Source organism: Solanum lycopersicum, chromosome 7 (genome assembly GCF_036512215.1).
Source record: "Solanum lycopersicum chromosome 7, SLM_r2.1".
Classification (NCBI taxonomy): domain Eukaryota; kingdom Viridiplantae; phylum Streptophyta; class Magnoliopsida; order Solanales; family Solanaceae; genus Solanum; species Solanum lycopersicum.
Genome location: NC_090806.1, coordinates 65,749,646 through 65,819,220, shown reverse-complemented (window position 1 = coordinate 65,819,220; position 69,575 = coordinate 65,749,646). Strand labels below are relative to the sequence as shown.

The 69,575-nt window shown below is 31.7% G+C and overlaps 11 protein-coding genes across 23 annotated transcripts in view; 4 read left to right on the top strand and 7 right to left on the bottom strand.

The window, feature by feature from the left end:
• LOC101268775 (large ribosomal subunit protein uL5z) overlaps window positions 1-1,269 on the bottom strand; it is a 2,432-nt gene extending 1,163 nt beyond the window's left edge. The window contains exons 1-3 of the mRNA XM_004243225.5: window positions 1,070-1,269; window positions 866-973; window positions 730-772 (exon numbers count right to left, since the gene is read on the bottom strand). Of these exons, the coding sequence (XP_004243273.1) occupies window positions 730-772; window positions 866-973; window positions 1,070-1,072 (154 nt within the window). The 5' untranslated portion in view covers window positions 1,073-1,269. The remainder of the gene's footprint in view (window positions 1-729; window positions 773-865; window positions 974-1,069) is intronic.
• A 1,177-nt stretch (window positions 1,270-2,446) lies between these two features.
• LOC101255901 (putative pentatricopeptide repeat-containing protein At4g17915) lies at window positions 2,447-8,824 on the top strand. 8 transcript variants are annotated; one of them, XM_010325378.4, is made up of 9 exons: window positions 2,458-2,590; window positions 3,560-3,601; window positions 3,776-5,413; window positions 5,815-5,879; window positions 5,965-6,044; window positions 6,462-6,583; window positions 7,500-7,685; window positions 7,760-7,858; window positions 8,255-8,824. In XM_010325378.4, the coding sequence occupies exons 2-3, from the start codon at window positions 3,586-3,588 to the stop codon at window positions 4,966-4,968; spliced, it is 1,209 nt and encodes a 402-aa protein (XP_010323680.1). In that variant the 5' UTR covers window positions 2,458-2,590; window positions 3,560-3,585; the 3' UTR covers window positions 4,969-5,413; window positions 5,815-5,879; window positions 5,965-6,044; window positions 6,462-6,583; window positions 7,500-7,685; window positions 7,760-7,858; window positions 8,255-8,824. The 8 variants fall into 8 exon arrangements, with proteins under 8 accessions (XP_010323677.1, XP_010323680.1, XP_004243786.1 ...); XM_010325375.4 differs by having other exon boundaries at window positions 2,447-2,590; window positions 3,560-5,413; window positions 6,470-6,583; XM_004243738.5 differs by having other exon boundaries at window positions 3,560-5,400.
• LOC101256197 (uncharacterized) lies at window positions 8,411-9,403 on the bottom strand. The gene is made up of 2 exons (XM_010325373.4): window positions 8,932-9,403; window positions 8,411-8,758 (listed from the first exon to the last, which is right to left on the bottom strand). Exons 1-2 carry the CDS (start codon window positions 9,270-9,272, stop codon window positions 8,503-8,505), a joined length of 597 nt encoding a protein of 198 aa, XP_010323675.3. The 5' UTR covers window positions 9,273-9,403; the 3' UTR covers window positions 8,411-8,502.
• A 4,000-nt stretch (window positions 9,404-13,403) lies between these two features.
• Window positions 13,404-17,694, top strand: LOC101244094 (aspartate aminotransferase, mitochondrial). Its single transcript, NM_001310147.1, has 10 exons — window positions 13,404-13,664; window positions 14,026-14,111; window positions 15,217-15,423; window positions 15,547-15,652; window positions 15,767-15,871; window positions 15,942-16,114; window positions 16,677-16,836; window positions 16,938-17,033; window positions 17,128-17,222; window positions 17,335-17,694. Exons 1-10 carry the CDS (start codon window positions 13,488-13,490, stop codon window positions 17,405-17,407), a joined length of 1,278 nt encoding a protein of 425 aa, NP_001297076.1. The 5' UTR covers window positions 13,404-13,487; the 3' UTR covers window positions 17,408-17,694.
• A 684-nt stretch (window positions 17,695-18,378) lies between these two features.
• On the bottom strand, window positions 18,379-23,353 carry LOC101244391 (shaggy-related protein kinase eta). The gene is made up of 12 exons (XM_004243227.5): window positions 23,006-23,353; window positions 22,014-22,106; window positions 21,796-21,855; window positions 21,448-21,720; window positions 21,297-21,371; window positions 21,164-21,220; window positions 20,555-20,695; window positions 20,403-20,453; window positions 20,226-20,321; window positions 20,009-20,092; window positions 19,809-19,910; window positions 18,379-18,871 (listed from the first exon to the last, which is right to left on the bottom strand). Exons 1-12 carry the CDS (start codon window positions 23,189-23,191, stop codon window positions 18,776-18,778), a joined length of 1,314 nt encoding a protein of 437 aa, XP_004243275.1. The 5' UTR covers window positions 23,192-23,353; the 3' UTR covers window positions 18,379-18,775.
• Window positions 23,354-29,069: 5,716 nt separating this feature from the next.
• LOC101244682 (peroxidase 52-like) lies at window positions 29,070-31,257 on the bottom strand. The gene is made up of 3 exons (XM_069287485.1): window positions 31,180-31,257; window positions 30,560-30,751; window positions 29,070-29,907 (listed from the first exon to the last, which is right to left on the bottom strand). The coding sequence occupies exons 1-3, from the start codon at window positions 31,255-31,257 to the stop codon at window positions 29,329-29,331; spliced, it is 849 nt and encodes a 282-aa protein (XP_069143586.1). The 3' UTR covers window positions 29,070-29,328.
• Window positions 31,258-35,620: 4,363 nt separating this feature from the next.
• On the bottom strand, window positions 35,621-39,620 carry LOC101244969 (probable serine/threonine-protein kinase PBL7). The gene is made up of 6 exons (XM_004243229.5): window positions 39,271-39,620; window positions 37,729-37,976; window positions 37,269-37,404; window positions 36,554-36,812; window positions 36,273-36,405; window positions 35,621-36,149 (listed from the first exon to the last, which is right to left on the bottom strand). The coding sequence occupies exons 1-6, from the start codon at window positions 39,425-39,427 to the stop codon at window positions 35,874-35,876; spliced, it is 1,209 nt and encodes a 402-aa protein (XP_004243277.1). The 5' UTR covers window positions 39,428-39,620; the 3' UTR covers window positions 35,621-35,873.
• A 1,822-nt stretch (window positions 39,621-41,442) lies between these two features.
• LOC101245268 (DNA repair protein XRCC3 homolog) lies at window positions 41,443-42,493 on the bottom strand. The gene has a single exon (XM_004243230.5). The coding sequence runs from the start codon at window positions 42,374-42,376 to the stop codon at window positions 41,519-41,521; it is 858 nt and encodes a 285-aa protein (XP_004243278.1). The 5' UTR covers window positions 42,377-42,493; the 3' UTR covers window positions 41,443-41,518.
• A 206-nt stretch (window positions 42,494-42,699) lies between these two features.
• LOC101245561 (phospholipase A1-IIdelta) lies at window positions 42,700-45,941 on the top strand. The gene is made up of 3 exons (XM_004243231.5): window positions 42,700-44,206; window positions 44,339-44,559; window positions 45,548-45,941. Exons 1-3 carry the CDS (start codon window positions 43,235-43,237, stop codon window positions 45,762-45,764), a joined length of 1,410 nt encoding a protein of 469 aa, XP_004243279.1. The 5' UTR covers window positions 42,700-43,234; the 3' UTR covers window positions 45,765-45,941.
• Window positions 45,942-49,361: 3,420 nt separating this feature from the next.
• LOC101246155 (plant cysteine oxidase 4-like) lies at window positions 49,362-62,494 on the top strand. Of its 5 annotated transcripts, none has more exons than XR_003247516.2 (8): window positions 49,370-49,497; window positions 50,058-50,421; window positions 52,939-53,084; window positions 53,273-53,420; window positions 54,130-54,336; window positions 54,417-54,581; window positions 60,601-60,923; window positions 61,003-62,494. XR_003247516.2 is itself a non-coding variant. In XM_069287111.1 (7 exons), exons 2-6 carry the CDS (start codon window positions 50,322-50,324, stop codon window positions 54,533-54,535), a joined length of 720 nt encoding a protein of 239 aa, XP_069143212.1. In that variant the 5' UTR covers window positions 49,370-49,497; window positions 50,058-50,321; the 3' UTR covers window positions 54,536-54,581; window positions 60,601-62,494. The 5 variants fall into 5 exon arrangements, 3 of the variants coding, with proteins under 3 accessions (XP_010323687.1, XP_069143212.1, XP_004243282.1); XR_011210821.1 differs by having other exon boundaries at window positions 49,379-49,497; window positions 50,139-50,421; XM_069287111.1 differs by having other exon boundaries at window positions 60,601-62,494.
• Window positions 59,768-62,308, bottom strand: LOC101245858 (uncharacterized). Of its 2 annotated transcripts, none has more exons than XM_010325380.4 (3): window positions 61,259-62,308; window positions 60,451-61,140; window positions 59,768-60,103 (listed from the first exon to the last, which is right to left on the bottom strand). In XM_010325380.4, exons 1-3 carry the CDS (start codon window positions 62,306-62,308, stop codon window positions 60,065-60,067), a joined length of 1,779 nt encoding a protein of 592 aa, XP_010323682.1. In that variant the 3' UTR covers window positions 59,768-60,064. The 2 variants fall into 2 exon arrangements, with proteins under 2 accessions (XP_010323682.1, XP_010323685.1); XM_010325383.4 differs by having other exon boundaries at window positions 60,451-61,137.
• Window positions 62,495-69,575: the final 7,081 nt, after the last annotated feature.

Below are 69,575 nucleotides of genomic sequence, written 5' to 3'. Positions count from 1 at the left end.
TCAATGTATGAACAGAAACAGGAAGCAAGTTAGGTAACCATAAGTCGTGGATAACATGGTTATTAAGTTTTGACAATCTGGACAAGTTAGTAACACTAGCTTGAATAAATATCTTGCAAAAATACTTGTACATCTACATTGGCTAGGAAAAACTACTACTAAAGGGAACAAATCCAGTACAATCACAAGAACCTGCAATAAACACTGCTTATTGCTTGAGGTTTTCGTTCATCAAAAAGAAGTCACTTTTAACAAGAATGAGAGTTACTCCCTGTAAACTCACTTTTGAACTGTTTTAATAAGTCAATCAATAAATGACACCTTAATCCCAAAACTAAATCGAGCCAGCTATACAATCCTTCTGTATTGACCCAGCATTTTTCAGTGCTGAACTGAACATGCAACTGACAAAAATTAAGCTATTTTAAAAGTCAGCCAGACGAGCAATATTGTTAACCAATAACCACAAGTCCACAAACACACAGCTTATGCATAGGCATTGATAAATGATTAGTGCGCATATCTAATGATATTTCCAGATTAGACAATGTCCTAACTCCTATATTAGGTCTCCGGTTCAAATGTGATTTCTTTCTATTTGTTCTAGCCTTGGAGGAGAGAACATAGTTACGTGGTGCATGTTGATGGTGGGAGATATCGGGGAATTAGTCGAGGGGCGTTCAAACTGAGTATCTGATATTAAAATGCATAGAAGATTCAAAAATTTACCTTTGGAGAAAACAGGTGATTGGCCGCTAAGTTGCTCCAAGACCTTAAGTATCAAAAAACGAAACTTAGTTCAACATCAAAACAAAGGAAAATAACAAATTCATGACATTTTGTATTTAAAAAAAAAAAGTTTTACCTTTGCTGCTCTTGTAAGCCGATCTCCACTCTCACCGACGGAGATATTGAGGACAAGCTTCTGAACCTTGATGTCCCTCATGGGGTTGCTCAATTTCTTCTCTGAAGCCTGCTCTCATTATAACACAACAAGAAATTAGACGCCATTGGCGTATACAGTAAGAAAATAAGAAATACTGACGGAACGGGAATTGCAGAGCAATACCATTGCTGGACGAAATTGCAGCAGCAGCAGCAAGTGAGTTGAAGAATACTGAGCCTAATGAAGAAGATGATGGAAAAACCCTAATGCTATCTAACTTATGCGATTATGGGCCGTAGTTGGGTCGGGTTTGACCCATTTGTTTACTTTCGCAACATCAACAATATATTCGGTGTAATCGGCCACTTAGACATTTTTATCTTGTTTTATATGGTTATAAACATTTGCTATATAAAATAAATATTTTTTTTTGCGAGATGTAAATTTATATTTTTATACCATAATATCTTACAAATCATATTTTGTATCAAAAATTCAACTTATTTATATAACAAATTGTGCAATCAAATAAGTGTAATATCATAAATGTGATTTGAAAAGATAATATGACTTTTACATCATATCATAAAAATAAAAAAATTATTTCTCATAACATCGTCCGCTCAACTAAACTAAAGCATACATATTGTTTACTTTTGCTAACTGAATTCAGTTTATATTGTAGCCTTTTGCTTCAATTTATGTGGCATCAAATACATTTTGTCTTAAATATTAGGTATTTGTGCTTCCTGCATGATTTATCATCAACTAGTTATCAACACATATCTCAACACTTGATTAGACCAAGTATTTGTATATAATTATTAAAAAACGCGTGATAATTTAATTTGCTCATAAAATTTTGTATGCGTGGCTACTGACTCAATACTTTTAAGGCATATTTTGATAAATAGTTAATGATTATTTAGATAAAAAATACAAACACCTAATGATTTTAATATAAAAAATGGATATATTTAGAAATCACATAGTTTCAATATGAAATTATAATATATCGCTCTTTAGTTAATAATTACATTAATCACTTTAAAAGTAACAAAAATCGGATACATATGTAGAGTATCTCGAATACATTATAACATAGATCGGATACACAATATGTAACTCAGAAGTGTATAATTCGTTGGCCTTTTTCTCTGCAATATTTGAAGTAAAATGTTTTTAAATTGTATAATTAAGTGTATAACACGAAGATATACATTTTTGCACGTGTATATACAATTTTCTCTCGCTTTATACAAAACAGAAACAGGATTATACACTTCTGTGTATAAAGCGAGAGAGGCGAGCGAGAATGGAGAGTGGCAAGCGAGATTTTTGGGAGAGAGACGCTGGCAAATTTTAGCTAATGTTTGCTATGGAGCACAATTAAATCAAACCCTAGCTATTCCATTTAATTTAGATTATTAGTTTGCTATTATATACAATTTCCCTACTTTAAAGTTCAAATGTATTTTGACCATTACATAAATACTTTTTTTTACACACTTAAGTGGGTTAGTTTGGTAAACAATACGAGCTGAGAGAGAGAGCCCAAATGGACAATAACGCGGCCCAGCCCAAAAATGAAAAATGCTTACCATCATTACCCGAATTCAGAAACAGAAATCCACTGGTACTCCGTCGTATTGAAGTTTTCCGGTGGTGGTGTTGCTACCGGCAGAGTATTATTGTATATCCGAGGTGATTAACTGTTCGCTCATCTATCGATAATTAATTTTGTGAAGGTTAATGTTGTTTTACATTATTTTCATTTTGATTGTTGGCTCTAATCTTTTCCTTTTTTTTTCTCGAAAATTACTAGATTTCATTTTTTCCGGCAAATCATTGATGAATTGTATTGTTACTTCTAATTATATATCCTTCAATGGTTGTTAATTCATTTTTGTTTGTAATTGCTTGTTTGTTCCTCGCTTTGTACAGAACGGACAATGGTTGAAAGGCTCATTTCGTTACTTGTGTTAGCTAATAATAGTAATGCAAAAGTTGTTATTCTTATCAAAATACAAGAAAAATCACAGCTTTTATAATTCAAAACTACATTGTTGCTTTCTCCAAGTTTTGAATTTTTAAATAATTTGGCACTGTTTACATACAAATGGACGATAAACTAATGCAATTGAGAAAAAGAAAGCACCACACTTGTGGTTTACTTGGAGCAGCACCAGTTTGGTATTGTAAGTGGATTAATATATAGGTAGATTGAGTTATAATTATCCTTGCTTATGTTGCTCCGACTATCCAATAATGTGGTTGCACCCTTGTTGGATCCTTCAAAAGTGCATTATTTGGAAGGATCCGACATGCACTCGTTGGCATTTTTGAAGAGTCGGAGCAAAGTAGAATTCCTTGCTGATAATACATATGATTATTTTTTTCATCAATGAAAACCTTTAGTTCTGTGCCAATAGATGATTTCGTGTTTTGTGTTTTCATTTTGATGGATTTTAAGAACTTATATAACTCCTAACAATTTACCAAGAAGAACAGATAGGGCTGCCTTTCATACAATGATTTGGTATTGCACTGTGCATGTCCATCTATGGATTTTGAAGTTTTGAACTGAAAAATACTACTCTTTTGTATTTCCAAAGGGAAGAGTTGATATTTTTGAAAAGGATTTGCCTGATAGTTTGCTAAAAAATGATTCAGGTCTCAGGTCTAAACTCTTGGATTAGATGTGGAGTATCAAAGGTAGACTTTCAACAAGGTTAATGAATATTTGCGTAGCATCTCTTTGTAAAGCGAAACAATTGGAGAAAGCTGAAGTTGTAATAGTTGATGGCATAAGAATTGGAGTACAACCAGATGTGGTCACTTATAATACACTGATTACCGCATATTGTCGCTTTGTTGGCATTGATGCAGGTTATTCCGTCCTTTATAGGATGAAAGAGGCTGGAATTTATCCTGATACTATTACATATAACTCTTTAATAGCTGGAGCTACCAGATATTGCATGATATCTCGATGTTTCGATCTGTTTGAAGAAATGCTTGAGATGAGTATTCTTCCTGATATTTGGAGTTACAATACATTAATGCATTGCTTCTTTAAATTGAGAAAGCCAGATGAAGCATACAGGGTTTTTCAGGATATTCTTTTGAAAAATATTTCTGTTCATCCAGCAACATTCAATATATTAATTAATGGTCTTTGTATGAATGGATATACAGAGAATGCCTTGATGTTATTTAGGAGTATAAAACGTCATGGATTTATTCCCCAATTAGCAACTTACAACATTCTTATTCATGGACTGTGCAAGTCAGGACGGGGTAAAACTGCAAGAGAATTTCTCAACGAGCTGGTAGAATCAGGTCATATCCCCAATGCCATCACTTATACGACAGTAATGAAATGCTGCTTCAAATGTGAACAATTTGAAGAAGGCCTTAAGATCTTTGCAGAGATGAGAAGGAAAGGATATACATATGATGCCTTCGCTTACTGTACAGTTGCAAGTATGTTACTTAAAACTGGGAAGATGAATGAGGCCAACGAGTACCTGGGCTATATAATTACAAATGGTTTTGACCTTGATATGGTGTCTTTTAATACCATTGTTAATCTATATTGTAAGGAAGGTCAGCTGGATAATGCTTATAAATTGTTACACGAGGCAGAAAAAAAAGGGTTGGAGTCTGACAAGTACACCCACACTATCTTTATTGATGGCTTGTGCAGGACTGGTAATTTCAAGGAGGCCCAGCAACATTTGGACTATATGAGTATGATGGGTTTTGATTCTAACTTGGTTGCTTTGAATTCTTTTATTAACGGGTTGTGTAAAGCTGGTCACCTTGATCATGCTCTACGGATGTTTGAATCAATGGATGCCAAAGATTCTATTACTTACTCCACTATGGTGCATAGTCTTTGCAATGCCAGGAGATTCCGTGCAGCATCTAAGCTATTACTATCGTGTATAAGAGGCGGCATGAGAATTCTTAAATCAGATAAACGTGGTGTTATTGATGGCCTTCGTGGTTCTGGATATTCGCAAGAAGCAAAGAAGATCCAGTCTAAAATTCGATTGGCTAAGATACTGCAAAATTAATTAGGGATGATGTTCAACTTTGCCACCCAAGTGTTAATCTTGTTTAATTGCCTAAGGTTTTGCATTGTAAGTCTTTATGGAAGCTTTAAAACCTCAGGGATCATGCAACTGAGTATACAACCTACATTACCCAATTTTAAGTCAAGTTCTTAATCCTCTTGTAAGAGGCAAACACATGACACTGCTGTGAAGAGGTTGTGAATTCTATACCTTTCCTCGTCCAAAAGATAGTGATGACATGCTGTTGAAACTGTGAAAAGTTATTACAACAATAACAACAACATATACCTAATGGGGTCCGGGCAGGGTAGAGTGTATGCAAACCTTACCCCTACCTCATGGAGGTAGAGAGGAGGTTTCCGGAAGACCCTCGGATCAAGACTTATTATGCGGAAGTAAATGCATTCTTTATTACAGATGCGAAACAATTAGGTGGGCCAAAACTGTAAGTCATTTATACTTCCAGATAATCTCTGACCACTTTTTCTTTTGTAATGTTTAGTATTGAATTTCAAAGGTAGATAGTAGAGTACAATCAGTTCAATTTAGGACTGCTCTTTTCTGCAGCATGTCATTCTGGGCTTTGAATCTGAAATCATTAAGCTGTCGTTTTTGGCTGAAGAAAAATCAAAGGAGAGGATTGTACTGCTCTTTTTCCCCGAGTAGTTAGAAATAAAGTGTTCTTACTTATTTGAGCCAGATTTATCTTTTCTGCTCTTTGAAGTTGTTTAAGATGTGTTGACTATAGCCAGTTCCTTTTTCAGGATCTTTTAAATGACCACAATTATTGGTTGCTATCAAATTTATTGATAATTGATGTTGTGGTATGCATATGATTACTTGCAGACTTTAATGCGGTTGCGCTATGGGTTACTACTTGAACAGAAGTTTGCCTATTGAAGCTTGAAGTTGTAAGTTCCCTACATCTTCATTTTCCGAATTGATCTTCATACCGGTTTCAGTTATGAATTTTTTCCTTGTCTGTCTCTATGACAGGGGACTGAGCAATTCAAAGATTTGGGACAAGTAAGATAGCTTCCAAAGCTTCTTCTATCAATTGCCATGAACTTAGTATGGTGAGTTTAAATTTATATTTTCTTTCTCGTTCACTTAGTTGAGCTTTCCTTGGTAGGAAAAGAAAGGACATTTATTTCTCTCAGATTTTGTTACTATATAGTAATTCTCCTTGACACCTGACATTTTGTGAATTTTCTCGGTAAGATAGCACTTTGCTATCTTGATTTGAGAAACTTATACACCTTGGAGTAAGCAAGTGTACAAGTAGAAGTTACAATTTTTTTCCATATCAGGAAAGGAATTAGCAGCTAAATACAGTTAAAAGGGTCAGGTGTAATTTCCGCCTTCTTTTGTATTGCAATTTGCATGTCCTTTCCAAGCCAATGACTGAGTTTAGTAGTATTATATCAAAGCTTTTACATCCACTTACTCTCTAAGTTGATTCTTACATGCAACTTTGTCCTTAAATTTGCAAGAATGACAGTATTTGAGATTGAAAAGATTCAATAACACCAGGAAAGCCCAAGGCTTTAAGAAAAAGTAGTGGGTTGGATCCACTTCAGTCACATTCCGTAGCAGCTTGCTGGCGTCCTTTCAGGTCAGTAACTCCTGCAATAGGCAGCTAGGTTACGTGAAACTTATTTTTTGGTTTTCCTGTCCTAATTGAAGGTGAGTGGAAAGTTTACGCTAATATGTCTTTTAAAAGCGTAGTATTACTTGTTGGAATATTAAGGGATAAAAGCAATAAAAAAAACACATTTCTATCTTCTTTGGCTAATTGCATCACTCTAGACTTGATATACCCGGAAAAGGTGTCTCTTGCGCAACTAAGTGCAGTATCCCTTCTCTCTTTCATCTACCTTTTACCTTTTGATATTCTGTGTATGGTTTCACACTTTTGGTCATTCTCTGCTAAGCTTAAGTATAGAAAAGGTTTGGAAAAACACCTATCATTGGTTCTTTATATGCCCCACATTTAGGGTTTTCGGTAATTTTGAAGGTTCGGAAGTAATTTTGGTTCTTTATATCATTGGTTCTTTATATGCCAGCTGTTAAATCAAAGGCCTAAAGCCCAAAACATTAGTTAATTGGCTAATATTTCCATGTATATTTTCTTTGTTCTGTTTCACTTCCATGATCCTTTGCCTCTTAAGGTCCATGATCCTTTACCTCTTACGCTGCCTTTTTCAATATATGGTTCACATTGTATCAAGCTGAATAGGCTTCTGAAGTCCTTAAACTCTTCCTGTCATTGTCTATATGAAATCGTGGATCTTAGGTTCAACTATTTACTGTTTGTGATTCTATTCCTGATATTGCCTTCTGCTCGTCTTTCCTTGAGTTTTCTTTTAATATGCTTGGATTAGATTCTTAGTATAAACTGTCCCTGTTTAGTACACAAGATAAGATGGCAGGAGGAGACATACGGCCGACTCATCTTTTTATCCTTTCTTTAGTGGTGAGGTGAGGAGTTATCAAGCTGATGCATCATCTCATCTTGTCTTTGGATGCAGAATGATCGTTAGAATGAGTCATTCTAAGGCCATTTTTATATCTAAATGGAAGGGATTATTGGTATTAATCATAGAGAAATTCATCCGAGGATGACTTAACTGAGATGACTCATCCTATCAGGCACAAATCAAACATGCACTTTGAGGTGGCAATTTGTGACCTGGGAACTTTGTGCTCTCTTTTAGGTACTCTCTGTTAAAATGTGTTCCACCATTCCTCGTGAGTTTAATTAATTTGCCTCTTATCATGCTTTTGCCAGTTCTAATAGACTCCTCTGAATCCAAGTGAAACCTAAGAGCTGTCAATGAAGCAGATTAAACAAATGAAGAGAGATGCTAGACTCCAGCCAGACCAAGAGGTGAGCTTCATTGTCGAAAATCTCAAGTTGCTTACAGCACTGGCTCAACCAAACTTCAGACCACAAATAGATCTTTTAGTTACAAAATCATATGATAGTTACTATTTTTCTCTTTTTTTGGAAAAAAAGAAAGAAAGAGGACGAATCATAATCTCCCTTTTTATGTATTAAACTTCTATGATATGGTTTTTATCATTTTCCTGTTAGCCTCGGTGTCATCGCTTTTAGATGCAAAAGTTCGTCCTATTTTAGCACTAAAACTTCCATGATATACTGCTTAGTTGTTTCTCTGGTTTAGCCTTGTCATCATTTACTTTTAGATGAAAAAAAGTTCTCTCTCCCTTAACACCATGACAGTGCTCAATAACTTGTGCTGCATCAACTTATTCTTTATAGGAAAAATTATGCAATTCATATATATGAATTGTTGCGGAAGGTGCATCAAGTTGGCTGTGTTGAAAATGACTGGAAGATTTCTGCCCATAATATATCGATGTGAATGACCACATCATGAGATTTGACTTTTGTCATACCAAAAACAGCTGTGAAACATTTCATTTGGTATGGCAAAATGAGTATAATTGACTAACAGTATTGTTCTATGTATTACAACATGAACAGAGAAATTTGAGAGTGTATTTTTGTTATGGCAAATTAAGTCGGAAGAACCATGGGAGAGTAAAGGCAACGACGAAGCAAGCAAGCAGGAAATTACAGCAGGATTGTTGACATCTCCATCTACAATCATCGCGTGTTGCAGCCGAGGAACTGGTTATATATGAACTTCTTCTGGCTTCTACTGCCCTTTGGTTCCATTCTATCACCATTATTCTGTTCTGCCTTTCTGCTAATGTTCTTGTTTCCACATTTTTTGCTGTCTTCCCACATATTTCACATGATCTGTAAAATCACAAGATAACACTGTTACATTCCTCACTATTCAATATGAATTCACTCAGTTTTAAAGGTCGGTTTTATGAATTCTCAGTGTTCACTTAGATGTCCCCGTCAGTATATATAAGTTAAATCGTATGCAAAGTATGAAGAACTTCTGAAATATAGAATGGTGTTACCTGTTGCCTCTCTGATTGAACCATGCTTCAGCACAATGGCGATGACAAACACCAAGTTCACCTTTACAATCACAACCAAGCTGCAAAATCTCTATAGTTTCATCATTCAAATGACATATTCGACATACAATTTCTATTACTTGATTTTCATCAATACACTCTGTTTTTTTATCAATATCTATTACAACTTCAGCAGTTTTCTCCGTTTTTTCTCCACATTTAGTATCTAAATTGTTGCTCTCTTTAACTTCTTCGTGTGTTATCTCAGTTTCTTGAATTTCTGGATTATTTGAAAACTCCTCTGTTTTCGAGATTTCACTGTTTGCTGCAAATTCCTGCATAACTTGTAATTACTAATTTGTTTAGAGAAGAAATCTATCTTAAAAGGGAAATAAAGGAACAGAGAATAAAGAAAATGAATGGAAAAAGCATATCTTCTTTACAAAATGACGAACATACTTTGCTTCAAGTCGTTCTTTAGTATACAGGAAGCTTTATTTTAGTGGAGACTTTGTATCGATAGAATGTTTTGGTCGAACTTTTAAAATTTGCTTATTTTCAATTTTTTCAAAAAAATATTTATTTTTCGGAAGCAAGTTGTATTTGATTAATTAATTTAACATTGTTTTATAATGTTAGAGCAACAATTTTGTAATTGATCAAAATTTCAAATACCCAGAAAAAATTTAATATTTCTTTAGATCTTTTTATTTTTTTTAAGAAAATAAATATATTTTCATTTTACAATTCATATTTGATTAGTAAACTCGTCAATCCTCATTGATAGCAATTATAATTTAGTGAAGTAAAGTCTGTTCCAAATGCTTGATTGATTTGATCATACACTTGTTCTTCTCTATTTTTGAGAGAAGATAAGAGCACAAGCTATACTTAGTAATATACAAAAACATTTTTGTATCTCTCTTTTTTTTTTGTTCAAGGATACAATGAATTTGGTGAATTTCTAGGATTTTTTTAATTAAAAAAACCATTAATATAATCGGGAAAATTATGCGGATAAATAATAATATATTAGTTAATTAGCTAACATGGGTATAGTTCGAATAATTATCACTCGCAAGTCGCAACCTCTTTTTAATTGTAATTACGTGCGATTCTCTTCCTCTCTCGTCTCTCTCCTCTCTTACACATATACAAATACAAATACAAGGTATACATATACTGACATACATATAAAATTATATGACAGATATACAAATAAAATTTGAATCTCTTCTTCCATTTTCGATCTCGTTCGCCTCTCTCCCTCCTCTATAAATATTATTGAAATTAGTTATTTCAAAATAAATAATAAAATGACAAAAATACCCTCTTGAGATCCTATTCTACTAAGAGTTGATATTTTGACAAGTCAATTTCTTTTTAGTAGAACAAATCAAATCTTCAATTCAATATGTAATTGGAAGCGCAATACAATATATAGGATAATTATTACGATTTCTTTCGATCTGAATTATTTTGTCATAATAAACTATGTTATCTCACTTAACAGTCATAATTATACCTTATTAAATTTTAAATTCCACATTAAACACTTTATTTGACTTCCCAAATTTATTTGAAATACAAGAATCAATCAACTATATTATATTATTGAGTGTTTAGTTAATTGATCAATAATGTTTTTAGATTATTGTATAACTTATTTCATAGGTAGGATATAAAAATCCACTAGAAATATTTAAACAATAAACAATTATATGCTTCATTAAATATTATTATCACATGAAGTTAAAGGTTATTTAAATCATTTAAGGTGGCGGTATCGCATAGAATTAATTAGGGTGTGTGAAAATTGATCCGAACATTACAGTCACATTGATTTGCGAGAGATGAAATTCAGATGAACCTCTTGTGATATTTTATCACCTTTTGAAACTCCCCAAAATCACAACCTTTCGTGATAATCAAAGGCTTAACAATGTTATTTTTGGGTGTCTTCTGTCCCTTCTATTCCTTATTGATAAAATGCAATTGCTAATTAACTGATTAGGGATAATATTTTACTAATTTATCTACCCTTTAGGGGTCATAATAATTGTTGAACTTATGCTTTATTTTAAGAGCCAAATAAGAATTTTGATTATGAATTTAATTCAAGTACTTTTGGACGCATATTTCTTTATATAATTTTTATGTAGTTTTGATATTTTTTTAAAATAAAATATCTAAATTCATTTTTAACGATAAAATAACTTTAATTTTTAAAAGAGAAACTCAAAAGTTCTAAGTCATCTATGATTAGGAACCTAAGATGAAATATTACGGTAACTCAAATAATAATTAATTAATATAATAAAATTAAATTTAAATATGAGTTGCACACTAATTTAGGAAAATAAGAAAATTAATCGATTAATTAACAAAAGAAATATCTATAAAACTAATAGATTAAGTAAGGGTTCAAGGGATTCCGATGGAAAGATAGTAAACGCCCTTCAAAATCTACATGTAAATTCTCGATAAATTCATTTTTTCAAATTGAGGAGAAGATAAAAACAATATGCAAGTGTAATAAACATGTGATATATACAAATAATAAAATAAAAGAATAATATAAAAAAACGATCTAAGATTTCCTAACGTCAATAACATACACAAAAATGACTATATTAATCAAACTTCATTCATATAGCTTCCTTGGAAATCAACTCAAAGGTACATGTAAATACACTTAAAATTGACGATAATTTTCTTCATCAGCTAATTATAATAATATATGAACTTAAACTAAATTTTCGTTATTTAAAACGAGGAGGCCTTTAAACGACTCAAATTTCTCCTTTCGTACGCAATTTGAACATCTTTTTCCCAGTTCTAGTTGAATTTGATCTTTTAAGATCATCTTTGTAGAATAAGTTTGTTGTGATTTGTCTTTTAAAAAAAACATAATACATAAATATCTCCTTTTACTTGGCTTGAAATTACATTTATGCCTTCAACTTTGGGTGTGGACAAGTAAACACTTAAATTTGTATAAAATTGAACAAATAGACACACATATCTTACATGTCATCCTACATGTCATTTTTATCCTACGAGATGTCCTACATGTATTTTGTCATATAGGACTCATGTATTTATTTATTTAAAAGTTGGATAGTTAAAGTGTACGTTTGTACAATATGAAAGTTGAAGGTCAAAATTAAAATTTAAAACTAAATTTAGAATCTAATATATGTATTATGCGTAAAAAAAAAAAAAACTATCTTTGATCTAACATAATGCAGTAACCAAATTTGCACAAAATAGCTGGATTTTTTTTTTAAAAAAAATAATGCAAATCAATGTTAACCAAGATACTTCCATTTTTATTTTACCTCTCGAAAAGCGCAACGCTGTGGAATTATTTTGATATGTCATCTGTTTTTTTTTGGAATTATTTTAATTTTATCTTTTACCTTTTAATTGTGGGATTCAAATTGTTTTTTGTTCTGAATTGTGATTCTTCTTTTTTCTCTCAGTTTTATTCCACCAAGGTTTTATTTTGAACAAGGAAAAAAGATTTCCTTTAATTCGTAAAAATATTATTTTTAATCATTAAATAACTAGATAAGATATTAATAGTTAAATTTAAATAATAAAATAATGCTAGTGATACAAATTTTAGCAGATTGGGCAGATTAACCACTTTTTGAATTTATTTAAGATAAATATAAATTCTTGTTTCTATTTACTTCTAATTATTTTTTAAATTAAAATAAATATTAGTAAATTTAGATTTAATAACTTTATCCTTTTTAATATTAATTTCTCCATATTAATTAATATTATATAAAAAATAACTCATTTAATAAATACTTTAAAAATAAATAAGTATAAATATGTGTTTTTTTATTCAATAAAGATCAAAGTCTTTATTCAAGGTGACCGTCATTTCACCAAATATTAATTCTTTTCTCCATTTCCAATTCACATAGATTTTTTTTCCATAATAACCCATCATTTTTCGTCTACAATTTCTTCAAATATAAAATAAAAATGAACTCCCCAATTCGATAAGAACTATCAGATTTTGTTCTAGTTAAACATTTTCACAAGCGAAGAAAAAATATAATCTACCGAAAAAGATAAATCGTTGAAAAATAGATCTAAACTTTCATATATAAGGGTAAAATTATCAAATCTAAAATAATAATATCTATTTTAAATAAATTCAAAGAATAATTACAAGAAAATAAATATAAATATAATATTGTAAAACCATAGAGAGTGAGTTTTATAAGGCGAAATTCGAAGTGAGCTGAAATTATCCCTAATTATAATACCCAATTTCCTTTGACTCTTTTGCCCCCTAACCTTTGAGCCAAAACAAAAAAGACTCTGTCAATAGTTTTAACGGTTTCGTCACAGCGTTACGCTTCTCGAGGCAAAAGCCATTAATAAACCATTCAGTCACACTGACGGCTCGCTCAGTCCACTACTACTCTTACGTCTCCTATTTATAAAGTCCCATCTCTATCAACCGCCTCTACAAACACGCCATTTTCCTCTCCTATTTGGCCATTTCTCTATATCCTCTCTCCGTTCCGGCCATGGCGATGCGTGCCGCTATTTCCGGTCGTCAACTAAAACTTAGCTCGTCGTCGTTCGGAGCGCGATCCCTGTCGTCGTGGTGGCGAAATGTTGAACCGGCTCCTAAAGATCCTATCCTCGGCGTAACTGAAGCTTTTCTCGCCGATCCTAGCCCTGACAAAGTCAATGTTGGCGTTGTAAGTTCTCTGCTCTGTGCTTTGATTTGATTAGCTTTATTTTCTACCTTGTTTTCTCAGTTTTTGTAATCATGGATTTAGCTTCTTAATTTGGGAATTGTGTATGCTTAGCTCTTGTTTTGTTTTGTGTGAGTTAAGATTAATTGAATAGAAGGTTAACTGCTGTAAATCTTATAGTTAAACACATAAGTTGATATATTAGTGTAAAATAATCATCCGTTAGCGGAAAATGATGCAGAGGATTCACACAGTGGATCTCAATTGATTTGGATTTGAAATTCCTGTGTGATCTTATTACTTATGAGCTCGATCTAATTAAGCAAAAACAAATGAGTTTGTTTTTGTTGTTGTGAATTTTAAGGGAGCTTACAGGGATGACAATGGAAAACCCGTGGTACTGGAGTGTGTTAGAGAAGCAGAGCGAAGGATAGCTGGTGGTTTCAATATGTGAGTGAATCTCACCATTTCTCTATTTTGTGAATTTGAATTTGTTGTTCACTTGAAAGGTCCTTTATTCATTATTTAAATTTGACTTCTGTTTTTAGTTATTAAAATTTTGTTAAAGTTTGAATGCATATATCATAGAAAAGTTATTGTAGGTGTATAGCAAAATGTAACAGTACAAATATTTGTCAAGTACTACAAAAGATATATGAATTTATTAAAATTTTTAGCAGCAGCACCATAATATTCATGTAACTGAAAAAAAAAAGATCAAACCTATATAGTTGATTTGGTTTTGATAAAACTGAATCAAACCCCGTGAATACGCCTACAGTGCTGACTATTCTTTATTTTTCTTTTACTAGAGCCACTTGTTGTTGGTTATTGTGCATCAATGACTGTATGTGAGTGCATATTTGAATAATAAAGCATCTCTTTTTAGTATTCCATCTGTCAGTTCCACTGACCTGTTTGATTCTTTAGGTTTTCTTCCTTTCTTTCCGCATCTTGATGATATTTCTATTCTCATTTTTTCTGCTATATGGATGGTGGAGATGGGTCCCTTCACCAATTCTATCTTATACTTTTGTTTAGCTTTTCTACCAAGATGGATTGTTTATATCAAATTTACTATTCCATAGTCTAATGGCGGCGTTTACTTTTGAAATGATCTGTTCTTGTTGTTTGACGAAGTTTGACTTAGATATGGAATACAATTTTATTTGACATGTATATTTTATTCATTGTGATAGAAGAATAATTTAAATAACAAGTGACTTTTTATAATGGTTTTGTAAATTGAAAGTGTAAATGAATTGACTTCATAAACTGACAACTGCTTCTGTCAAACGTTTTGTAGTGTCCTAAAGTAAAAAGTATTATGCAACTTCTCTATGTAAATCAGTAAATGTTCTGATTTTGTCCTCATTCTTTAGAAATCTATTGGATTAATTGACACGGAGTAAAATGCTTTATGTGGAAAGATGGCAATGAATTTGAAAGTAAGAATCAAAATGTTTTCAGCATTGCTAAAAAAAGGCCAGGGTGGTTTATGTGGATATCTTTTAGTTCAGTAATGTGCTTACATGGACAATTCATCATTTACCAGGGAATATCTTCCTATGGGAGGTAGTGTCAACATGATCCAGGAGTCGCTGAAGTTAGCCTATGGAGAGAACTCAGACTTGATAAAAGATAAACGCATTGCTGCAATTCAAGCATTATCTGGAACAGGCGCATGCAGAATTTTTGCGGACTTCCAAAAGCGCTTTTGTCCTGATTCACAGATTTATATTCCTGTTCCTACATGGTCTAAGTAAGTACATTTGATGCATCATTGTAGCTTCTTGATTGTTTTTTGCACAGTAAAACATTAGTTTGTGAATGGCTTCATAAATTTCTGATGTCGTAATATTTACTAATATGAGATTCTTGACAGTCATCATAACATTTGGAGAGATGCTCACGTCCCTGAGAAAACATATCACTATTATCATGCTGAATCAAAGGGCTTGGACTTTGCTGCAATGATGGATGATATAAAGGTATGAAACACAGTTGAGATGTTTTTTTTAATGCTTTGGTTCGTTTCATGATATGATGTTTTTCCTCAGATTGCCATTATTTATCCTGACCTATTACAACTTTCTTTTACATAGAATGCCCCAAAAGGATCATTCTTTCTGCTTCATGCTTGTGCTCATAATCCTACTGGGGTGGATCCGACAGAGGAACAATGGAGGGAGATCTCGCACCAGTTCAAGGTAATGACTTGTATATTTTTATCCTCTTTCTTGTCATAAGTCTCATATTGAATTATTGCACTGGTTCTAGGTGAAGGGACATTTTGCTTTGTTTGACATGGCATATCAAGGATTTGCAAGTGGGTATCCAGAGAAGGATGCTAAAGCAATCAGGATATTTCTTGAGGATGGTCATCCGATAGCATGTGCCCAATCATATGCAAAAAATATGGGGCTATATGGTCAGAGAGTTGGTTGCCTAAGGTAAAATACTACTCCAAAGATATATTATTTGGCCAAGTTATATCTGGAAAAAAGGGGTAAGGCCTATTTAAATCTTGAGCCGAGGGTGTAAACAGAAACAGTCTCTCTATCTTCACTAGATGTAGGGGTAAGGTTGTATAAGCACCACCCTTACCAAACTTCACTTGTGGGATTACACTGGGAACTGTTCTGTTAAGTTATAATCTGGAGAGTAATACTAATCTTTTGTTAATCATAGTTGATCTATCTTTTAAAATTATCTTCTGATTCCAGAATCAGTAGTACTACCATCTTCATGTAGTTTCTAGATCTATTATTTTCTCTTTCGAATGAACAAAACTTCTGTTGAACTTCGTAAATACATTTAGTAATTGTCTTTATTATACCATATATCATATATTGTGTTATAATAAAACCTCATATTCATCTCTATATAGCGTGTACAAGTCTCTTACTAGTCAGAAAGGACTCCTGTCAAACACTGGTCTGATATTTTTAGTCAATATTTGATAAAGCTAAAAGACTTCCAATGTTTTTGCTGTGGTGCCTCAATTTGCTGCAGTGTTGTCTGTGAGGATGAAAAACAAGCAGTGGCAGTGAAAAGTCAGTTGCAGCAACTTGCCAGGCCCATGTACAGTAATCCACCTCTTCATGGTGCTCTTGTTGTTTCTACAATCCTTGGAGATCCAAACTTGAAAACTCTATGGCTCGGGGAAGTGAAGGTTAGTTAATGGTGCTCTGGCTGCTCTTTAGCTTGGTACTCGTTTTCAGAACATCATATGTTAAGCGTAAAATTTCAATGACTTAAAGAGTTTTTTTCCAGGGCATGGCTGATCGTATCATCGGGATGAGAACTGCTTTAAGGGGAAATCTTGAGAAGTTGGGCTCACCTCTATCTTGGGAACACATAACCAACCAGGTATTTGAGATCAACGACTTCCTTCACTTTCTGTAATAGTACGTAACTATAAGAATTCACCTATTGTCCCCTTAATGTTCGATCCTTCCTACAGATTGGCATGTTCTGCTACAGTGGGATGACACCGGAACAAGTAGACCGATTGACAAAAGAGTATCACATCTACATGACTCGTAATGGTCGTATCAGGTATAATTATTGAGTCGTCAAGTTCAAGCTTTTAAGCACCTGTATTCGTATAAAAGTTTATATCTGATTGTTTTTTTCCCAATCTATTTCTTTTGCTTCTTGTATGGTGCAGTATGGCAGGAGTTACTACTGGAAATGTTGGTTACTTGGCAAACGCTATTCATGAGGTTACTAAATCTGCTTAAGCGTTAACGTCATGGATTCAATAATCAGCTAAATAAAGGCTGTGGAAATTCATTTTTTGTGATCGGAAAGATCACAACATGTTGTAAACTTGTAATAGTTGAGTTAAAACTATCGTACGGAGGGGAGGGGTAATAAATAGAGCCATTTTAAGGTGTAGAAGTCATTAGCAACGTTGAGGTGGAGTTGTAGTTATTTTAGGGTACATTGCAGACATTAATCATCTCTGGTGTCAAGTAGCTCCTGTTTTTCATATACAACAGCGTAGTTACATGATATTTATGCCAGCATTTTGAAGTATTGTTGCTGTTTTACAGCGTCACGGATGCCAACCATACTCGTTACATATTTACATGTATTGAGCTAGCACAATATATATTTTTAACTACATAGGAGTTAATCAAATATTCACTCTATTGAGTTTTACTCCTCAAGAACGCAGTAGATAACTTAATCTACGATGTAGTTGCATGTTTTCTTCTAAAATTATTCAGAATGTACGTTTTTCTTCTGTATACTGGGCAAAATGGGAGTGACATCACAAGATGAGGGAAGTGAAGACTGAAATTGTTCGAAAATGTGAAGAGAAGGTGCTAGTATTCAATTATCATGTAGTCAGTTATTCTTAGATGTGTTTTATTTGTTGCTTCTATCTAGGTATTTTACTATTTATATTCAACTATCATGTAGTCAGTTATTCTTAGATGTGTTTTATTTGTTGCTTCTATCTAGGTATTTTACTATTTATTTTCTTACAGTACTGCATCGGATACCTCACAAAGGTAGAAAGGCATGCATAAAACCTACTTTTTTCCAAACCCCACTTATAGAATAAGGTATGTTGTACATTCTTTCTTAAAACCTTTGACTTCTATTGCTAATTTTGCTTTCATAATAAACAACCATGAAACGAGAGAAACAATTCAATGGATTCTTCAAAGAAAAAAAAAAAACTAAGGCTGCACAGAAGAGATAATTCATATATGCCTTATATTAAAAAATAAAAATAGAGCTAAAAACAACTTGCATATAAATATAACTACAACCCAAAGCTACAAGTCCTAGTGCTCCAGAAGGTCTCTCAAGGAAATCTGCTTAACTAGACATTACAATATTTATCACTTTATACTCCTATCTGAATTCTTCTTATCAAAAACAATGTACAAAAGAGGCAACAGGTCTGCTATTAGCTAAAAGAGGACACAAGTAGAGACAGGATCACTTCTTGTAAGCCAAACAGCGGCTATATGCATACAACTTTTACATGCGTGCATAGCCACTGGTTACGCCAAAATGCATGGTTACATTAATCCACAAGGACTCCCTATATATTTTTTCTGATACACCAACTCTATATTACATTAGTACAATTACGTCGCACCAGGAAATGGGAAATTCAAACCAAGTTGCCTCCACACATGCTCAGGGATCAGCTTGTTGACCAAATCAGGTGAAGCTCCAGTTAACTGCAAGCAACAGCCAGAACATAAACATTACTTTCATGATCCCTAACATCTTACATAAAGGGAAGTTTCGCCTCTCAATCAATTTAAGCAAGGTTCATATGCCAGCCTTACCACACATAGTCTAACTGGTAATAATAACAATAAATATCTAATACAGCCTCATAACAACAGGGACCTCTGTAATTGGTCAATATATTTCTGACAGTAACAGAGAGCCCAAAATTACTGTCTAAAGATCGTGGAAGTAAAAGTCTAAAGATCTGCTAAATGTAGGGGAATGTGATTACTTTCTAAAACCATATTTTACTCGAGATCAAGTCTCGTGACAGTCAATCACCAAAATCAGTTTTATTAAATGGTTACACAATAATTGGAAACACAGTTAATATGATTGCTTGGATCCATGCACATGTAGACAATCTTTAAAAGTCTCACATTTTGAAACGCAGAAGGACAAAAGATTACGTGAGTGAGTGTTATTTGAGAGGGAAAAGACAATGGATTATCAAAAGCAACGGAAAAAAGAAGATAACCGACAAGACGCATGATGCATTTAAAGTACAAGAAGAACACGAAGAAATCATGAATTAATATGTAACGCACCAATTTCTTGTATTATTCACTTTGAAAATCCTTCATCACAGAAGGATTTACTTTTAATAGTTTGTTTCTTGTATTTATCACTTCACAAGAGAACAAGATGTGCCGCTTCACCGTCAATACCTCCTTCCGTTTTCATAACATTCAAATAATGGATAAGGAAAAAAAATGCTCTAATCAATGAAAAAAATGTTCAGATGGGTGCATAGAGCTGCATAATCATAAATTCAACTAGTGAACCAACACTTAATAAACAACTCAAAAGATAACTTTCTAGATAATAGTTACAGAGAAACATAACAAAGTCAGTAAACTAAGAAGTTTCCGAAAATTGTACCTCTTGTTTAAAGTTGAAAAGAGGTGGAAATGGACGTCCATTAGGGAGACGGGCATTGGGCTCACGAAGCTCATCAAAGAACGAATGTGCACATGCTTCTAGCTGCAAGGAGTAGAAGCAGGTAAATAGACTGATACAACAAACGGTTTTGTAGATGAAACAACATTAACGAATATCACTGGTAAAATGAGATAACTTACTGCAGTACAGCGAAGACTTGGTGAATATTGAAGAAGCCGTGAGGCAAGATCAATTGCTTCAGGAGGCATTCTTTTATGGAATACCTGAAACCATGAAAGTCTTTTAGCTCTCGTTTCAAATAAAACTGATTTTAGGGGTAGTTAACATACACATATTTCAACAAGAAAATGATCTAGTGCAGAATAACTATCAAAATATAACAATAACAAACAATACCTTGTGCCAAGGATGAGCTTTTATCTGTGGGAATCTGAAATCTGTGTAGTTTGGGTTCATACATCGAATTTCTTCCCGAGTAGGAGTACCAAGGACCTGTGGCAAGGTTTCTCATTAGTAAAAAGAGATCCTGTAAGTGTTGTCTGAGATTTACTACAATGAAGTATAAAGACACACCTTGATGATCTCCACCAGTTGATCTACTGCATTTTCGCCAGGAAAGAGCGGCTGTCATAGTTTATAATTGATGAAAGCTCAATAAAGTAACAATCTTCAATGAAATAATAGATGGAAATATCCACTTGCAAACAAAGATAAACAACACAAACCTGCCCCAGAAGAAGCTCAGCAAGGACACAGCCTGCTGACCAAATATCAATTGATGTTGTATACTCTGTGGCACCAAATATGAGTTCTGGAGCTCTGTAGTAGCGAGAGCAAATGTATGAAATATTTGCTTCACCATTTACCTGTGCATTGAAAAGTTCATTAGTATCAAAATGAAATGCTTCAGTTTATGTTATGCGCTAAACAATTCTCCACGAGGAAAGAGCCATGCAAAAAAAGAAAAAAAATGCAAGGAAAAGTATTGCAGTTTTTGAGCAGAGAATTCTGAAATGCTAGAAACTAGTTCTGCTCTCGTTCCCACTGTCAAGAGTAATAATACATCCAAACTCGCATGTCAAAACCTAATTGTATTGGTTAAAAACTTCTCTTGTTCTGCAAACAAGAGATCTAAGAACCTGACAGCCAAGGGTCAAAAAAGTATCAAATGTTTAAAAACTGAAATGTCTTCAGACAGTGCCTTAATCAGCACCAACTCGTGCAGTCAAGCACATGAAAAACAGACTACTATCATGACACTAAAGCACCTTCAAAGAATCTTTGCATAATGCAGCACTTATAAGGACGTAATAATTATGAAAAAACAGACATACCAGGACTTTTGCACTTCCAAAATCACACAGCTTGACTTGATGGGTCAGAGGATCAACCTTCAAATGACATACAATAGAGATTTAGATTGATGATTGCATACAATAGGAATGAAGTGGACTCCTGTTCACATACCAAAAGATTTTGAGGTTTCACATCTCTATGGCAAATCCTTGGAACATTATGAATGTAAGCCAGCCCTCTGAATATCTGACAGTAACAACTTATCAGAATCACATAATATCCAGTTGCAGAAGAGGCATAAAGAGAAAGGAGATATGCAAACCTGATACATGTAAAGTTTGACATATATGAGTGGCATCCTTTGATTTGAATTGCTATAGTGCTTTAAAACCTTGTATAAACTTTCAGGGACATAATCCATGACCAAATTAAGAAAAAGCTCATCTCTACTAGTCGTGGAAAAGAAGCAGTGCTTTAGAGTAATGACATTTGGGTGATCCATCAAGCGCATCAGTTGTAGTTCACGATTTTTATACCGTTTGTCCTGTAAAACCTTCTTTATGGCCACAGTCTCTCCAGTTTCCAAGCATTTTGCCTAGAGACAACAACATCAGGTCTTGCAACGTAGAAGAAGACTGCTGCAAATTTACAATAAAGTCAGCTCACAAACCTGAAACACTATCCCAAAGGACCCTGTACCGACAACTCGCTCTGCCATATAACTGATGGTCTGCAGAAAAAGATCTCATCAGATTCTGTTACTTAATACTCTCACAAGTCACGACCATTGACACCAGTGATCAGAGTCATAATATCTAAGAACCAAGAAATTACAAAACATTGAATCTCCAATTTAAACAAAGAAACTGATATATATCAGGCACACACCCTTTTTGGTTCTCCATTCTTGCCTCCAATGGTGGTGGAAATTATGTGACCAGTGACGGCACCATTACCCTCAACAACAGCAGCTGACATTTCCTACAATGCAAACCAAGCAAGGTGAATTGCAGTGCCAAAAAGAACTCCATCTCGTTTAGAAAATAGTAAGAAGCTCAACTTACCATAACCTGTCAGAGGACCTTACAGGTTGTTCAACAAAAATAGAAAAGCAGTGAATGGCACTTAAATAGGCTTTAAGAAAGCATCAAATAATAGAGACTTGTAACTAAGACAAAAACAGTACTAAAGGAGAATCAGCCATCACAATTCACATGAAGCAAACCCAATAAAAGATTGAAGCACAATTTACCTAAAGATGAAGAAAAGCAGCTAAATAGCTTTTTCTGAAAGAGGGACTTGCAAGCTACCTAATCAACTCAAGAAAACCTGTCCCTTGTAATCCCAGATACACAAAGTAGATAACAGGATAAAGAAGTCGCTACTCCACAAAAGAATCACATGGATCTAACTCTATACATGCACTCTACCCCCAAAATCAGCTACAGTAGAAACTCCAGATAGAACAAACACAAGCAAACAAAGAATCATTTTCTGGTAAATTAAACTAAAAGCCAGAAGCAGAAGCTACTCAAAAATAAATTTAATTTAAAATCTTAAGAGCTACAACAAAAATGTCAAAAATAAAAAGGAAATCAAAACTAAAAACACCTCATACTCAAAGTCCACCTGAAATTTCAAATATAGAGCGAAGAACACCTCACTGAAGCAACAAGCTCAAAAAAATTGCCTCGCCGGAAAAATATTCCGGCGAACTTTCCGATACCGGAGAACAACTGAACACAAAGAGATCGAGCTAGATCGAAGCACAACGAACATAAACCGATACTGTCAAACTTCATCAGCATATAGAATTGAAGTAGAACAAGAGTGTGCGACTCTCTAGTAATAGTCGGAGGACATTAAAGTAGTAGAACTACCTTTTCGGATTCCATTTCCGGTCGTGCTCCGGCGTTCCTTACTGCAGCTCCTCCTCCTCCTCCTAGTTCACGATTCACAGGCTGTTGCTGCTGCTGCTGCACGAGCTGCGGCGGCGGCTGAAGGTGGTGGTGATGGTGATTTTCCGGCGGATTATGGTGCTGAGGTCCCAGCGGTATCGAGGCCATGTGCTCTCTTCTCCTCTGCTACTCTTCACTCTTTTTCTTACTTCTCTACTAAAATTAATAATTGCTTTATTTATTTTTTCTCTTAACCCCACTACTATTTTCTCTCTATCACCAAATATTTGTATTATACATATATCCAAATATTTTTCTCGTGTTCTCATTATTTATCGTATTTCTCTATTATATATAGAATATAATTAAAATGAATGTTTAATTATTTTATACTTATATGTTAAATGGATAAAAACATATTTTTAAAAGAATTTTATATATTATTTGGATAAATATTATCAAACGTGGATATAGAGATAAGTGTGTGGGTGGTGGTAAGTAAAGAGTACAAGGCAAATTAAAATGAGGTGTGTTGGATAATAGCATGTCAAAATTAACGTAAAATGTCAATTATAAAACCTAGCTTATTTTCACTACTTAGAGAAGTCATGTTTTAGTCAATCTAATATGAAAAAATAAAAAAAATTCTTTCAACAAATATTATAAAAGGTGGGATTAAAAATAATATTATGGATAGATAAAGTGAATTAAAATAAAATGCGTTAAATAGTGAAAGAACACAATTAATATAAAATGTCATTATGTCAATTGTAGAATATATTTTGACTATATTTATTAGAGAGTATTTTTTTCTAAAGAAATCATGTATCAAAAAATTTGACCAATAAAATATGCTAAAAAAAAAATTTAAAAAATTGGAGAGTACATTTCTTTTTCATATCAAACACAATCACAAATTTATGTTTATTGTATATTTCTCGTGGATTTTAAATAAATTTTACCCCCTTTTATTATTGTTAAGTTATTTAAATTTTATTTTTTCAATAGATATCATAAAAAGGATTAATATAAAGTAATTAATGCAAATATTCTATTCGCTTCTTACAACTAACAAAATTCGAGTTAATTTAAATCATAATTATAATAAAAATATTTTAAAATTACAAATCACCAATGAACATTAACAAAAGTCATATTCGTTATAATTTTTCTAACGTAATCATTTAAGCATGCGTTATATTTTTCCCCTTTTAATGTTTTAATTAAGGTTCCCTCGTATATATATACTTTTTATATATATATATATATCTATTGAATTTTAGACGTCATTAGAGCACTCATCAACTTTTGTGGTACATATATTAATGCATATAGTACAATAATCTTTTTAAAGTTTTTAGCTTTTTTGACTAACAATAGTAATAATTATTCACCTTTTTTATATAATAAAAAGATAATTTGCTCTTTTGTTTGGCAGTGGCTGCACACTTTTTTAGCTTTTCAATATTTCAACTCCAATCATTTAATAGCACTATGCTAATAGTTTATCCCTAAAAATAATATAGGAAAATTGAGTAAATATATATTTCGATAATGATTAATTATCATGGTTTTTCTTTTTTAGAGTCAAATTATAAAAATTTTGACCAATACTTTATAATGTATATATATTCATATTACTGATTTGCAATTTATAGTATTTTTTGGTATAGTTTTTAAATATCTTTTTTAAAATAAATTCAAATTAATGTAATCTAATTTAAATTTTAAAAATTAGTTAATTGACTTTCAAAAAGTACAGCATAACAAATAAAACTGGACAGAAAGAGTATATTATATAAAATATATAATTTATCTATACACCCGTGTGTATATATATATATATATATATATATATACACGATCCGAAAGTATTAAATTTAGTTTCCAAAAAATATATTAAGTAGCAAAAAGTCTTATTGCAACATCTTTAAATATACTTTTTTTCCAATCATAATTTATGTTTCCTATTTTTTATTTTGGATTGTACAAATATTTTTTAAGAAAATTCAAAAAGAGGAAAGATATTTATAATGTAATAGTTGATTATTATTTTCAACCAAAAAATGAAAAACAATTGAATGGTAGGTAAAGTTTGATGCAACTTCTCTTTATGTTTCAATTGAATCTATTATTTTGTACTAAATAAATATAAATAAATGTAAAGGAAGTTCTACAATTTCAGTTAGTGTTAGTAGTTATATTATAAAGGGAAAATTATGTGACAAAACATTTAGTTTATATTAGATATTTATATTATAAAGGGAAAATTATGTGACAAAACATTTAGTTTATATTAGATATTATAACTATCGTTTAAGAAAATTGAAATTCATAGCTTTATTTTTCTCATTTTTTCTATTCGCCTAATTTGTATAACTCAGTTCTTGATTGTATAATTCATGATTTTATATATACTTACTCTAGTTATTTGTATACGATTTATGAAAAATCATAAAAAAAAATTCAATATTTGTATATTGACAAACGAATATATAAACGAAGTTCTAAGAAATTCCTAAATGTATAAATACAATTTTTGTTTATAGTTATCCTGTTTGTATATTCACAAGCAAAATATACATATAGACAGAAATATACAAATCAAATCTTCATAACAAACAAAATTATAGCTATGAAGCGCAATTATTAAAACTATAAATATAGAGCCTACTTATATCTATTATATTTGTTATTTCTAAAATTTTCTCTATTATAAACTTATAATTTTGAAAATACAAATATATTCAAATTAGAAATCTTAAGTGTTTTAGATCGTGAATTTTCATTTGATGATAATCAATAATAACGAAGTGCAATAGAATCACACTATGAATCTTTTAAACGATAATGAAACTCATATCCTTATGAATGTCAAATAATTATTGCACTACTTTAGTATATTTTATGGGCTCTTTTCCTCGTATCTGACCTATTCGAGTTCCCTCCCAAGCGGACAAAAAAATGGATCATCTGATCTTGAAATAGATCATCCCTTCTAACTTATTATCTAACACTTTTATATTTCATATATTTTATTTAAAGATCATTTAATTAAGCATATTTCACATTTCTTGTCGAGAGACCAGTAACTATATTTGTTAGAGTGTCATAATTTGTCTTAGCTAAACTATTTTTCAAAACAAAAAAAAATTAAGCATCTTATAGAAAACAAGTGATATATTTGTTAAAGTGTCATAATTTGTCTTAACTAATTTTTGTTTGTAACTAATATTTCTCTAATGAATTTGGGTCAAAAACATTCCCAAGTACATAGGACGAAATTTTATTAGTATTGCATGTGATGTGTTTTTGGAAAAGTCAATAGTTGTTTAATTTTCAAATTTTCTTCCTTTGCTTGTTTTTTTCCATTTATTATTGGAGAAAATAATTAATGTTACTATGTTTCTTATGTGTGTGTGTTTTTTCCCTTTAAAATTAGAATTAAAAAAGAAAAGGAGACACAAAAGAATTTTTCAAAACATGTTTTTTTTTTCGATTTTATTTAAATCAATTTTTCTATTTCATAAGAATAACAGAAATAATAAAAATAATAAGATTTATTTATACCTCATATGGTTTAGACTCCAATTAAAAGAGTAATATAAATTGTTTCTTATTTTATACTATATTTATTTTGATCCTATATCTATTTTAGTGAGGTTTGACAATACTTTAGAAGACACAAATAATAAGGATATCCTTATTTGTTATGTGATTATTAATATAATACTTTCAAAAAAAATTATTACTGAGAGATTAAATATAACATAAAATTTTAGTTTAATTTTAATACTCCATAAATATGGTTATAGAAAACTCTCACTATTATATAACCTTTCCAAAATTAAATAACTATTCTCATGTTAAATTATTTATCGTAATTTTTAAAAATAATTATCTTAAATTGTTTCTTATTTTAAAAGTTCAAGACAAAATTAATTATGATTTTCCATTTCATCCTTTATTATTTATTGTTCTTAAACGCCATAAATACCTCAATCATATAGTGATGTTACGACTATTCAAATATTAATAAAGGGTAAAACAATTAAAATTCCTACTAATTAATATTTACCTAATGAACTTATAAAAGAGAAATACAACAGATAATTTAAGACGAGAAAAATATGATACACAAACCTATATCTCTCTCTCTATATATATATGTGTGTGTGTATATATATATATATATATATAATAAATTAGTAGGGAAGAGTGAAGTGGATAAAGAGGGGGAGACAATATAGGAACAAGGAATTAAGAGAAAAGTATTAGAAGACGAGTGTTTTTTTTAAGGTCCATTCCATGTGCCTTAACGTTGGGCATGGGACCTATATATATCCTAGTTGACAAAGAGTGTGCCGTGCCTAGTTTTAAATATATAATTCTAAATAAAATCGTTCGGATATAATATTTGATTATAACAATATGATTATATGGTCTATAGTATGTTCATTTGAATCTTTGAGTAAAAAGTTATATTGTATGTACATATATAGATATTTGAATCCTTTAAACATATGATTAGAGGTAGACTCGATGATTTATGAGGTGCAATTTCAAATTCAACAGCTACATTTTCATTTTTTTTGGGTGTTCTTTAATGAAAATTCTGAATTTATCACTATATGTATGTGATTTTAAAGCAAAAGTTGTATATATGTGAAGACATCAATTATATTTATGACCAATTAAATTTAATATATATATTTTTAAATAACATACAATGTATATATAACGAACTTTTAAGATATAATATCGATTTCCTAGTGGTCTATCGAAATGCCAAAAAAGATTGGGTGAGTAGTGATGGCTAGGATTTTGATACGCATAAAAATATATATTAAGAGAAAAAAAAGTTCTTCCTAAAATCAACCATGTTATAACCCATCTTTTTGTTTATTATATATGGATAAAAATGATGATACTCCAATTATTAATATTATTATATATATTCAGGGGAAAAAGGTTAAACATATGCATTATTAATCCAATGACACTTTCTTTTCTAATTTTCTAGTATCTTTTAGCAAAGTGAACAAATAATGAGTCATGACCAAACTTAAATAAATAATTATGAGTACCTAAGTATAATTAGAATCGGGTCACTAGTAAAATATTACTAACAAAAGGTTAGCAAAATAATTAATAATAGATCACTTATGTAAATGAATCTCATAATATATAAATTTAAATTTAATTGATTCTAATATAAATATTCGATACAAAACAAAAAATAAAATAAAAAGTTGAGTTTTGTTTATTCTATGAAATTCAACTGTCAACTCGATGGACATGTTTCCAATTGTTTGCATGATTTAATTTAATTTCTTATTAAATTAGATTCCTAGTTCATCGTATCTAAATTAGTTGGCTTATCCAGTCTACAACTAACTATAACATCAGTGAATAATTATTTTAATACATAATATTTATATTAATTATTTTTAGATAATATAAAATTTTGACAAACCAAAACCAAATAGACGGATTATTAGTATTGGATTACGACATGTTTGTGTCCCTTTCATTTTAAACACTATTTTGGTTTCTTTAATTTAATAGTTTCACAAAATGCCCTGTGATTGGATCAAAATGTTCTCGATTGAAAATTTTCAAAATTATTATTATCTGTATTAAATTTTTTAAAATAAATTATATTTAAAATATTCGATGTGTATAAATATTTTATTTCTACAATTATTTTTTAATCAATCAATAGATTTGACAAATTCAATATATTTATTTTTCAAAAATATATATAGTTTTTTAAAAAGAAATATTACTACTTCCTTCGTCTCTATTTACTTATAGTCTCTATTTACTTATATGTACATGTTAACTTCATTTAATTTTCGTAAGTTTGTAATATTAAGATCATGATACTATTACGTTAAAATATCCTTTAATTTTATGATTTTTTATATATCAAATTTTTAAAAAAATAATTTTTTTATTAAAAAATACTAGAAATAATTGTCGTACAAACAAATTGAAAGTAATATTAATACTTAAGTATAGATTAAATTGAACTATTATTGTCTAAATCACAACAACTGACATTATTATTATTATTATTCATTCAAACAAAAATCTTATTTAGTACAGTAACTAATACAACTGGCCGCTAGTAAAGTCTAGACGACAATTTTATTCGACGTAATACATAAATATTTTTTTTTTAGCATTTTAATTTTGAATAAGCACAAATAGATAAACACAGTCTTATAAAACGTGTGTATTATTTGTACCTATTCAAATTTTATATATATCATATCATGTTAAAAAATACGTTTATATTGTTAATTAATAGCCCTGCAGTTCCTTCTGATTTCACCGTTAGTTCCAGTAAGTGGGCTAAGATTCCCCATTTTGACCATAGCAGATGCAAAATCCCTTCTAAAAGCTTCACCATCGCTGCTGTAACTCTTCACTAGCGAATCCTGAGATCCGCCATTAAACAATTCCTGATCCGATTGAAGCAATCCACGCCGAGCCTCTAAGTTTTGATAATATTTATTATCGAATTGGCTCGGCGTCTGGATATCTAACGGGGCTAAATTACTGTCTCCGCCAGATGCAGGGCATGTGGCCCTGAGTGTGGCGGCGAATTCTGAGTTGATGTTGGTGGCGTTGTTGACGCGGTCGCGGAAACTGGCGCATCGGGCTTGGCCGATTGTGTGGCTGCCGGAGAGGGCGGTCATCTCGGCGGCGTTAAGGCCTTTGGCGGAGAACATGGAGATCAAAGTTGAAAGGGTGGAAGTTGGCATAGGGATTTGGGCGTTGGCGGAGCTTAGGCTTGCGGTTCTTGCGTCTCTTCGGCCCAATTGCACGGTCCATGTTGGCCCTCCTAGCTGCGTAAATACGATGTTATAAATATATATTTAAATTTGTATAAAATTAATTTAATAAAAAAAATATATTTTGTTTGACGTTCTACCAGGTAATTTATCGGAGATATATTCAAACTATTTTGTAAATGTCATGTACAAACTTAAGTTGGTTTGAACTATATATATTTTAAGTTAGGAGTTAACTTACTCATTTATTCTATTTTTTCGTTATATTTCGTGTTGAGTTTAAAAATAAAGAATTTCATAAAAAATAAATAGTTTTGAACATGTTACTTTTTGTTTTAAAATCTATTTAGCGATATTTAATTAGATAGGAAAAGTTTCAAAAAATTTAAAATTAAGATTAAAGTTAAATTGTTCGTAAGGGAGTTTTTGAAACATACTAAAAGAAAGTATGTCAAAGACAAATAATATTTGTACGGCTAAGAAACTTGTTATTAAGGAAAAAATAAAAGTTCAAAGTTAATTATTAATACATAGACCAAAACAAATAAAGTGGGTATTATATATATTGATAATGTAAATTAAATAACGTTTATGCAGTTAAACAAAAGATATTCTTACACCAACGTAAGTATAGTATGAATATTTAAACTTTTATGTCGTTAAAGTAATATTGACATTTAATATGAAATAACGGTTATTCTTGCACCAACATAAGTATAGTATGTATATTTACCGATGCAACGCCTTTTTGAGCAGCAAGAGCGAGTATATCTGCACAAGAGACTACATTAGGACAAGCAGCTTCAACTTGAGTTTTAATGGTGTCTATTACTTCAAATCCTCTTAAAGAGTTCATGCTTGGATTTGAATTCTTCTCTCCTGTAAATGATGATGTATCATCCAGTAATATTGATGCATCACATCCCTAATTAAGTAACCATACAAAGAAGAAAAAAACAATGTTAGAATAATATACACATGTGCATTAATTCGAAATAACAAAAATTAGCCTAATTTATAATTTTTGTATTTATAAGTCATAAGTCCATTCAATCAGGCAGTAGTGTAGTCACATAGTTTTGTCGGAAAAAATTACCATATATATAAGTAAAATAATATATGAAGTGATCAAATAACATATTTTTGACACTCTTAACATAACAAGTTGATATTTTTAACATCCTTTGTTAAAATTCTGGCTCCGCCACTGCAAACAGGGGCGGGCCCACCCTTGGTCAAGGGGTGTCAAACAACACTCCTTTATCAAAAAAATTATATAATATATAGAGGTTAAATTTTAATTCATTACTATTCGTTAATAAAAAAAATTTCCCTAAAAAATATTGAACTTACGTTAACAAAGCAATCATGGAAGAACAAGCGAAGAACAGAAGCACCAAGTCTGGCCTCTCTATTCACAGCTTCTTTCATTGCGTTGCCAACAATTGTTTTTAGATTAGGGCATGAAGCCCCATAATAATTGGATGATAATTGGGCATTGCTAAAGCAAACAAAACCAAATAAAACACACAAAAATGCCAAAATGAGGTTACTAGTTAGGGATGCCATATGCTTAAATATGGATAATAACAATGTTGTTGTTTTTTACTACTAAATGAGAATGTGAATTGTGATGAGAAAGTAAGCATGCATGAAGCCCTTTATATACAAGTTTTTCTTTTTATAAACAACGTCATCGAGTTAAATTTTCGATTCAAGACTTCGAGAAGCGATCACACGAATTAGTTGAAGAGAATTCAATATTAAATATTACATACATAAAAAAATAAATCTAATCATGTATGAGAAAATAAAGATTTTTCAATTTTGTATGCGTAAATTAAAGTTATGTCAAATGTATCAAAATGTCATTTAATTTTGTGATTTTAGATATTTCATGTGAAATTCTAAAATTTAAATGTTCCCCCCAAAAAAGAGATCATTCTTTTACAAACAGACTAAAGAGAAAAATAAATCATTCTTATTGAAAATAAATAGTATAATTTTCACGAAAGAAAATTTGAATGAACCCCTAACCATAAATTGGTTCCGCCATTGAATACGAGTGTATTGAGAAACACAAAATGCTAAATCTGCTTAACTTTAAATTTTATAATTTACTTTTTTTTTATTAAATACGTATTACTAGCTAGAGAGTAAATAATATCTGTACAAATTAAAAGTCTAGTATATATTCAAAATTAGCTGCTGAAGCGCGTTAGCGTGATCTCAACAATACATTGTATAATATATATTTAAGTAACGTATTGATGTTTTATTTTAACGTGAATTGAAATTAGACTGATTTAAAATTTAAACATATTTATTCTTTCTAATAGATATATTTAAAAAAAAAACTTATAAATTATTGAAACTATTTTATTTTTTTTCCTAATGCTTATACAGTTTAAATATCAATTGATCACAAAGCACAATTCATAATAAGATATCGAGAATATCCTGAAATATATATTAATAAATCATGTATATCTTCATGTTCCTTTTATAAATAAATATTTGTAATTATAAATTGTTAAATACACTAGTCAACAATAATAACAAAGCTAATTGTTCTTTTAACGTAAACATTTCACATATGATATATGCGTATAAACGATCTCTTCACATCAAGTATGAGTCATTTTTATTTTTATTTTTATTTTTTTACAAAATTTAGAATGATTTAGCTTTTCTTAGTACAAAATTTAAGAGGTTGATGTAGGGAGTATGTGAAAAGATAGTTGTAGGCCGAAGAAGTACTGAGATAGGTGATTAGTCATGACATAATGCAACTTCATAACAGACGACATGACTTTAGATAAGAAGAAGTGGAGATCGTGTATCAGAGTAGAAGGTTAGTAGGGGTAGAGTGTTATCTTACGTTGTCGAGGTTTAGTGTCTGTCATAAGACTAGTGTTGCCTTATAAATTTTGTGATATGTTATTTATTGTATTCTAATTATTACACTATTTTATTGTTGTTAATTATTGTTTTCTCGCTTATGCATTCTTCATTATTTTCTTCTTCTTTTATCTGAATTTGATACACTTGAAATAAAGTCGACTAAAATTAACTTTTCTATCTCTACAAGATAATAACAAAGTCTGTATGCATATACTTTACTCTTTTCAAATCTCAATTTATAATATTTTTTTTAAAATTGTCATGTATAAATCATTTATATATCTAAAATGATTCAATACAATATATTTTAAAATATAAAATTCATAACCTCAAAATTATAACTCTAATATGGCTTTGAATTAGATTTTACTACTTGAGTATTTAAAACATGCGACTCTGCAATCTGCATGTACCAATTATGTGTCTCTGCATGCAAGAATAGATCAAAGAGGCAGGGCGGAACCGCGTGAAGTTGATGGGTGTCGATTGATATTTTAGTTAAAAAATTATACTTTATACCTAGGTTATAATTTTCTTTTTTATGTATATATATTACATATTGACACTATTTGACTTCTACGAGATTATACTTTTTTATATTTTGACATTCCTTTGTCAAAGTTCTGGCTCTATCATCGCGGAGGTACATGTGTCCAATTACATCCTTATTAGAAAAAATATATTGTACATATAAGTAAAATGGTATATGAAGTAATTAAATAATATAATTTAGACATATTTAACATAACAAGTTGTTATAGCTCACTAATTTTAAACCCCTTAAATGAGTTTTAGAAATCTTAAATGAATCAATACTCATATTCGAATCTTCCTTTTTTTCAAAAATTGTTATGAAATTATTAAATATTTTTATATGAAATTTCTAACCCGCGATAATAACAGGAACATCAAAATTAACTAGATAAGGTAGGGTCCCTTATATTTTTATTTCTATCTTTGCTATAAAATTACAAATTCAGAAAAGAGTAAGGAAAATACATGCAAAAGAAAACAAAAGTTATAGCTGGGTCTCATTTTCTTGCAATTAATGACATGACGTTTAATTCAAAAAAATTGCCTATCCATTTCGATTTCTTCCAATTTTCGTCAATTTATTTCACTTTTTTCAAAAAAGAAGTTAATGCAGATAGCCGCCCGGTGCGGAAATAAATTTTGTTCAAATAATATATTTATATTAATAAATTAATTATAAACATAAATTTTAAAATTTAATTACTATTCCTTTTAAATCATCATTATCATGAAGTGCAGAAATCACAAGTGAATTTAGCTAATTGCATTTACATTTGTTAACTATTGCGGTTTATAGTTTATATTTGAATTTATATCGAATTAATTCGATCATCGTACTCCAAATCAAAGTTACACAATTTGAAACAAACAAATGTTCTTAAGCGAAAAGGAATCTATACTAGTTACTAACTATATATCTGACAGAGCAAAAAACATTTAAAATATTAGATCATTTTTAAAATAATTTTAGATAATATAATTAGCTGTATTTAATAGTATTACTCCAGTAACATATCATAAACGATAAATAACATACTATAAAAAAATTAAATTTAAAAAATTCTTATACTATCAACACTTAAATCAAAATGCAACATTATTAGACAGCTAAAAGCACATTTAATCTTTACATGAAAATTACATTGTTCATATATAATTGATAGATATTTAAAAAAATATATATGTATACTATTATTGAACTTTTTTTATTTCTTTATATGTGGATTTTTATATTTTGACGTGAAAATTCCGACTCTAGACTAGAAGTACGTATATTTTGACAAACTCGTGAACACTACTTTTTTGTTTTTAGGGACTTATTTATAATAAATATATAGTTGGACCAAGTCTATTTAATTTAATTATTTGAATAAGCAAATTGGATATGTTCAGTGTTAACAAACTTTTACCTGCTCAAAACATTTTCATACAAATTCAATTGTAAAGATATATTAGTAAAATATTTTTTGTGAAAGAAATCATAACAACTAGACGTTTTCTTTGTAGTTTCTGAGACTCACTTTATTTGACGCCATTAATTATACTATTTTACATAGCCATTTGATTATATTTTTTTCAAATATTTTTCAAACATATTTATTTGGAATATGATGGAACTAAGATATCATGTTTTTTTTAATTAAAATAAATAAAGTTCGAAGTTGAACCGATCAAAATGTTAAGAAAATGAGTGAAATAGCTTGAATAGAATCGGATTCAAAATTTAAATATTATGATTTATGAGTTTAAATTTAGAATTTGCTACAACATATTTAATTTAATGATTTAAATTTACTATTTGTAGTTATTTAGTAGATTTTAACACCTATACATCGTCCTAGAATTAGCATTTGTTAGGCTAAAATAATTAAAAAATATTATTTGTTTTGTGTCAATCTCAATTTTCTCCAAAAAAATAAAAATAAAATCTCGCACTATTAATTAAGATTATCCACTCTAGATTTTATAAGTAACTTTTTTTTTTCTTTACAACTATTAATATGGAATTTTATTCAAGATTATCCACTATAGATTTTATAAAATTTTATAAGTAACTTTTTTTTTCTTTACAACTATTAATATGGAATTTTATTCAAGATTATCCACTATAGTATAACTTTTTTCTTTCTTCACAACTAATATGGAATTTTATTCGTACTATTAGCAAAAAAAATGATTTAAAATAATCAGCTAACTTTAGGATCCTTACTAAAATAACAACCCAATGTTTCCAAAATTCCCCAAGTTTGAACTTCTCAAAACTTAAAATATTTTTCTTACTTTAATTTAAATTGCGTCAGTTCAAAATTGATTTTAAAAAAAAATTAAAATCAAACAAACTCCAAGAACTATCATATAGACTAAAATAATTTGACCATATAGTAACTTCAAATCGTTATAAGAATCATAAACTACAAATTCTGAATCTGCTTCTAACCAGAAATACTCAAATACAATCCCCATATTAGATGGGAGCTTTAACATATTAGAAAAGATTACCTTAGCTAATTTGCTCCATCAAATTTTGTTAAGACTAAAGTTACTCAATGCAAGGGTTCCATAAGCTACATGGTCCATAGATAAACTAAGTGGCTATTAGTTATAGAAGTCTAAGCCTTAGGAGATTGTGTAGCATGGGGGGAGGGGGACTGTGTGGCGTGAAAGCTAGACGAGCTACCAGGTTTCACAGTTGGTCGCGGTTGTTTCACTAGTGGAACCAATGACTGCACAACGTCTGCCATCAGTGGTCTGTAATCAGCCTCGGGTTGTACACACATTGCAGCAATAGCAGCTACTTGAACAACTTCTTTCATTGAATACTGACCCTCCAGCGCTGGATCCATTATCTCTACAACTTTTTCCCTATCAGTGAGACGGGGCAATGCCTAAGAATAGGAAGAGGTCAGCTGGAGAAACGTTTCAATTCACTAGCGCGGCCTATGGGACATTAGACAGAAGAATGTCTGAAAATGTAGGATAGTATGCTTACAACATTTACGAGAACCTACCCAAGAAACAAGAACGCCTTCGCCAGGAGATCTCTTCATATCAACTGGAACTCTCCCTGTCAACAACTCTAGGAGGACAACCCCATAACTGTAAACATCTGATTTGGTGGTCAAGTGTCCTGTTAATGCATATCTGCAATGGTTCAATGGAAGAAATCGACATTGATACGTTAAAATCTCACATAAAAAGGTACTGGTAAGTTAAGAGAAGACATCACCTCAACGATTACGCATGGAACTGCTATAATCTAACATATTTCAGCTAAATGAAGGGTTCTTACTCTGGAGCAACATATCCCTGTGTTCCCAAAACTCGGGTAGAGACATGTCCACCAGCTTTATCAGATCCAAGCTTGGCCAATCCGAAGTCAGAAACTTTGGCATGGAAATTTTTGTCCAAAAGAATATTGCTACTTTTGAGGTCTCTATGTATAACTGGGGGATTGACATGCTCATGTAGATATTCCAAACCTTTAGCAGCCTCCAACGCTATTCTTAACCGGGTCTTCCAGTCCAACTTTGGACAAAAATTATTGGAACCTACAGATTGAAGTGCAACACTTTCATTAATAACTTGATGACTTGAAAAGAAAAACTCGAAACAATGTGAAAAGAAGGTGTAAGAATAGGAACAGGCCATTTTGCACAACTAGGAACAGTACACAGTAAACACGAATTTCACATGCCAGTAGAATTTCAGGAAAAGACTTCCTTTGTTCCCTTTGGAGTTGGTTTCATAACATATAATTTAGTGTGTGGTTTTCTACACTTCAGAGAATAATCTCAATTACTGACGAGGACACCAGAAAAAATCACTCATTTTATGCGTATGACAAACTTTGATATGTCTCAGAATGTCACTTGATGAGGATATCCATTCATCACTGCCATATCTATGAAGTATTTTTTCCACATTGGCTTTTCAAGCAGAGAAGGCAGGCTGGTACTAAATTCCAAAAATGCCCAAAACCATATACAACTGAAAACCAAACAGACCTTTGATTGGATACAAGTGCTCCTGTAAACCACCATTTGCCATGAACTCATATACAAGCAATTTATGGCTGCTTTCTGAACAATAGCCAATCAATGACAGCAAATACGGTGAGCGCAAGCGGCATAGCAACTCCACCTGATATTTGATAACAGCAATCATTTCACCAAAGTAAAAGAGAGGCAATAAAACAACATGTAAAAGAATAATCAGAGTCCTTTAACTCTTCTTGGAGTTTTAAAAAAGGTTCAACTGAAACTCTGTACTTTTTAACTGTTTGACACACGGTCGAAAAATCTTAGAAACTCATATAGCATTGGAAAGACAATTTGCTTTATATTAGATTACATCCTAACGTGATATCTTTCGAAGATCAGGACATTTGTGTATTTGTTTTCTTGCTAATGACGAGACAAGATCACATCTTCTTATGGATTATATTGAATTTATATTTGCAATTACCTCCACTTTGAATTCTTCCTCCCCCTGTTTTCCAGCCTGATCCATCAGCTTAATTGCAACCTTCCTACCATCTTGAAGTACTCCTCTATATACTGACCCGAAAGCACCATTTCCAATCACATTAGATTTTCCAAATCCACCAGTTGCTGAATGCAGCTGCTTAAATGTGAAAACCTGAAGTCCCTTCTCTGCAATAACTTCCAGATTGGAGAAACTATTGCCCTTGTCCTCACAAGCACTCTCCGTATCTGGATGGAGTAACAAAAATGTATCAAGACTTAAGCTTTCCCAAAACATGAACTGACACAGAAAAACACAATGTGAAGGTGTAAAATTGTGCCTTAGGAAGCACTTCCTATACAGCACAAGCCAAACAGTTTGAGCTAGTTTTATAAACAACTAATAGAGCACAGTGTCGAGGGTGAAAAACTTGTGCATAAAGAAACATTTCCTCAGTATAACAAGACGGAAGATTAGTGCTAACTTTATTAACAACTACTAAAGCATAGTGAGCAGGGTGTAAATTTGTGCATTAGGAAGCATTTTCTCAGTATAATAAGCAGGAAGATTAGTGCTAATCATTAACTTACAACTACTAAAGCACAGAGAGCAGGGTAATAATTTGTGCATTAGGAAGCATTTTTCAGTCAACAAGCCGGAGGATTAGTGCTAATTCTACTAACAACTACTAAAGCACAATGAGCATGGTGTAAATTTGAGCATTAGGAAGCATATTTTCAGTAAAACAAGTTTGACAATCAGTGCTAATTAATCAACTACAATTAAGGCTCAATTCCAAACTAGTCATGGTCAGTTAGAGAAATCTTCTCCATTAAGTTGAGGAAATTTAATCTGCTTCCAGACATTAAGGCATTTCACTCAGAATTTCAACAATACTGTAACCAACATTACAGCTTTTCCATTTGTCATAGTGAAAATGCAAGTTTCTTCTTTTCTTTCCCTAAAAAAAATGGACCCCCTCCCCCAAACCCTCCATCCCATCTACCCTTACCTTTCTTCTTTTCTCCCTTAGCTCAGTGCAATCCCCTCTTGACCCTTATCTTCCTAAAGATCAAAACTTTCTGCAATACTTTCAAGAACACAAAAACCACAACTCAAGAATATGTAATGCAATCCTTTCCATTAGTCACAATGACAATGTGTGTTTCTTCTTTTCTTTTCCTAAAAGTGGAAAAACTGAACCCTCCCCCACCCCACCCTCCCATTTCAACTCTTATCTTCCAAAAGATCAAAACTTTCTGCAATACATTCAAGAACACAAAAGCCACAACTCAAGAAAATATGAAATGCAATCTTTTCCAATAGTCACAATGACATTGTCTGTTTCTTCTTTTCTTTTCCTAAAAGGGAAAAAAACTGACCCCCACCCCCCACCCCACCTTCCATTTCAACCTATATCTTCATAAAGATCAAAACTTTCTGCAATACTCAAGAACCCCCCAAAGCCACAACTCAAAAAATGTACCTAATTCTTGAAAACACTAGTAACCACCTTACAAAAATTATAAAAACAATACTTACAAGTGCGGTTCTTGAGACGCTTGGCAACTTTATTACGGATATAACAATAGTAACTAAAGGCTACAAACAAAGAAGCAATGGCAAGAGAAGCAAAGACCAGTATAGTAACTGCAATTGCCCTTTCTTTCTTATGGTACTCATCATTTTCTGCTTCCATGGTGCTAGCAAAGAAAAGGGAAAACACCCAAAGAGGGGTTATAGAGAAGCCATTAAAGAGAGAAGTTTAAGAAGTACAATACTAGTCCTGTGATGTTGACAAGACTAAATGGGACTGAGTCACAAAACAGTCTTCTTTTTTTTTCTTCTCTCTGATTTCTCATTTTTTTTTCCCAGGTGTGTATTTGTCTTCATTTGCGCTATGCGCGCGGGGAACAGTGTACAAATAATGTACAATTATTTTTCTTCCTTTTAAGTCCCTAGACTCGTTGTGGCTATTCAAAAGAATGTTTGTCTTTATTATTACTAATAAGAAAAATTAAATAAATTATCAAAATTACACCTTTTTTTCGCAAATCGAGTTTTATATTTCAACTATTTTTTTCTCCGTATTAGCTTTTAATAACTCAAAGAAAAAAATGTACTCCCTCCGCTTCAAGAATTTGTTGTTAGACTTTATTTTCAAGGATGGAGCTAGCAATGATCAATGAAAAATATATTATTTATGTGTGATTTAAATTGCTTTTAACTTATATATATATTAGAAGTTGGATTCTTTTCTAATGAATCCCTAAGAAAATTTTGGCCCTTTCGCTAGTTTGAATAAATGTTTTTTCCTAATTTGATTACTCTTTTGTAATATTTCATATGACATAATTAAAATTATATAATTAAAAATATATTTTGATATATTATACCTACTTTCAGTTGATCAATGAATTCAAAAATCATTTTTCTTATAATTAAATTTTATGTCCAACTAAATTAAGATAACAACGAAGTGAATAATTAAAGTGATTGATAAAGTTGCAAATGGTTTAAGAGTTAAGACCTCTAAAGGCAACACTAAGGCCGCATGGATTTTATTAACCCTTTGGATTAGTTTGATTAACCTTTCTAATTCACTTTAGTTTTATTAGCTTTGTTGGTGTTTTCACAATCATTACATCACTTAATTATGTCTCAGTCACAAGTTAATTGATGTTTATTGTACGAAATATTTATATCAAACCATTTAAAGTATGATAAGTAAGTATTTTGAAGGAAAAAAAGGTTTGTTTAGATATGATTGTTAATAGCTAGATCCTTGAGTTATTATCTTTCCTTTGGTAGCAACATATTTGTTTAGACCCATTCATTTGAATTCTTAGTTGTTTTTTATAATGCTTTCTTGAAGTACGATGACATGGATTATATTACAATACTCTTATTATTCATCAAACAATGATATTATTTCATAGCACAATATCCGTTTTGCTATTATCTAATTTCGTGCCTTTTCACGAGTTTGTTAAATTATAATTTGTGCTAAATTTTGGTTTCCATTTACGTGTATTTCGTATATATAAGATTAAAATTAAATGTATTTGTTCCAAGTACACTGTATTTAAGTAGATTTTATCTTGAGTACACTAACTTCCGCTCTCACCTCTCTCGCTTCTCTCCCCTATGTAAAATGCATTTGATATTCTAAATTCATATATTTAATGTGACACTGTTGTGAATTAAATTGACCTAGCAAGGGCTTATGGGCTATTAGAGAGTTTAATTTGGCTTTGTTAAAAAGGACCAGGAGTTAGAAGAACAGTTATGCAAATTATTATGTTGAAGCTTTGGCTTTGTGTCCTCTCATCTTTTTTTTTATGGTCTTGTATCTCATTTCTTTCTGGTTACTTTCTTTCTCGTCTCCTTAGTTAGAGTATTATTACTTTGTTGTGTCTATTTTACATTGTAACTTGTATTCAGTGATCAAAATATGTAACTGTGTTTCTATTGGAATCGAGTTTGCTTCAGATACATATGTATTTGAGATAGACTAAGTCATTTCTTGCTGGCCTCCCTCCTATTTCGCTCGCCTCTTTCCTTTTTTGCTTTCCACTTTCTCTATATGTGTCTATATTTTAGAGTGCACATAATAACAAAAATACATGTATCTACATGTATTTAGTTTAAGATCTAATATGAATTAATAGTGAGATAGCGTGTAACAATTTCAAACTGTAGAGAGAATATATGTAAGTAGCAATGGCAAGAGAGGCAAACTTTTTGCTGTTAAATAGGATACGTACATGGTTTGTTCAAGCCAATGATCTTATCTTTCTAAACCAAAAATCTTTTCTCTACTAATAACAAACTCACAGTAAGAATCAGGAAGATGAGGAGCAAATGCAACGCGTATAAATCTCCGCGTTTGTGTACTAAAGCAATCGTCTCCATTTACCTCTCGAGCGACCCTCTCTTCTTGCCTGGACAAGAACAATCTTGTATTAACACAATTTGCCCATGACAAGCCCAATGCGGCACATACTTTTCTCTCAGATGTATACCAACAAGTTGAATTCCCAATCCTCAGTCCATCAGTATCATTCATCACATCAACAACTTGATTAATCACCACTACAGCCAACCCAAACCGTCTAGCTTGCTCCTTCAATTTGCTCGAAATCCTGAAAAACAAACCCGATCTCTGTTTGAGATCACGCGGGTTGTTTTCAAATTCAAATCGAAACAAAGCTGCAATGGAGTCGATCACGATGAGCTTGATTTGGGAAGGTGAGTCAAGCCGGGAGGATAATAAGGAGTCTAGTTGAGACAATACGTCGAACAGGTGGTGAGCAGAGTGGAGAGGGTGGGTTAGGATCTTACCTAAGGGGTTATGGAGAGTGGGGAAAGAGGAGGAGAGTTGGTGGAGGCGGCGGACGGGGAAGGGTGATTCGGAGTAAAGGTATATAGAGGAACCGGAGAGGCCGCCGAGTGAAGTGGGGAGTTGAGCGGAGAGGAGAAGCTGGAGGGAGATTTGGGTCTTGCCACATCCACTTTCGGCGACTAATTCGGTTATTGAGTTGCAAGGAATGCCGCCGCCGAGTAAGCGGTCGAGAACCAGGCAGCCGACGGTGCATTTCTGGGTGTGGGTGGGGCTGAGACGCTGAAGGAGATCCTCTGGTTTCATGGATTTTTGAAAATATAGGGAAGGCGCCAAATTGGTAATGCCTCTCTTCTAGTGGAAGTATTAAAAGGTTGTTTTCGAAAAATACTCGATTTTAGTAACACACATCATCACAATAGGAAAAATATAATGTAACATTCAAAACAATAAGAAGTAATAATAATAACTAAATAATATAATAATCGAAATACAGAGTAACAATAATTGAAGGATAGACAACTACAAGAAAAATGTTGCTACTACAAGTATGAAAGGGGAATGAATATCGAGCACCAAACTATCACCAAGCTTATTTCATGTCGTTTAAACTACCTACTAACTTTTTGGTATAGTCTATAATCTTCGTAACTTTCTATCTATGATCAAATTTTTGATAAGTTAAAGTTGTATCATGACTTGTCTAATCACTTATCTCTAATACTTTATTTATCCTATATCTATCTCTCCAAGCAATCTCTATTACCTTCTCAATCAATGAGATATTTGCACAATTCGTATTCGTATGTCCAAATCATCATAATCTCCCTTCCTCTTTGTTCTCATAGAGGAGGCAATTTCCACTTTTGTCTCATATTGTATCTTCATTCTTAATAGTTTCACGAGGATTGTTTCCTTCTGAACGAAGCCTTATACGATAAATATAATGCTCGAATGCCTCGTGAAAAAAAGAAAGTGTATAATATACATGGAAAGGCTCCGTTCCCAACCATACATTCACACAACTTTTGTCCAATCATTTTTTAATCATATATTATACGATGTGAACTTCGATTAATTTAAATTATTAAAGATATTTGAAGATTTGGTTCCCTGTCTAATCATATAACAAAATCCCATTCTGATAGTGGAAAAGGCACAAAAATGGGGAAAGAACCAACATGGCATGAATTACTAGGAAGCAACAACTGGGAAGGTCTTCTTGAACCATTACACCTCAATCTCCGGCGACTCATACTCCGGTGCGGCGACTTTTGTCAAGCAACTTACGACGCCTTCAACAATGACGAATACTCCATGTACTGTGGCAGTAGTCGTTACGGTAAAAGTTCACTTTTCCACAAAGTCATGTTCAAATCCGCCTCAGATTACCAAATCGTCAGCTTCCTTTACGCCACTGCTCGTGTTGGTGCCCATAAAGCCCTCTTCCTCCACTCTCTTTCTCGTGAATCATGGGATCGTGAATCCAATTGGATCGGGTTTATAGCTATAACTAACGACGAAATCAGTGAACAACTGGGTCGTCGTGAAATCTACATAGCATTTCGTGGAACAACGAGGAATTACGAATGGGTCAATGTTCTTGGTGCTCGATCTGAATCAGCTGAACCTCTAATCTGTAATGGAGGAAGTATTTGTAATGATGACGAAAATGCCCCTAGAGTGATGAATGGGTGGTTGAAGATCTACATATCCAGTGACCCAAAATCACCATTTACGAGATTAAGTATTAGAGCACAGCTTCAAGTAATGATTGAAGATCTAAGAGATCGGTATAAAAAGGAGAATCTGAGTATAACTTTTACTGGGCACAGTTTAGGTGCAAGTTTATCAATTTTAGCAGCTTTTGATCTTGTTGAAAATGGGGTTACTGATATCCCGGTATCCGCCATTGTTTTCGGTAGTCCACAGGTAGGAAACAGAGCATTCAACGATAAGCTGAAAGAATTCCCAAATCTGAAAATCCTCCATGTCAAGAACAAAATTGATGTGATAACTCTTTATCCAAGTTCTTTGTTAGGGTATGTTAATTCAGGGATCGAGCTAGTAATCGACACCAGAAAATCCCCATGTTTGAAGGACTCAAAAAATCCAAGTGATTGGCACAATTTACAGGTAAAGAAAATAAACTATGTTGAATTGAATCTGAACGAGTCAAAATGAACTGTGTTGAGCTAAAGTTGTTTGTAGATCAATTTGGTCCAAACTTGAATAGATTATATTTTCATGAGCTAATTTTGTTTGTAGGCGATGTTGCATATTATAGCGGGTTGGAATGGGGAACATGGAGAATTTGAGATGAAAGTAAAGAGAAGTTTGGCTTTAGTGAACAAATCAAGTTCAATGTTGAAAGATGAGATATTGATTCCAGGATCATGGTGGGTTGAAAAGAATAAAGGAGTTGTTCTTGATGAAGATGGAGAATGGATTCTTGCACCACCATTAGAAGAAGACATTCCAATCCCTGAGTATTCACTCTCTCCTCACTACATAGAATTGTTTATGTATCTTGTTCGTTTAGCCAAATTTCTTTTTATTTTTATGATCGTAGTGTTCGAGCTAACTTTCTCATACTACCTGGGACATCTCATTGATTAGTCACACCTTAATACTATTTTGCCAAAAAAAGTTTTAGAAAGTCACAAGTGCTTTTTAATATAAAAATAATTTATTTTAGAGAGTTTGAGGCATTTGGTCAAATTTTTAGGGAAAAAAATACCTAGTTCTTTCTATGTCATACTATTTTGCCAAAAAAAGTTTTAGAAAGTCACAAGTGCTTTTTAATATAAAAGTAATTTATTTTAGAGAGTTTGAGGCATTTGGTCAAATTTTTAGGAAAAAAAATACCTAGTTCTTTCTATGTCATAGATTTTAAAGCTAAAATTTAAAAATTAGGATTTGTGAAGTTGTGATTTTTGAAATTTAGAGTTGTGTTGTGTTGAGAAATTCCATATCGGTAAAAGGAATGAGAATCTAATCTCCTTATTTGAATTTACACAAATCTTTACTCATGAATTAATTTTTGGGTTGAGTTAGGCGTAAGTGTCATATCTTTACGTATTAAACATATTTACTTGAAGATGTTTTTAAATTTTTTGAATAAAAAAAAAGTTTCTATCAAAATTACGCATTAAAGATATTAACTTGAAGAAGTTTTTAATTTTTTTTGAATAAAAAAAAAATTTCTCTCAAAATTTTATTTGTGACGATTTTTGGGAAGTTGAAAATATTTTGAAATACAAAAAGCAAGTGTCCTTTGTTCTAAAAGTAAAAAAATGATTTAAAAACAATAGGTTGACAATTATTTGAACAATATTCTTTGCTATAGACTTTATCTTGCTAGTAACGATGATCATGATAGGATGCCCATTTATGTAACGAAAGAATTTACGTTATATACATCGATAATCAATTATTTTTTTATATCATTACTATAATTTTAATTTATGATGCTAGAGTTTATTCACTGGAAAATGAAGCCATAAGTAAATTACTAGAAGATGAAATAACACAAATTCATGAAGATGGAATAGAGGAAGAGGAGCACAGGCACATAGCTATTCTGAAAGAGAGTCGTTTACTTATCCACAGAACAAAAGCAGTGTTAAAACAGAGTTATAAAGAAGGGCACTTTGTGTTTAGACAGTATGGCAAGCATGGAGAAACAAGTTGACATGAGCGGGTATCGGATATTGGATGGAAATTTTCGAAAATTTAGTGGAAATACTGTGTTTATATTGAGAATTCGTTAATTATATAAAAAAAATTGATAATTGAAACTCATTACTAAAAAGAAGATTTTAGAATCGATTCCATTTAAAGTAATTTTAATATTATTTTTTTCGGATTATTATTATATATTAATTTATTTAATTAAAATTGTATACGCTCAAACTTCTGAATGTATTTCTTAATTTGATTTTATTAGTCAAAGGAAGTGGATTAATTGATTCTTTGTTGATTTTATGTTTGTTTTCTTAATTAATGTGCTCATGGTAGAGTGATTTGGGAAGCATTTTATAGTTTAATTTTTTCATGTTACATGACTATAATCATACAATAAATAGTAAATTTAATTGTATATTAATCATTTTTTTTATATTTAATATAAATAAATAATAAATAGGAAAATTATTATTAAACTCATAATTAATTATGTATTCATACCTTCTCTTTCATCATATTACATTTTCTTTTTTTTTTTTGTATTTTTCCCCTAATTCCTTCCAATTCAAGATCCTTTAGTATGATTATAGGAGTGATTTTTGTGGTTCAATTCATTATACTTATATTTGTGGTTCAATCAAATGTCATATGTTTATATTTAATAATATTTATATACATAGATTTGTATTGTAATATTAATAAAATGGTGATTTGTGAATACAAATATATTTGGATACATAAGTAATTTATCCAATTTGATTAAGCAATACAAGTATAGTTGGATACATCAATACTATATTTTTATAAATAAATACCTAAGCTAAAGTCAAGCCTCAAGTATTATAGAAAACTTCACGAAAAATAGATCGACGTTTTGTTGGTTTTTAAAATTTTTTATATAATCGAATACTTATACACTTTGATACATACACGTTCTATTGTTTTTTCATTTTCTTATTTAACAACAATGTATTCATATTATAGTATATTGGTATATTCATTTTTTTGTTAACAATAGTGTATCCATTTTTCAAATTGTTGTATTCATATGCTAAAATTGTACTACCTTACTTTGTTTGACTTTGATGTATTAATACATTAAATTTTTATAAATATTTGTATCCTTAATATATTAATACTTTAAGTTTTATAAATAGAATCACCAATTTGAATTCAAAATATTCATATGCCAATTGTACAAGTTATACATTTTTCTTATTTAGTTATTGTAATTACAACTGTATTAGTGTATAAATAATAAAAAATAAAAAACATATGCAAAAATACAATGAGAAAAGACATGAATAAACTTTTATATTCAAAATTTTATGAATACCTTTATGATTAGTATTTAGTGAATATATTGTATTTAGGAATATAAATACAATCTTTTGTATTATGTGAATCAGTCATATTTGCATACAATATGTAATTATTAGTTGGTAATTTAATAATGGAAATTTCATTTATTTAGGAACATAATAAATGGTTGGTACTTGAAAGTTATGGTAACATATCATACCTTATTTAGTGCATTGTATAAATAATAATAATAACAATAAAATAAAATAAAAATTAATACAAACATGCAGCTAGAAATTGACATGAAGTATAATCATTTCTAGTAAATAACATATTTATAGCTGTTGAACTTCAATAACCCTATAAATGTAGTTATTTTTGTAAGTTACTCTAAATTTAATAGTCCATGATGAATTTATGTTATAGTATTTGAACATCCCTTCTATTCATCTTCTCAAACAACGTATTCAAATTAATTTTGATAATTCTTTTCTTCTTTTATGGCTCAGATTAGCTCCGATTGAGATATCAATTATCACTAACGTTACTACTTACTTAAAGATTCAAATATGATTTTGTCCTTATTAAGAAGTTTACATAGGCTAATAATAAGAATCGAATCAATTGAATAACCACTCTATCCTAAAATACAAAATAAAATGAAATAGGGTACCCTCAATCCAATAAAAAAAAGAAATTGAATTCAATTTTGTGAAGTAAAATGAAGTTAGAAAAGTAGAAAACCATCTATACTCATAAATCTCATCAATGCCTCGATAGTTACATGAACAAGAGAGCAAACGAAAAAGTAAATTAGCATCTGAATTTTAAAGCACGAAAATTAAATTATTATTGAGAGATGAATTAAAACATGAAAAGTCAATCAATAAAAATAGTAAACAAAAATCAATAATCTGATTTTGGGATAAATTTAAAAGGTTAGGTGAGATTGTCTTTATTGATTTTTCATGTTATTTATGACAAATTCATCTGAACCATTAAATGTATAATTAATCAGGTGACTTTAATCTAGCGCAACAATTAAAAATTACCGGATAATTTATTACTGAACTGGATCCTTTCACTATGATTTGAGCAATTGAAAAGGGATCGACATTAATATTAGCATCTAATGGAACCTACACGTTAGGGCCACAAGACTTTTTCCAAAACATAAATGAATAAATAAGTAATTATTCACGTATCAATAGTATAATCCTTGAATAAACAAGCAATTACTCACGTATCAATAGTATAATCCTTAATAGCATGTTGTACAAGACATTCAAAGCTATTACTTTTTTTTTTTTGCATGTCCAAAATGCCTCTTTGTCCGCTAGCAACCAAGAGGTGCTTTGCCTAGACTCTTAGATAGTATAATAAAATAAGAAAAAATTTAATTTTGTTTTTATTAAATTGTTTGTAGTCTTTTATCACGTATAATTTATTTCTAACCTTATGTTCAAGAACAAATACTATTCAATTCTCTTTATTGAAATTGACTGAAGTGTTCAGTTTTGATGTATATTATACATACGAAATTAGTTATCTTAAAACAATTATTTTTTTATATAAACAACATTAGGATATAAAAAATGTGTAATAATGTTCTTTACTAGCAATTAAATAGACATCAACCTAATATGATAATGTCAAAGATGAATCCAATGGCCAACAACCTAAAAAAGATAAAATGAATATATACATATATATATATATATATATATATATATATATATATATATATATAGAAATATTTTAAGAGTTATAGTTAAAATATAAAATATAGTAAATATAAAAATTATATGTATATATTATAACTATAGTTTGCATAATTATATTTCATAGTAAATTTAAAATTTTGTTATGGAGCTTTTGATCTTATCCAGTTTTGTACAAATTCATTTATACATCATAATCTGTATAATAAGATATGTATTTATATAATTATAAATATATATGATGAAAATATATGTATTTGTATTTGTATATACACTTTTCTTTACATTTATATACCGAATAGATAATTGTATATAGAAAATGACTGATTGTATATCAAACAAAAAAAATTAATTATTTTCTGCAAACTACAAATAAAATAAATTATAATTATAACATTTAATTTAAATTAATAATTTGCTATTTCATACCATTTTTCTTATTATCATATAGAAGCATTTATTATTACACAATACACATAGAACAATGGCATTCGTGTAATTTTTACTTCAACTGATGGCGATAATTTCAAGTGGTCAAAGATGGGTCGGTTTTATCAGAACCATATAACCCGACCCATAGCGCAGAACCCGATTTTGCCAAAGGTTCCAAAGAGCATATTTTACGCAAACGCAATCCTTGTTCGTCTTCTTCCTTCTATAACAGTCTCTCTCTCTCTGTTCTTTCCGCTTTACCGTTCTCTCTGCTTTTGCTAAAAGGTATAATCATCTCATTCTCTGCTTATTTTCACTCACAATCCCTACTGTTAAACTGGAAAATACTCGTTTGTGTATATGTATATGCTTTTGTTGTATGTGTGTTCATGACCAATTTTGTGTGTTTTTAACTCTATTTGGTGCGATTCTCATTTGGATTGTTGATCGTCAAGTTGTGTAAATTTTTTCCAATTGAATTACGCATCTACTGAAACTCATCGATTTCTCTTGGAATATATAGTTGTACATTCTATCCCTTTCAGGTTTGCTTCTGTTTCGGTGAGTTTTCAATTTTTTTGATAAATTGCATATCTAGATTTGTTGCCGGTGAAGAGTACAGTAGCTCGCATCTAAGTTCGGTTTTAGTTGGACATGATTTTAATTGGAAATAGATGTTTTTACGTTGTAATCATTCAGCTTGGAGTTAGGGATCTAGAGGTGGAATTTGGAAATGAAAATGTAATTTTGGACGGTATTTTTTCCCCAAATTTTTTGAGTACTATTTCTGATTTTTTTGTGGATCAGAAATGTTGAGTTTAATGGTGATTTCTTCTGTTTGTTAGGTGGCATTGATAATAGAATGTAAAACTGGATCAGTTAAGCACTACATGGATGTGTGATCATTGGTTTGATTTGCATTGTAGATCCAGCTTGTGGCAAACTGTGTTCTGGAAGGGTCTGCTGCTTGTGAAAGGCTGTTCTTGAAGGGTCTTCGAGCAATAGAGGACCCTTCAGGCTGGATTCTTGGTTTATTCGAAGCGGTTAGTCACAGTAAGATAAGCTTTGTTGTATAAGCGGTGGGTAAAGCGGTTGTCGGTTTGCTGAACATGCCAGCTGTACAGAAGCTTTATAACGCTTGTAAAGCATCACTTTCACCCAACGGACCGGTTTCAGAAGACGCTCTCGAGAAAGTTCGGTCCCTATTGGGTATGTATTTTTGTTTATTAATACTTAGCAAACATTTTCATATTTACTTCTAGATTTCTAATCACATCATGGTTTAAATGGTTATTTAATTTGTCTTCTATAATATCTACTCAAGTTACTTATAGATGTAACAAAAAATAGTTTTCTGGAAGATCATGTGGTAAAATTTTATCTGTCTTCCTATGTTCAATGAGAATCTCCTAAACCTTTTGGAGTGACTATCATTTTCTTGAATTTAACTTAGGTTTGATAGATGCAACAGTTTTATGATAACAAGGCATTAGAAATATTTGATTGTAAAAGTAGGCATGATATTTTTTCTCTGAATTGTTGGCTTGTCAATTTTTTTTGACTTTGTAACTATGAAAAGTCTAGAGAGAAAATTTGAAGAAAGGATCAAGCTAGTTAATAATTTGCTGCTTCAAGGACCCAAAAATTACTTAATTGTTAAATTTTGATGAACATTAGAGTCATATGTTGTATGATGAATATTCAAACTAATAAAGTACACCATTTCCATGAAAAAAAGTGATTCCCTCCTTTTGTTCCTCCATTTCATAATAATGTATAGATATTGTTTACACTTATAAGCACTAGATCCAAAAAAGTATTTTTTACCGAACTAAGGACTATCATTAGGAATAAAAAGTTGTGTCTTTATGTGAATGATCATGTACAATTCTGTAGATCTTTTGACAGGGATTATATGAAATTCTCGAGTGGCATTTTGTAGTTTGAAATCAGGAATATATGTACTTGCATGCAAACTCTTTATACCTAGTTTCTCATTTCTTGAGGAGACCAAAGGGCTGCAGCTTCTTGTTGAATTATAAATGTGTAGTAAAATAATGTTGATGATTTTATGAACAATCATGAATGATAAATTGTAACAATCATATCATGTTCATCCTTAAAATTTGCAGACAGGTCTTTAATATACTCCATATATATTGAAAAGAATTTGAGAGGAGATATCTCTAGTATTTATGGAATTGTGAAATAAATGAAAGAGAGTAATAGAAAACTTAAAACCATCAAGAGACACATCGATCACCAGTCAAACCCATGCTTGAATTTTATGCCAGAGGCTGGTATTCTCACTGAAATCCCATTTTGTTTACCAAATGAAGAAGATATGATCTTTCAACTCAATATAATGGTACCAAATTGAGCTTTTTGAAGACTTCATAAACGTAAGCTTAAAATCTAATAAATAAACAATTATAGGGGAAGGGGGGAAAGTTGAAAGCCTTAGAATTAAGAACGCATATTATAACTTTGCCTTTTAGTCATTCAATTTTTAAGTTATAACTTTGTCGCTTTCCACTTTTAGAATATTATAGATATAGATAGATGTGTGATGGTGAAGGTTTAGCAACTTTGATGGATCTTTGTGTGAAGTAACCACATTCTATCTTTCTCCTCTGCCATTGGTGGATTGAGACTAATGGAGAATATTATCTATAAAATGTAAAGAAGCTTGAAGAATGAATGTCTAACCATTGAATCACACTGTTTGATTTCTTTGGTAAGTTATGAATAAGATTGCTTATAGCTTATCTACAAGGTCAAGTGGATAACATTTATCTAAACACTCTTTGAGGATGATATCCTCTTTTTGTAATGGTCCAATTGAATAATATATGCGGGATGTCGCCAGAGAGAGAAATCAATGCATATCATATTAGTGAGTAGATCTTAAAAGCATCACTGGATTACTTCATATCAGCTTCCAAAAGATGTGAAATTTTATGCGATAAATTCATTTTTCATGCATTTATCACATTTTGCAAAATACTATAATATTTAAAGCTGGCAGCAATTCCATGGAGAAGCTATTTGGAGATTGGATGATTTTAATATTTTTCTTGATAGTTCTTTTGCGGTGGTGGTAGTTGGGGACAGATTTAGATTGGTTTTACCGTGGAGGTAAAAAATTGAGATTTGTATTATCTAATCACTAATAGGAATTGAGAATTTGTCTGACATTAAATTACAGTAGTGAAGTGGGGAAAGCTTCAAGGGATTAACAATGTTAAATTTTTTGGAAAAAACTGAGGTTGAGACTTCTGCACATGGGATGTAAATTAAACCCATATCCAGTCTCAATCTCAGATAGACAACTGAAGCAGTCAATATGGTTTTGCAAGCAATCTTTATTTAGCGTTTGGCTTGTTCAGTATTTGATCATGGAGGGTGGGTTGGACAGTAATTAGGCTCAGTTTGACGTGTAACTTTTCTCATGGATAGCACCGTATTACTTATAATCATATTTTTGTGTTTCTCCTCCTTTTTTTTAAAAAAAAAAAAATAAATATTGCATAGAACTGCAAAATTCATGATTTAAAATGATTTTGAATTTCTCCCTCAAGTCTCTAAACTCTCATTTACAGCAATTTTATTTGGGCCATGAGTTAAACTATCAATTTTGTGATCATTGGCCTTCCCATGAAATTTCAGGCTCATTTTGGCCTATGCTTTTATAAATGACTTATATTACTGACATTTGGGCTGCAGATAAAATCAAGCCTTCTGATGTGGGTCTTGAGCAAGAAGCACAACTTGTACGGAGTTGGAATAGTACTCTGCACGAGCGCAATGGGGAACTACAGCCACCGCCACCAATCAAATACCTGCACTTACATGAATGTGACAGCTTCTCTGTAAGTGTGTCATTGTGCTTTCACCCTTTTTCTTTTTCCTTTTTTTTTCTGAAGGAGGTTTAGGGTGGGGGTTGTAGAGAGTGCTGATATTTGGAGAATATGGATGATTAATATCAATTTGTAGGGGTTCCAGTTGTAGAGAAATGATGCATGATTGAATCTTTTATCTTGTTTGGTGTTATTCGCAGATGGGGATATTTTGCATGCCGCCTTCCTCTATCATACCTCTACACAATCACCCTGGGATGACAGTCTTAAGTAAGCTGGTATATGGTTCCTTTCACGTGAAAGCCTATGATTGGATCAATATTCCAGGTCCTTTGGTTCCATTGGAAGGTGCGTAGTCTTTAATTGGATGTCTAGAATGTACTTGGTGGATATGCAATCATTCCGTTGCAGAACATAGAGTTTTCGGACTAGATGTTTTTGATGTGCTTGTTTTCTGCTATATTATTTCTAATTGGGTGGCAAGCCCTTTCTCATCTCTGGTTCTGTTGGCATGGTTTTCCGGCCTTTTCTTTTTATCATATTTGTTTTGTAGTTTGTTTCATGATATGCCTATTTTGGCCTTACAAACTCCTCTTTTCGAATTCAACCATAAAACTTACTGACTGAGAGCTAGGTATAAAGATTACAACTAAGTTTGAGGGTTTAATTGCATCATCTGCATAATTTGTGCTTGCTTGTACTAATAACCACTTTGTTGAGTTCTGTAAACTTGCAAAGTCGAGGGATCAGTTCCCATCTTGTGCAGAATTTTGTATCCCATGCACATAATTATATTACTTGTAAATAGTTGATTGCAACTGCGTGACCAAAGATTCTGAATAGAGAAATACTAGTTTTTACGAGTTTATTTTCTCTTTCTTTATTGGTTCTAGTTTATCTAAGGTATTATTTTTTGGGATTAATGTTCATCATACAGGATTCTACTGCTACTTCTTCTCGACCTCTTGAATTCATATACAGTTACATATATACATACAATATACACACATCGCAGTTTGCTATCTTCAGCTGCTCGCTCCTAATGTTGCTTGCTCAGGTGCAAGACCGGCAAAGCTCGTTAAAGACTGTGACATGACTGCTCCGTGTGGGACAACTGCTCTGTATCCTACTTCTGGAGGCAACATCCATTGTTTCAAAGCTATAACTCCTTGTGCTATTTTTGACATCCTTTCTCCGCCTTACTCTTCTGAGGATGGACGGCATTGCACTTATTTCCGGAGGTCTCCAGTAGCGGATCTGCCAGGTAGTTGCACTGTGAGAAATTTTGCACAAATATGAATTGTATTGAAAATCTGAAGTACTTTGACATGTTTTTTTTTTAAGGTGAACTCGAGGTGGATGGAGTGACATTCTCCGACGTGACTTGGTTGGGAGAGTTTCAACTTCCCGATGACTTTATGATCCGTAGAGGGCAATACAAAGGCCGTGTCATCAAAACATGACATGTTTCATTTTTTTGGTTCTGTCCAACTTTTATGATGCATTCAGGTAAAATGAGTAACGTGTCTACCGCCGGTCTGAGAATAATGATGATGATTTTTATATTGGTGAGAAAATAGGGGCATTTGAGATGTATATATCATTATATACCATTACATTAATTTACTGACCTCACCTTAAAATAGTTAACGGTTGGTTAGACAGAGTATAAATGAAGTTTTGATCCATTAAAAAAGCAGCTCTCTTTGTGCTTGCTGTTTTGCCTCACTTCGGTGGATAATGAGTTCAATATGGTTTGCCTCACTATTTCTTTTAGGGGGTGGGGGTAAAGTCTAGAGCTTTACTCTGGTTATGGAGTGTGGGTAGCTGAGAAGTACGTTCAAACTAGTTTGTGGGAGGGGGGGGGGGGAGGGGCGGTTAATTTCAGAGCCCTATTCAGGTTATGGAGTGCGGATAGCCGAGAAGTAGGTTAGCACTGGTGTTGGTGCTGGTGGGATGGGGGGTTTAAGTCAAGAGCTATTCTGAGTACAGAATGCGGGTAGTCAAGAAGTAGGTAAACAAACTGGTGAAATCGCTGGAGGGTGGCGGGGTAAGTCCAGAGCCCTATTGTGGTTACAAATTTGCTGGTGATTGACCAGTAGGAGTGCGGATAGCTGAGAGCCCTATTGTGGTTACAAATTTGCTGGTGACTGACAAGTAGGAGTGCGGATAGCTGAGAAGTAGGTTAGCACTGGTGTTGGTGGGGTGGGGGGTTTAAGTCAAGAGCCATTATGGTTACAGAGTGCGGGTAGTCAAGAAGTAGGTAAACAAACTGGTGAATTCGCTTGAGGGTGGAGGGGTAAGTCCAGAGCCCTATTGTGGTTACAAATTTGCGGGTGACCGACAAGTAGGTTAGCAAATCGGGGAATGTTACAAATTTGCGGGCAATCGATAAGTAGTTTAGCGAACTTGTGAATTTGGGGGGTGGGGGGTGGGGAGGGGGACCAACTTAGCTACTAATATTCTCCCTGGATTAAGTAAAAAATAATGGAAACATTACAAATTGTATAAATTACAGAAACCTTATACATTTGGGGGGCTAATTACAAAAATCTTGAATTTTTCATTGCTTTCATATGCATACCTTGGTTAATCGATGCATTGCAAATGATATGTTAAATGGGAGGGGTGTATCCGTATTCAAGAGGGATATCCCTCCTGACATCTATTGGGAGGGTACCTCCTTTTAGAGTGCAATTCGTTATTTCTTATGTGGTTAATTGCTATTAGGCTTTTTAGGGAAGTTCCCTTCTGTCATTCACGTTTATTAGAAGTCGACAATAGAGTGAGTCTACCTACAAAGAATCATATACGTTTATTGTAACATCGGTTGATGTACCTCGTAGTTGGGTTGTACCTTCCTTGGGTGTAAAATGTGATGATGTACCGGGTCGTTTAAATTAGACCTCTATTTCGGTACAACAAGAAGGAGTTTACTATGGTCAGAGATTTTTGAAATTGTAGCCCCAGTCGACAAGAATCGTCATATAACCGATTATCCTGTCAGGACTAATCAGTTGACCTTACCTCGTAAGACCTGATAGCGTACTCCTTTTGAACGGTTTCATTCTATTGTATAGGGAAGTATTGGGAGGAAACTTTTGTATTTCTTTTTTTAAAAGATGGTAGAAAATTTTAGAGATTATCAAATCAAGAGTGGTGTATTTATGTAATTTTTCCAAAAATGTATTAAAAGAATTATCTTAGGATTGATGGTGGAGGATGACTTACAACCCTAACTGAGTTCTAGCATCTTGAATAGTAACTAATAAGTTACAAAGGTATAATTAAATATTTGTCGTCGTATATGCTTTAAGTCGTTTGGTTAGAAATAAGTTATCTCGAAATTAATTATTTTAAAACCATGCATATGGGATAACTTATTCCATCACTATGGTATACATGGTTGAATGATTAATTCTAAAACTATCTAATTCCTCCAACCAAATGTAGTTTAAAATAGTGTTATATTTTATCCTTAAAATTATTATACCATATACATCATACCAAAATGACTCCTAAAGTTTTCTTAATCTTAGTAGACTTGTCAAAATCGTACAAAACACGTGTACTAAGTTATACGAGTGAGTCACATGATCTTTAAGAAAAAAGATGCTCAAAATCAATTGCATCGTAGCAATATCAAAGAGAAATCGATATAATGAGATGATTTCAAAAAAAATATTTTAATTATACAAACTAAAATAATCAATATGACATAAATTTTATAAAATAACCAATTGAACCATACTATTACACCCTCAATTTGTGGGGATAGAAGAAACCATATAGTGCTTTTTTATATAAGCTAGCTTAACAAAAAGGAAACTTAACAAGACACTTTAAGCCTATAAAAAAACAGAGCGAGCGGGGAAGGCAAAAGCTAAGAGATTGGAATCCGCTTCAAGGTAAGCCCCACTCCACTGAATTGGAGAATTCCAGAATACGTATCAGTTCATAAGTCATAGAAGAGTAACATTAAAGTTTACATTTTACAATCACTCAGCAACCACCATAGCGACCACCTCTGCCACTGCCACCACTACTGCCACATCCACCACCTCCACCACCGCCACCGACACCGCTACATCCTCAAGCACCACCAGCACCACTAGCATACATGATGACTCCATTAGTAGCACCAAAATTAGAACCACAATTAGCACCAATAGACTTAGACTTGGTTTTCTTTTTCTTCTTAGATACTTTGTCATTTTCAAGATGATCAGTACATGAAAATGCCACTATTGACACCACTAAAACAGAGAAAATGATAACATAGAGCAAGAACAAGACTCCATAGTAACTAATCATAGCACTAGCTTTACTAGAATTGTTATCCAACATTCAAAGAAGAAACCAAGAACCTAGCCATTATATTATTTACTTTCTCCTATATAGAACATGAATGCATATATAGAGGACTCATAACTCATTTCCTACATAAAGTAGGATAATTACTCCTTTCGTTTTAATTTTCTTGTCTTGTTATCTTTTTTAATCTGTTTAAAAGAATCTCTCTTTCCTTTTCGGCAACAGTTTAATCCCAACATTTCACATGATATGCTTTAAATTACAAGATTAATGACCATATAGGTACATTATGTTAGAGTTTTGCCCTGATTTTCTTACCTTGTTTGAAGTTTATTTTCTCCTTAAGAAAAATCAAAGTATTATCGTAAATGCTTGAACTTTTTCTGAAAAGAAAGTATAATTTTCTTCCATATTTGCTTTATTATTTCCTTAGAGGAAATGTTTTGGAGATCTATAAATTAAAGATCTCGATTCTCATAACATAACACAATAGTATTCACAATGTAGTCGTTTAGAGCTTTTTGTTTATGGAGTGATTTTCTTTCTACAATTTTAATGTTTTTTATTAGTTTTTAATATGCATTCCAATTGGCCAAATTTCATATAACAATATTTTGATTTTTAGTATAAACTTTTGTCATTTGATTTATCAATTCTATAATTTACAATTGTAAGCTTCCGCATAACGCCTTAATCACTTCCGAACCCAACACATTACACATCTTTAGTTTATAATTATTAGATTTAAAAGTTTCTTTATTTTATTCCGTGCGATCCAGTCAAACTAGACATTTGTCCATGTTTCACTGTGAAATTTGAAAAGAAAAAAAAAGTAATTTTTGCTTTCTAATTGAAAAATGACATTCGAAAATTGGAGTTATGTTTAGTCAGATATACGACAAACAAATTAAAACGAATAGAGTACATTATAACTGTTTTCTAATATTTGACAAAAGGGCTAGTGTTTATTTTTAAAGTAATAATTTCCCTCATTAGAAATATTAGTACTTTTAGAAAATAAGCAATTTACATGATCTTAATACTGTTATTGATTGACTCTTCTAGTAATCTTTGACCATAGTCTTCATAACTCTATTGACCATCAAGATTGTCAGGGATCTCAAGAATAGAAATTGCTAAGAAAGTTTTGGAGATTTCGCTAAGGGTAGAGTCGGAATTTTTAGTTTATGAATTCCATATTACAATTTCTCAGCTTATTCTTCAATAGGCACATGGTCAGAGCCTTGGCTTCGCAAACTGCTTGAAAGCTTATGATTTCATATTCCATTTTACTTTCCGGTGGGGGTTATCTTCACCCTCCCTTGGAGTACTACTTCTTAATCGGTCATCCATGAGTATTTAGTCTTGCAAAGTAATCCTTGCTGATTTATATAGAATTTCACGTGCCCCATGCTACTCGGGTCATTATTGAGTTTTGAAAAAAGAAACAAATACTTGTACTTATGTGACAGAAAGAATAATATCCTATTATGTGATGGAAGGGTCTAAACTACCTTACATTTTGGGATAATCCTCCCTCTTGAACTAACTTCTAAAATTGAGTTAACGTTGAATACCTATTTAAAATAGTATTAGAGCCAGACCTCCGAAGCGCACCCAGATATATTGTCCATATAAAGTGGTATCAAAGTCCGAGTTTGATAGTCATCCTGTGAGTTTTTAGCCAAAAGCATTTTGAAACTTTACCTTCAACTTGAACTACATCCTTAAATTATCCTTCTTAACCGAAAGCATTCCCCGAATATTTAAAACATAACCACTTTCATCTTTTTGTTAAAATTTTTGTCGAATAATTGATGGACTTTATACAAAAGCATGTGCAGGTCATACATTATTTTGTATGAATTTTGTTATTATTAGCTTTGGCAAATTTTGATAAAAGGATGAAAATTGTCAAGTTTAAAATACTTGACAGGGTGTTTTTTTGTGAAAAAGTAATTTAAGGATATAACTTAAGTTAGAGGGTATAGTTTAAGGATGTATTTAGCCAAAAATACTCATCATCCTGCATTGGAATCTTATGCAATGTGAGTTGATTTCTCTTGTGGCCACTCAACTAATAGTTATGACCTTGAAAATGACTCTGATATAATTAACTGTTAGTTGAGTTACTTGAGTGATCACGTGAGAAATCAACTAAATGAAATATTACGTAGATTTTCCATGATGTAGTAGATTGTACAAGTATTCTGGAATCTGGACTAGTTTTTCTCCTTGAACCAAGGATCTATCAAAAACAGTCTCTCTATCTCTGAGGCAGATTCTATCACGTCTGAACTCCACTTTGTGAGACTATACTAGATATGTCGTTATTGTTAAGTAAATTGTACAAGTAATGGTCAATCAGAAAACATGGAATGTGTGCATAAAACCAGAAAACTTTTTTTATTATGAATCAACTCATATATAAGGGGACTTCAAGTTTACTCTTATAAACACCTGTACAAAGACTCCTATCACATGGTGTAAATAACAGAATATGAACTTGGGCACAAAACTTACATTTATAAACCCATCATAAACTGGAAATTGGTAGTGTAAAATCAGACAAAAACTGAATATTTTCAATCATCTTGCAACCAGTTGTATTGATAGTTTTACCCGAGGAACTTATTTCATTTACGCGGGGAAAGCATGGGAAACAACCTCTATGTCTTCTATTGAGCTTCTGGTATAGGTGTCAATGTCATCATTTCCTGGTAGATTCGAGATAAATTTTAGAAAACAGAGAAGAAGTTACACATAAATATAGCAGACAATCAGCCGAGCCACTCCCAAAGTTAACGAGTTTGAGGGTTCGTCTTGGAAAGAGAAGTGCACAAACTTGAACACTGTACAACAAGAAGAAACCTAGTGTAATCTTACAGGTGGGGTCTGGGAGGGTATAGTAGAGCATAGATAAACCTTACCTCTACCTTGAGAAGGTAGAGAGGTTGTTTCTAATAGACCCTCGGCTGAAGGACCGATAAAAAAAGAGGCAGCAGAAACAACAAGAAGGAAAAAAGATGCCTCACAAACTTGAACACTGTGTGAGAGAATTTACCTCAGTATATCGCAAATGCTGTTGATGTCCCTTTGTTGTTTTAACAATTGTTTCCCACTTGGGATCACTACATAGTGGCTTACAAGATTGGTTGTTAGGACTTATTCCTGTCCCAACATATGATCTTGAAGATGGATTTTTCGTGGACAGTGAAGGCAAAGTACGGCAAAGCCATGAATCAGATGGAGATTTTGGTAAAGGAGGGGGAGCAGGAAGCTTTGAATGTGTTACGCGTGAGTTTTCTAACTTTTCTTTTCGTACTGTTTGCTTTCTGGTACTTCGTTTAACATCATCTTTGCGTTTCACTGAGGTGACTGCATCCTGGTAATGAGCTTGTTCAGAAGCTGTCAGTGCCATCATTTCCCCTCCATTGTTCAATTTTTCCGCTGATATTGGTGGAAAATAACTAAGTGAAGAATCGACAGAGGGCTTTTGTTCTGCCATCTTTTTAAGAACATCTTGATTCTCATCCTGTAAGTTAAATGGTCTCTCCGCTTTAGGAGGTGATTTCATAATTGGAGATTCCACCTTATGTACAATATCTACATGCAGAGTTTTCTCTGCCAGAGGAGCTGCTAAATCCGCTTCACCTGCAATGTTCTGATAATCAAATAATTCTTGAAAGCGATCATTTGTGTCCTCATGCGCATGAACTGTGACAAATCCGGCCACTGACTCAGATTTGGACTGCTGCAATAAGTTAAAACCATAAGTGATAAAGAAAATGTGGGAGAGGAAGGTAGCACAACATAAGCGGCTGCAGTAGAGCAACAGAAGTGACGGGAAGAAAGACAGTGGAAATTGATACCTCATTCTCTGATCCACTGCAAGAAGCGGTAGATGATGATCCAGTCTGTGTTCTACTGGCAGGAGACATTGGTACTCTGGTTCTAGCACTCATTCCAGGTATAGGATTCATCAGACAAAACGAACTTTTCAAGCAAAAACGAGGCAATAATCCACAAACTTTGGTAGGTAGATTTCCATCATAACAACTATCATCATCACTTTCTTCTTCATAGTTATCATGGAATTGGGAATAACGAAGTGCAAAACTAGGTCCATAGCGCAGCTGAGGCCTCTTATCCCCATTTAGTACTTTCTTGAGTTGTCTTGGTTGCTCCTGAACAGCTGGTTGCTTCCTGGGAGCATACTGAGGCGTTTCTAAAGACTTTTCTGAAGCCATGGCCTTGGCTGCTGGCAGAAACCGATCAATCATGAAATCTCTAGCTTGTGGATCTCTTAAAGAAGTACCAGATAGTTTTGCTTCTGGTTCGTCTAATCCACTTAAGCCGCTTACACTACAATTCACGAAGAATGATTCAGTTCTTGAAAGTGTATTGGAGGCATCCAAATATACTTCATCAGCATCTTCTGAATCACATTTTTCCATATCCTGTATCATATCTTTTGAGCAGTCAATACTCTCAATCTTCTTCACCTTTTCATCCAAATTCATGCAACTCGGTGTGAAATGTTGAGCATTTCCTGTTTGGCTTTCACTAACATTTTGACTTTCATGAGCTTTATCAGAATCCTGGATATCTTTCAGCTTCCTCCCTGGGGGAAGTCTCGGGGCAATAGGTGGTTTCTCAGTAGCACGAATTTGCCGTTTGCTTTCATACTTGGGTTTTCCAGGGCTCTGTTCCCAGCGGAATGGCACAACTCCTGGATTCCTCACTGGACCTGACTTCAGTTCTGATTTGTAACGAGGAGGATGAGTTACGGAGGGGAGAGAATATTCAGTCTTCTTTGTCTCATCACTCCCAGAAGCCACTGTTGGAGAGGCTCGTCTTACTGACAGAAACGGTTGATCCAAATTCAGCTGCTTGTCCTCCATGAGATTCTTTAGCAACATCAAAACTCCTTATTTCTGCAGGTATAACCATCAATCTGTCAGACGAGATTCTTTAGCAACATAGAAACACCTTATTTCTGCAGGTATAACCATCAATCTGTCACACTTACTGCTACTGCTATATATAACAACACGAACAATATAACAAATGATACTTTCCTCAATAACAATGGTTGAATTAATGCAGATTATTGTTACTCCTCCGAACACTACATAACTGAGTAAATGCATGTTTATATTTGTCAGCTTCTCTAAGAGAAGCAATAATCATCGCTATCCCTAGTTGGGCTATTTTGGCAAACTAATGGTTCTTTAAAGCTAGATATCTTATAGTTATCTTACACGGAGATATAACAACAACATACCCAGTATAGTCCCACAAGTGGGGTCAAGAGAGGATAGTAGATAATAGTCATTAACCTGACAACAAATAAGTCCTGGCAAACACGAAACCCAGTACAAGTGCAACAAGTATACTCTTATCTAATTGCAAAAGCATTGGTGTAAACATTTACAGGATTCATTTACATTGGATAAGATCTCAAAGCAATCAACTTGTGCTTGCAGCTGGCACCAATAGTTAGACAAGAATGCCAACATGTAGGGCCTTAACAGCACAAACTGTCGTGTACATAGTTCATGAGTTTCACTTGTGACTCTGCCCTCCACCTGACCTAAATAGTGCAATCTTACTGTCAATTAGACGGTGACAGAGCCAGGATTTTCACTAAGGGTATCCATAAGATATAAATCCATCCAAATAGGGTCAAAGAAACAAACACACGAAAAACCAAAAGAATTTAGTCTATATTCATAAAAACAGTAGTTTTCAGGGGGGGAAGGGGGATTTAGATGAACTCCCTTGCACCCCCCTAGCTCCGCCCATGCTACCAGATTCACACTCAACAATGGAGATCCTAATAGCAGTGAATCAGATGCACTATCCTACTTAAATATACTTGGATTGACTCGTACAAATTGATATGAACAAAAAGATTTGAAAGAACAAATGAGGTAAATTTCTGGATCATCATATGGAAAAGCTTAGCTACAAGATTCGGAGGTAAAAAACACGGCTGCAGCTTCATACCAATCTCCACAAAAATTCCATTTACTTCGAAAACTACCAATTAAATTTTCAAAAAAAAAAAAAGATGCATTCCACAAGCCTAACCTTAAAATTTTGATTCATGAGTATCCAATCTATGAACTCATGGAATCTTGATACTATTTCTATCTAAACCAACATGTTATCAATCCAAATTTTTCTTACCTTAATACATTATATCCCATTTTCCCCAATCCAATAATCTCCATTTCTACATGCAACATATCTACCAAAAGAACACACAAAAAAGATAGAACCTTTGACCCTTCCTACCGCCCACCCCCACCCCCACCCACCCTACACCCTCTTCTTCTTCCAGAGTTGCAAGACAACAAAAAAGATCAAAACTTGGAACTATAAAGAACTCTTAGACATCAAATGGAAAATGAACCATACCAAAATCCAAGAAATCCCTTTCAACAAAATTAGCAAAACCCCTCTAAAGAAATCAATGCTAATACATAATAGACAGAAATAAAAATGAATAATACAGAGAGAAAGTTTTAGTACCTTTGATAAAAAGATGATCTTGAACTGCAATCTGCAAAGTGACTTTCTTGGCTGAATGAACAAGCATAAACACTATGTATACATTAGCTGTAAAACACCCAAAAAATCAGAAATCTTTAAAGAAATATGAGCTAAGAGAGAGAAGAAAAAAAAAAGATAGAAAAACAATAGAGATTAGCTAATACACAAAGACAAGAATAAAGGGCTAATTTCTTTGATTCTCCTTTGAGAGAACTTAAGCTTACAACACTTAAAAAACTAAATAAAAAATACTGTACCAAAACATTTTTAAATTCAAATAAACAACTTGAAGTTAGCTAAAAAGAATCCATAAGTTCCTTTGACTCGTCGGGATCGGTAAGGTAAGGTCTAACCTTGTTATTTATATTTATAAGTTAAAAATTAAATAAAAAATAAATTAAAACTAAATAGAATCTAATTATGTTATTTATATTATTTAAAAATTTAAATTTAAATAAGACTGATAAACGAAATATTGTTCTTAACTTTTTAGTCTTTTGGTTATTGGATTTTTGGATCATGTGATGGCATTTATTAAAATAGAGGTTAGGCCCCTCAAAAGTCATAGTCATACACATGCATCATTGTCATTCATTTATAAGTTGTGATATCTTGGGAAATAGAATTTTATTTACTTTATGAACCACTCCAACTTGTCTTTTTTCACAATAATAATAATAGTAATAATAATAATTGGTTTATAATCATTCATCTATTATTCTAGGCTCTTCAATACCTCATTCTTTAATAATTATGGGATTACTACTTTTAGCTAAAAACACCCCCTTTTTCCCACTACAAAGGGTGAAAGATCAAATGATGAGTTAGTTCATTATAAATTTCTACTTTTATCATAAGTATTTCTAAGCATTGAATGTTTGAATTAACATAATTTAACTTAATGATTTAATAAAGTTAAAATATATATAAACTTAATCACGATTAAATGATACGAATACATTTAACATATATGTGTCTATATTTATTGATTTAATATAAATATTCGGTATAATTCAATTTTTATCCTACTATTCCATTCAGAATGTATTAATTTAAAGATGTAATTTACTCTATTGTTATTAATGGAACATTGTAAAACTAGCTTTAATTACTAACACTTTCAATTTATTTTTGGAAAATTGAAAAAAAATTCTTTTTTGATTTTCCAAGTAAGAAAATGAAAGGAAAAAATATTTTTCAGTATATTTGACAAGTAAAAGAAAATCGAGGAAGTAAATCGTAACATTTTTCTTGAGTTTGGTGTTTAAATTGGATTAAGGCTATGTAGCAATTTAAAGGAAAGTTAAGTACTATGGTTTTTAATAATTAGAGCATTAATTATTCTGGTTAGCTGGATCTAATCCAATCTTAATTAAATTCATTAGCCGTCTGACTAAATGATTTAATAACATAGCAAAAATTGTTCTGCTTAATCGATGCATGTGCAAAGTATTTTTATAATATTGTACTTTTGCAACTTTTGTAATGCACTTATTAATAGTACTATCATAGAGTATTTTTGCTGCTATGATAATCCAATTCCCAATTAATGGGGAAAAAATAATTAAAATTCAATAATTTGGTTTCCTTGATTAGCAATCAATGGTTAATTCACTTAAGAATTAAATCTAAGGTATCTAGGGGAAGATTAAGATCGGATGAGAGAAATATATGAGCTTGTTTATATTGTCGATCTTAAGTTTTAATTAAGTATGATAGAAAGAATTGTCACTTTCGTGGACAAAAAAATGATAAATCATTTTCCTCATGATTTCTACGAGAAATACTAACAAAGAAAAATTAATTAATTTAATTAATATCATAAAAGAAAGATGTGAACGTCTCACATGGTATATTATACTTCATATGATATATAAATTTTTATTTTTGGATTATAAAAACATAATATTTGAAAAAAAAATTATGTCGAGGAGGGTTCGTTATATACTATTGCTTTTTAGTACCTTTTGTATTATAAAAAGATCTTTTTAATAAGAAAGATTTTAATGTTTAAAATGTCCCTTTCTTGCTAAAGTACCAATAATTTCCGTCATATAACCCTACAGGTGACAGAAAATAAAGCTGTGGGATCCAAAAATAAAATGAAATTTGAGGGACAAACTAAATAGGGAAAAAATTAAATATGAAATTCATAATTTGAAAAGACTTTCTTTGATTTTTTTTTTTTTTTTTGTTTTACTCTTGTGGATAGATGTGAAATTCATAATTTGAATTGACATTAACAACTTGAATATTATATTATGAGTGGAAATATATTGTTTAATCTCAATCAAACTTATTAATGAAGAGACCTCAAGAATAAACTCAAACACATAATTTAGAAGACCATTAAAGTTGACACAATTTTTCACTTAGACAAAATGACACAATACAATTTTAAATAAGCTATTTAAAATGAATAAAATTTAATTAAAATATCTAAGTAAAAATTAATATCAACTTTAAAGAGTTATTGATGAATAGACCAATTTTATTTCACCAATCATATTGTATCAATCACATATAAAAAATCTTCAGCAATATAATTATTTTGCTTGAACTCCTTTTAATGAAAGAGGAACAAAGAGTCCATATAGTTGTTCTCTCTTTATTATTTTATAAACAAATAAGCATACATTATTAATAATAAATAATACATGAATCTAGGTTGATGACTTGATGTAGTCGTAACACGTAACACTACGACAAAAATTAATTTTTAGCGACATTAAATATTGATGTTAGTAAAAAATGTTAACGTTTTTATCAACATTAGTTAAGTGTCATTAGAACTAATATCGTATAAGGCTTTAGGGACATATATAAAGAGTGACAATTGCCGCTAAAAATACATATTTAGCGGCAATTAAGAATTAAATGTCGCTAATGGTCATTTTTGTTATAGTGTAAGTACCCCAATTCAATTTCTTTCTTTAGTGAACTTTCGAAAAATAGCTTAATTATGTATCACAATTATAGTTTGTTAATTACGATTCATAATTGCATGTTATAAAGAGAAGAGTGGCAAGCGAAATTCGGAGAGAAAGGAGAGAGGCGAGCGAGAGAAAGGAGAGATGTGAATTGTATATGGATATCTTTCAAAATAATTGTATATATGTAACTGATATACATATGTATTGTATATCTAACGAGCGAGATTGAGAGAGGCAAGCGAGAGAGAGAGAGAGACAATACTTTGTATAATTCCCATCTTGTTAATATAATTTTCATGTACGTTTGTATAATTCACATGTTTTTGTATAATTAAACAATACATAGTCTATAATTATATAAATGATAAAACTTGATATAACACATTGATACAAACATATATATATGAACTTTTAGTTTATAATTATATAAATGATAAAACTTGATATAACACATTGATACAAACATATATATATGAACTTTAAACAGTTAAATAAATTATATATAAATTTTCATTATATAAATTATATTGAATGTATATGGTGATAAAATTGAAAAATCAAAGGAGACATCATATATAAATACAAAACAACGAAGAATTGATAGTTGTGAATCATATAAATGTGTCAAATTATATAAACGAGGTTACTATACAAACTCAAAATCAATCCACATAATCAAAGATTAATATTAATTGCAATTAGTAATTATAATAAGGGATAATTGTATATAATAGCAAACAAATAGCCTAAAATAAATGGAGTAGCTACGGTTTGATTTAATTGTGCTCCATAAGAAACGTTTTCCAAAGTTTGTCAATCGCCTCTCTCCCAAAATTCTCGCTCGCCACTCTCCCGTTCTCGCTCGCCACTCTCCCTCTGCTTGCCTCTCTCACTTTATACACAGAAGTGTATAAATCGTGTTTCTGTTTTGTATAAAGCGAGAGAAAATTGTATATACACATGCAAAAACATATATCTTCGTGCTATATACTTAATTATACAATTTACAAACATTTTACTTCGATTCAACTGTAGACAAATGCAAATTTTATACAAATATTATAGCGAAAAAGGCCAACGAATTATACAATTGCGAATTATACAATTGCAGTGACATACAATTTTCTCTCGCTTTATAAAACAGAAGTGTATAATTTGTGTTTTGTATAAAGCGAGAGAAAAACATATATCTTCTTCCTATACACTTATAATTATACAATATACAAACATTTTACTTCCATTCAATTGTATGCAAAGCAAATTTTATACAAATATTGCAGCGAAATAGGCAGCGAATTATACAATTGCGCATTATATAATTGCAGTGAAAAAGGGCCAGTGAATTATACAATTGCAGTGAAATAGGCCAGAGAATTATACAATTTAGGCCAGCAAATCATACGATTGTATATGTATAGCGAGGTCAGTGAATCATACAATTTAGGCCAGCGAAGTATATAATTGTATATGTATAGCGAATTATACAGTTATATGTTTGCTATGTAGCACAATTATGCAAACTTGCTATAACATACAAATATGAATTTTTTATTTGTTATATGTGAAGGTTGTCCTTATAATAAATTATTATGATGACTAATTAAATAGTATACATAAATTTCTCTTCTTTTTAACAACGTACAACACCATTCAGACATTTATTTACAAGAAATAAAACAAATAGAGAGAGGTTGATTTTTCATCATGAAAAGATTTTGATATTTTGGATAGTGCACTTAAAGGACATGAAAAAAAAGTCTACGAAATTTTAATCGCATTGCTTATTGAATAATTATAAGTTTTTTTATCGTATTACAATTAGGAGTTAATTATTTAGATACGTAATTAGTAATGTTATGCATCATATCAAATTTTGGTGCGTCAAGATAGCTATCTAGATACATGTATTTTGGGATAAATTTATAGGATCATAATTAGATGTAATTTTTTTATACATATATCTGAAATACATAACAAATCTCGTTGCTTAGCTCCTTCACCTCCCTCCCATCTCGCTCGTCACTTTTCTATGTATCTATGATACATGCGAATCAGACTATATACATACTGTATCTAGTGTGATTCTTATGTATATGAGATTCTCACTTGACTCTCTCCCTATTTTAGTATATTTGAGAGCAAAAATATTTCTATCTAGATATATTTTCCTCAATATATGATAAAAAAACTCATAAATAAGATACATAATATTTTGTAAATATAAATAATAATATATAGAGATTAATAAAGTATGTCTAATCATGTAATTTCTCAGCTTATTTTTTTAATAACGAACAAAAATTTAAATTTAACGAACCAAAATCTAATAACAAGTCACAACAAAACAAGGACGAGCACGTTGTTTTGTCAATGAAAACTAACAAAAGGTAAAAAACATAAATATCAACAAAAACAATTTGGTAGGTCCAATTGAAAAATACATCTCATCGCAATAGCGATTTGTTTTGTGATGAAAGGTGTGTTCGACAGGTAGGAAAATATCTTACAGAAAATAACTAAAGTTTTTATTTATTTTTTGCGTTTGATATATAAATAATAAAAATTATCTTTATAGTACTTGTACATAATCTAGATAAATAAATATACTTTGGGAGATGAGTGTGAAGGTACAGAGAGGGGGTGTAGGGTAATAACTTTTTCATTTATATTAATTTACAATCATTTTAGTGTTTAT

Coding starts and splice junctions, on each gene's coding strand:
- LOC101244094 (NM_001310147.1), top strand. CDS start 13,488: ATGGCGATGCGTGCCGCTATTTCCGGTCGTCAACTAAAACTTAGCTCG. Junction 14,112..15,216: donor ATAGCTGGTGGTTTCAATAT/GTGAGTGAATCT, acceptor ATCATTTACCAG/GGAATATCTTCCTATGGGAG. Junction 17,034..17,127: donor GGGAACACATAACCAACCAG/GTATTTGAGATC, acceptor TCCTTCCTACAG/ATTGGCATGTTCTGCTACAG.
- LOC101246155 (XM_069287111.1), top strand. CDS start 50,322: ATGCCAGCTGTACAGAAGCTTTATAACGCTTGTAAAGCATCACTTTCA. Junction 50,422..52,938: donor GAAAGTTCGGTCCCTATTGG/GTATGTATTTTT, acceptor TTTGGGCTGCAG/ATAAAATCAAGCCTTCTGAT. Junction 53,421..54,129: donor TCCTTTGGTTCCATTGGAAG/GTGCGTAGTCTT, acceptor TTGCTTGCTCAG/GTGCAAGACCGGCAAAGCTC.
- LOC101245268 (XM_004243230.5), bottom strand. CDS start 42,376: ATGAAACCAGAGGATCTCCTTCAGCGTCTCAGCCCCACCCACACCCAG.
- LOC101255901 (XM_010325375.4), top strand. CDS start 3,586: ATGTGGAGTATCAAAGGTAGACTTTCAACAAGGTTAATGAATATTTGC.
- LOC101244391 (XM_004243227.5), bottom strand. CDS start 23,191: ATGGCCTCGATACCGCTGGGACCTCAGCACCATAATCCGCCGGAAAAT. Junction 21,856..22,013: donor AGAATGGAGAACCAAAAAGG/GTGTGTGCCTGA, acceptor CTTTTTCTGCAG/ACCATCAGTTATATGGCAGA. Junction 21,372..21,447: donor TCAAACTTTACATGTATCAG/GTTTGCATATCT, acceptor TGTTACTGTCAG/ATATTCAGAGGGCTGGCTTA.
- LOC101244969 (XM_004243229.5), bottom strand. CDS start 39,427: ATGGAAGCAGAAAATGATGAGTACCATAAGAAAGAAAGGGCAATTGCA. Junction 37,977..39,270: donor GCGTCTCAAGAACCGCACTT/GTAAGTATTGTT, acceptor TACTCCATCCAG/ATACGGAGAGTGCTTGTGAG. Junction 36,150..36,272: donor AAGGCGTTCTTGTTTCTTGG/GTAGGTTCTCGT, acceptor TCCTATTCTTAG/GCATTGCCCCGTCTCACTGA.
- LOC101245561 (XM_004243231.5), top strand. CDS start 43,235: ATGGGGAAAGAACCAACATGGCATGAATTACTAGGAAGCAACAACTGG. Junction 44,207..44,338: donor GTGATTGGCACAATTTACAG/GTAAAGAAAATA, acceptor TTTTGTTTGTAG/GCGATGTTGCATATTATAGC. Junction 44,560..45,547: donor GAAGACATTCCAATCCCTGA/GTATTCACTCTC, acceptor TTATGATGCTAG/AGTTTATTCACTGGAAAATG.
- LOC101256197 (XM_010325373.4), bottom strand. CDS start 9,272: ATGCAGGAATTTGCAGCAAACAGTGAAATCTCGAAAACAGAGGAGTTT. Junction 8,759..8,931: donor TTCAATCAGAGAGGCAACAG/GTAACACCATTC, acceptor GTGATTTTACAG/ATCATGTGAAATATGTGGGA.
- LOC101245858 (XM_010325380.4), bottom strand. CDS start 62,308: ATGTTGCTAAAGAATCTCATGGAGGACAAGCAGCTGAATTTGGATCAA. Junction 61,141..61,258: donor GCAGTGGATCAGAGAATGAG/GTATCAATTTCC, acceptor AACTTATTGCAG/CAGTCCAAATCTGAGTCAGT. Junction 60,104..60,450: donor AGCATTTGCGATATACTGAG/GTAAATTCTCTC, acceptor CGAATCTACCAG/GAAATGATGACATTGACACC.
- LOC101244682 (XM_069287485.1), bottom strand. CDS start 31,257: ATGAAAGAAGCTGTGAATAGAGAGGCCAGACTTGGTGCTTCTGTTCTT. Junction 30,752..31,179: donor TCCATGATTGCTTTGTTAAC/GTAAGTTCAATA, acceptor TTACTTAATTAG/GGATGTGATGCATCAATATT. Junction 29,908..30,559: donor CTCAAAAAGGCGTTGCATCG/GTAAATATACAT, acceptor CAAATTTAAATA/TATATTTATAACATCGTATT.